This window comes from Pyrus communis, chromosome 5 (assembly GCF_041283825.1).
Source record: "Pyrus communis isolate YQ-2024b chromosome 5, ASM4128382v1, whole genome shotgun sequence".
NCBI classification, from domain to species: domain Eukaryota; kingdom Viridiplantae; phylum Streptophyta; class Magnoliopsida; order Rosales; family Rosaceae; genus Pyrus; species Pyrus communis.
Window position 1 is genome coordinate 34395329 of NC_142569.1, and position 70580 is coordinate 34465908.

Here is a 70580-nt window from a genome sequence, read left to right on the forward strand (position 1 = left end):
TTTATAATTTAAAAAGGAAAAATTTGAAATAGGTCCAATTTTATAGGTCACCTTTTGAAATAAATCTAATTTTTAGTGACTTTTGACTTTTGACTTTTGAAATAGGTCAAATTTTTAATTACTTTGTACCCATATAAAAAAACCCCATTTAAAAAAATATTGATAATATATTTCATTGTAATTATCTCTACTATTTAATTAAACCTTATTTGTCAACTAAAAAAGGGTGAAAAGACAAATTAGTCTTCTATCACACAAAAAATATGATGGGCAATAATGTAATTTCAAATGTCTAAATTTTACTATTTTTTATTGAAACCCCACCTACATGTGACGTTAAAAGAGATCATGCTATTATAATGAACAGAGCTTGGTTGCTGAAAAATCAGCAGCAACTCCTGCTGCTAGCGAATCACGGGTGTACAAGTGTTCAAGTAATTGATTTTTTAATCATAATTTGAACACGTGTCCACTCGTAATTCGTTAACAATAGAAGCTGTTGCTATCTTTCTTCTATTATAATTTAAAGATGCTATATTCTTTCTTTTTTTTTATTCTTTTTCCTTTGACTTCTTCCCCTGTCTTTGGTACAGGTCTCTTTTTCTTTTTTTTTTTGGAAGCGGTACCGATCTGTTCTTCATTTACAGCTACATGAAACCATAATTTAACCATGGGAGTCTGGGACTATAATTTTTGCCGTCTCTTTTAGTCATTCACACCTGCATCTTTTATGCATAAAGCAAGAGGTCCAGTTTAGGACTGGTTTGGTATTGCTGTGCTTTGAAAAAAATTGTTTCTGCTAAGCTGTGAGAATAAGCAGCTGTGAAATAAAGCAGCAGAGTATTTGGTAAACTTTTTTTGTAAAAGTGCTTTTGAAAAAAAAAATGCAGTATTATAGTGTTTGGTAAACTTTTATGTAAAACAGATGTGGAAAAAAATCGGTTTTTCAAAGCTGAGTTTTGCAGCTTCTTGTTTTTGGTTTTTTTTCACCCAAAACTGTGAAAAAAATTTGAAGCTGAATGTTTACCAAACACAAAAACAGCTTTCAGTTTTTTTTGATACCAATTTTTTTTAAAATCACCTCAGTACCAAACCAAGCCTTAATGTCATCCGATAAAATAATTGGACCAAAATGCTCCTACATCACAAAAAATCAAATCAGCAAAAATGAATGCATAAGATAATTCAAGGGTAATTTTGTAATTTTATTTTTTAATAATGCTCCTTCGACACCTCTCGACCCAGTTTACAAGGTTGTCTGCCCTTCACTTTCGATGCTCTTCTGATGCTTTTCTGTTTGTATGATCACGATTAAGTTACGTTAATATTTTATATTACTATATCTTTTTATTTATGTGATCACGATTAAACTATATTAATATTTTATATTATTATTTATTTTTGTTTTATTACTTTTACAAAAAAAAGATAATATAAAATGTTCACGCGAGCAAAGTGAAGGATAGACGATCCTTGTCCGTTTCATTCTTACCTTCTTGATCCATTAGGTTTGTTTATCTCTCAAACCCTAATTTTTCTCTTTCTGATCTCATCTCTCTACTCGCGCCGATCAGTCTGAAACCCAGAAATTTAAGCACTCAGCTTCGCCATCTCTCTTCCATTTCTGCTCTCTTCGATCTCTGCTTCGCTTTCTTCAGTCTTTGCTTCGTGATCTCTTCCATCTCTGCTTCCTTCGTGATTTCTTCTTTTCTGGTTGCATTTGTCAGCTGCCCTCGACAATGAACGACCTGCTAACGGTAATGTATTTGATTTTCTTTCATTAATTTATGCCATGATTTGTTTGTTTGGGCATTTTGGGAGGTTTTGCTGCTCGGTTTTTGTTATGATCCGGCTGCGTTTGATGTTATTGGATCTGCTTTTTTAATGATTTTTTTTTAATTTTTTGTTTATGGGGTTTCGGTTTTCTTAGGGTTTAGATTGTTCTATGTTTTATTTCAATTTCGTTTTTCTGATTGTTTTTTTTGTTTATATACTTAGATCCGTTGCTTGGTTATATGATTTGGCTGTGTGCTTTGTTCAGGACAATTTGTTCTTCGTTTTTTGGGGCTTCTGTGTGTAGCTTTGAAGCCATTTATACTCAAGGTAAATAATTTCGTTTTAGCCTTTTGTATAAGATTTTTTTTATTTAATATTGTGAGAGTTGTGTTTTCTATAGCGTGAAAATTAAATCTTTGTGATCTTATATGCTTAGATCTGTTGCTTGGTTATATGATTTGGCTGTGTGCTATGTTTCAGGACAATTTGTTCTTCTTTTTTTGGGGCTTCTGTCTGTAGCTTTGAAACCGTTCGTAGTCAACGTAAATAACTTCGATTTTTTTTATTTTTTATTTTTTATTTGTCTTTTTTGTAAGAATATCTTATTTAATATTGTGAGAATTGTGTTTTTTATGGTATGAAAATTGAATCGTTGTGATCTTATAAGTGGTGTAACATCATTGCAACATGTATGACTACAATTATCAGACATGAAATGGTTTTTGATGCCCTTTCATGTCCTTCCTTGCTTTGAGTTTAGCTAGGTGAGAGGTTTAAAGCTTGATCATGGTACTTACGGGTCTTCTCAGCTTTTCCCTCTTGCCTTTGTGCTTGGGAGCTGCTGCCTCTCTATTTTTTGCTCATTTTTTCATGTTTTGTTTACAGCTGTCTCTAGGTGTACAGATCTTATCCTTCAGTTTCATTTAGATTATGTGAAGGCTCCAACCATCATATACCCAGTTATCCTTTTTGTGAAAGAAAAAAAAAACTATTTCAAGTGACTTCTTGATGTTCGAAGAGAATTCTTTGCATTTTTTATTCATCTAACAGTGTTTTTTTTTTTATTTTTATCTTTTTCCTGTCATTACATGTGACTATCTCCACCATAGAAATTCAAGAAGAGAAAGTAGGAACAAATCCTTTAATTAATAATAGAAACGAAGGGTTCAAATGGTTTGGTAGCTATGTTGTCATACAGTTAAACTAGCACAAAAAGAGTTTTGTTAACTCAATTGTGAAATAATGATGTGAAGGTCATTATATTTGAATATATTGTCGGTCAGAATTAGATTATTTATTTCTTAATAATTATTTTCTTTTACAGGAACTTAATTTACCACAAGCTGTTGTAAATAGGTTGCAAACTGTTGGTATACGGTTTTGTGGACCTGCAGATCAGGTGCTTGCTAGACTAAGGGGAGTTACTGTGACAGATTCTGGAATTCCAGAGGTTAAACCATCTCCATCTACCAATGGACTCTCCACCCAAGTCCCAAACAAAATAAACGGAAAGGCCGCCACCGCTGCAGACATCAGTCCAGCATATAGATTGAGTCCTCAACTCTATGACTTTCGTTTACTATAGAAGTGCTTTTGAGTGAGAGAATTTTGGCATTGATCATCTACAGAAACATGAATGGTATCTGTTTGGATATGCCTGTTGCTGGATAGCTTCTGCTAGCTGATTGTCATTTCTGTTTTGGCATTGATCAGACTTGATTGCTTTCAGGTTTTGACTACTTTTGAAAAAATGGGCAATCAGGCCACATTTTCAGGTGTGTACTGCTCTATCCCTTTCTTTCTCTCTTCCCGGAAATTTTTTCTTCAATTTGAAAATGCACGTTCTGATTTAGTCCATTGCTGGTGGTGTGTGTGGTTCCCGAGAAAATCAAGGAACACTAAAATTTTCAACAAGTAAATTATTTGAACAGTTGCACTTACAAACGGGGTATAATTTGTTCTTACGTGCAAGGCTGTTTTGAAAGTGATATAGCAGGCTCTGATGGATAGCCTTTATTTGATTCAATGCAGCTCCAGACATATGGTCCTACGCTACCTGTTCGTGATCATCTTTGTGTATGTGGAATGCAGATTATTATCAAAATTGTAAAAAGAAGCAAACAACATATGCATGAAGATTTTATAAGGTACAAAGATCCAATTGTGTTACCCTGTGTCTTTCCTGAAATGCCTATTTAAATTTGTTCGTTTTGAAATGAGTCAACCAAACCATTTTCTGGATCTTCCCAAGCGGGGACCATTGTCCTTGACAAAATGCAGTAGTATTGAAGCTAAATATGATAAGGTTACATTCACTCTTTTAACGCTTAATTCCCTTCTCAAATCCACGTAGATAAATACATTTAAATTGTACAAGTCATGAGTAAAACGTCATAAGTGGAGGCTAGTGTAACCATAATTTTACTTCACTCTCTCTCCCACTTTCCACTTTTCTCTTTTCTAATTTTAAGTTATATATTTTTTCAATTATCGTGTATTTAAACACACACATAGTTCACCGTGTGACTTGATTTAGTCCATCTCCTATAAAATGTCTGCGTAACAATGAATTGTTTAAATACTTTATGGGTGTTTTGACCGGTCTCTCTGCTCGGCCATGATTCTTGGACATTTTTTCTTCGGAATGAATTGTTTTGCTGATTAAAAGATAATCTTTACTGATAGTAGATTTGTATAAATATTTTCATGGAACTTACTGGACGTTCATGCATTCCAATGATTAGGCAAATCCAAATTATAATATATTGGTGTAGGGTTATATTTGTGATTGGAGAGTTTTAGCCTATATGGTTGGAGATGGTCTTTGCCTACCTCTTTTCTCTTGGTGTAGGGCTTGTTTGGATGTGCTTTTAAAATGACTGAAAGCGCTTTTGGTGAAAATATTTTTAGAAACAATCCTTAGTAAAAATGTTAGTAAATCATGAAAAAAAACACTTAAGTGCTTCCTGAAAGAAACACATAACTAGTGCTTCTTGTAGAAAGCACGTAAAGTGCTTTTGGAATCTAAAAATATTCTCTCTAAAAACGCTTTCAATCATTTTAAAAGTACATCCAAATGAGCCCAACATTGTTAAAAAAAGAAGTATACTCCATTTTTTTTACTCTTAGTCAAAAGTTCTTCCAAGACCTCCATTCTGAAATGTTTATAACGAACATTGCATTTGAAAATTGGAATGCGCTCAACAAATTGAATTGGAACTCGTAAGAAATATTGGAACTTGGAAGTCTCCCCGAGCAGTTTGTCGGGGTGGTGAGAAATCGTCTGGAGTTCGTCGGGAAGAAGATGAACAGTGGCCTCTGCCACTGTTAGCGCAGTCTCACTGCGGGGTGGAGTCACCGGTGGGAGGAGGGTGGGTGGGCTTGGTGGTGGTGGTGGGAGAGGACGGTGGCTTGGGATAATGGGATGGATCATGGAACTCATGGAAGACTGGTAGTAATTTGGTGAGAGAGAAGACATGTTTGGATGGCAGACTAGAATGTGTTTGGCAAAAAGGATAAGAGGCCGATTGGTTATGTGTTAAGCAGATTTGAGATGGGCGGGTGCTGTTATCTAGTTGTTCCACGTATTCAAGTCAGTATACTGGGTACTTCCCGGTGAGTTCCCAAATATTGTCCTAGAGTATTTATCCGAAAGGAAATTAAAGGTATTTGGCATATGAGACGGGCAATAAATGTGAACCACAGAGCTCCACTTACACACAGTAAATGTGACCTACCCAATAAATGTCTGACGAGGCCCACTTACACACAATAGATGTGACCTACCCAATAAATGTCTGACGAGGCCGACTTACAGGCTGAGCTGTTGGCTTAATGGTATTTATTAGGGATCTGTCCGTTTCTCTACCCCATAAAAACAAGTTTTTTGCTCTTGTTTTTTCATTTTCTGTTTTCAAATTCATGTATTCATAGATTTTATGATTTTTTTTTTTTGGTGCATTGAAACTGGTTTTAAAAAATTGGAAGTACAGATACAAATTCCTGAATCGAATCGTATTATTATTTGATTTTTATTAATATATCTATTATTTGATTTTTATCAAATAATAATACTATTCGATTTAGGAATTTGTATCTGTACTTCCAATTTTTTAAAACCAGTTTCAATGCACCAAAAAAAAAAATCATAAAATCTATGAATACATGAATTTGAAAACAGAAAATGAAAAAACAAGAGCAAAAAACTTGTTTTTATGGGGTAGAGAAACGGACAGATCCCTAATAAATACCATTAAGCCAACAGCTCAGCCTGTAAGTGGGCCTCGTCAGACATTTATTGGGTAGGTCACATTTATTGTGTGTAAGTGGACCTCGTCAGACATTTATTGGGTAGGTCACATTTACTGTGTGTAAGTGGAGCTCTGTGGGTCACATTTATTGCCCGTCTCATTTTCCTTTCTATGAACAATTTAAAATTGGTAATATATGACAAATTTTCATCTATAGATTATAGTTTGTAATGTTTAGTTTTGTGAAACAGACTTAAAATTGTGCTTTGTTAATTTTTGCTAGAAGTGTTTGTGATTTAATTTACTGGTACTGTAACATAATGTATTGCTGCCATTTAAAACTATGAATTTATTGTCAAGTTGTACTTTTGCTTTGGTTGTGCACTTTTTCCCATTATAATAAGGATTGACGTTGCGGGACGTGGAACAAAACTTTGTTGCCCTAATGAGGATGAAACTGCTCAAGGTTTGGAGTCGTTTCTTAAGGCATTTGCCATAATTTAAACTTGGCCCGTCATGATTTAAGGGTGAGATGTGCATTGCAGTGGTTGTTGCTGGGTTAAAATTTACTTTCCCTCTGTTTGTAACATTCTCTTTCATTCACAGAACTGGACTGGCTGGTGTTCCTGGTGCAGACAGTGATATATTCAGTGCCATAAAGGATGTTGGGGCTAATGTTATTATGATATCTCAGGTTATGTCATCCTCTGAATTTGTGTTCATGTTATATGCTGAAGGAAGTAAAAGCTGTTTCTCAGTTACTGCAGTCTAGATTTTGTGAGATTTTGAATGCTGGGTGTCTCTCAGGTTCTTGCTTTTTATTTTACTAATGTTCTTGACCAGATTGCTTGATATGTAAATTAAGCAGATCAAGGATAATGTACTGACACTAATTTTATTGTTTACTTGTGAAAAACCTTATTGGACCCATATTTTGTGGATCAGTTAAAGAATTATAAGAAGAGTTGAAAATGGTGACAGGAATTTTAATGTGAATGTGTTGGTTTATATTCAGATATGTTTTATTCCATGTGAATACTGATTAGTTTATTCCATTCTTAACCGATTCCCGCATTGAAATTTTTACTGCACGCTATTTTTTATTTTATTTTACATATGTTTGAATGTATATTTGTGGTCATTTTTTAATACCAATATCTGGCACCACTTCCCTCTCAGGTTCAAGTCATTCCAAACTGTAGTATTTTGGCAGCAGTTGGCCAAAAATTGCCTGTACTCCAAGAGTTAGTGCAACTCTTTTCAATGCACTGGCAAAGGTTAGGGATTTATTGTCATTTTATTAATTTTGGCGACAAGTTGGATTATTTTATTTGATTTAACATTTCATGGTTTGTACATTGGTTTACAATACGGGCTACTGTTGACTTTGATTCTACACGTTTCTCAGAATCCATTATTTACAATACGATGGGATCTAATCTGTTTTATGAATGCAGGCAAACATTAATGTGTGTGCAATTGCTCATGGTTGTACTGAGTACAAAATTCCTGTAGTGATAAAGCGGGAGGATTGTATTAGGGCTCATTACATCTTTCAAGAACCGCAATAGCAGTGGGCAATATCCGACCTGCTCTGATTGGTGTCACATTATTGGATCAATTAAGGGACCAGGTACTTAATTTCACTTTTTCTTCTGTTATTATAAGGCTTTTGTATAATATGTGTAAGGTCATCTGTCATTGAAAATATTTATGACATTTTGGAGTTTAAATTTAATTTTTCAAATCTTTGCATATAGCTACCCTCAAGGAAGAGAGTTTAACATTGATTTGCATGTTATGGGAATTACTGGCTCACAGACAATGCTTTTGAGTGAGGCTTAAGTTAAAGAGCTTTCAATGGAATATGATTTAATCAAATGCTTTGCATGTTCTGAAGTAGACCTTGGAGTGGTGGTGGTGGTCTTAATTCATACGCATCGTTAATGAAATGTTTTTGAGTTGATAATTGACCAACGTGCTTCCTTTAGCAGCGGAAGTTGCTCTTTCTACAGTCCAGTTACGATATCTACGTATGTTTTATAAGTTTTTCTCTTTGCTATTCTTTTCCAATTTAAATCTTTTCCATTGTATTTTTTATATTTAATTTACAAAAATAAAGTCATCCATTGCTTCGTAGAGGCTGGTAGTAATTAGTTAAAATACATTTACTTCTTAAACCATTGTCATTCTATAGTTTCACTTTGAGGGCCACAATTTACTCTTTAATTTTTCATTGGAGAGAACTCTGGAAAGAGAAAGGAGTTGTAGCAGATATGGAAAAGTTTGTGCAGCATGGACGTGGGAATCATGTTATTCCAAATACTGTTTTGGTTGACAGCACAGTTGACTCTATTATTGCAAGTCATTACTATGACTGGTCGTGGTACTCAGGTCCGCTTGATCTAGTAATATCTCTTTTTGTACTTGCAAATTTCTCAAGTGTTTTATCTTTGATGATATCTAATTGCATATTCTTGTTTCTGTAGTACATATAATTCCAATTAACTGAAAAGAACAAGAATGTCAACCATTTCTTTAATTAGTTGATCTACCCAAGTGTGTTTTGTGGTTTTAATTAATAGTCTTGCATCCAAAACCCATGAATTTGGGATGTCTTTCTTTCTTACGATTCATCATATAAGCGTGATCCAATTTATAACATGGTGGGATAAATATTGGATGCCTAATGATCAAAAGAAGTAGAGGTATCTAATATGACATGGAAAGGCAAAGGTTTTTGCTTTTACTTTCAAATCATCAAATATGCTTATGACTATGTAGAGACCCATGTTACGCTAGAATAGAAATCTTATTATTGATTTTGGTTTGATCTTTTGTTTCCTTTTTTTTTCTTTTTTCTTTTGTAGTATTTAAGTCTTCTCTAACTCACACAATCAACCGAATAGTCTAAAATTCTTATAATCATCATATACATTGGGAGGTGTGGGGAAGTAGACCTGTAAACGGGTCGGGTTTGTTGGGTTCGGGTCAGGTTCAATCCGATCCGTTAAGTTAATGGGTCACCCGAACTCAATCCGTTAAGCTAATGGGTCATCCGTTAACACCCGTTAACAATTATTATTATTATTATTATTATTTGCATAGTTTATTTTTTGTTATTAGGACTTTACTGAAATTACTAAAAAATTCTCAACCAACGGGTGCTAACGGATGTTAACGGGTTCACCCGTTAGCGACCCGACCTGTTAAGCATCCATCCAAATACTAATATTAATGGGTTGGGTTGGGTCGGATTAACAGGTCGGGTCCAAAATGCCAGGTAGATGGGGAAGTATATCTCAATATGCATTTGTGTTGAAATTAAGCTCATGTTTGATATTTGTGAATATACAAATACTTAATGTTTAAGGTAAGTACTCATTAAAACCACCTGACTACAGAATAGACTGTCTGTTTGTTGTCCGTTTAGATGAATTCAGAAATTCATGGATGAACAAACACCAAAAGGCTTTGGAATCTTTCGCTGTAAGAAATGATTTACATTGCTAGAAGTCAGGGGTAACCCAGAGTCTTTCCTCTATGCAAGGATATCTACTAAGAAGTTGGCTGATCCTTGGATTCAGGGAATTTGTGAGCCAAGGAGGGCAAAATATCCTGTAGAGTTGATTTTCACCGTCCCATCATCATGCATTAGCAGGTTCACCCTAGATATTTTCTCAGCAGAAAAAAAAAAAAAAAAAAAGGTGCGACTTTGCGAGAGAAAAGACATGATGTTCAACCTAAAAAGTAGCAAAAGAAGTAGGGTTATTTAATATGCCATAGAAGGCCAAAGGTTATTGCCTTATGTAGAGACCCTTGATTTTGGTTTGATCTTTTGTTTCCTTTTTCTTTTTCCTTTTTAGCATTTAGGTCTTCTCCTAATTCACACATTCAACCAACATTGCAATTTTGTTTAATAGTCTAAAATTCTAGCTTGAAACCCTCTGGTTGGTTAGTGAGAAACAAGAAGAAAAAGAATTAGGATACAATTGGAAATGTAATCAATTTTCACCAATTGGAAACAAAAATTGGAAATTTGTTGTCTTGTGTTTTGAAAATAGACTATAAATTTCCAATATTTGTGGTTTGGTTCTGGTTTTGCATGCTGCCGCTTGCAAAAACTTTTGATCGAGATGACTTTGCAATTGGTATGATGATGCATTTCCAGCCCATAAGTATCCTAACTCACTCGGTTAATCATTACTTTGGCGAATATATAGTTCTGTTGCACTTTTTTATTTATTGGACTGGCATTTCCAGCCCATAAATATCCTAACTCACTCGGTTAATCATTACTTTGGCGAATATATAGTTCTGTTGCACTTTTTTATTTATTGGACTGGCATTTCCAGCCCATAAATATCCTAACTCATGCGGTTAATCATTACTTTGGCGAATATATAGTTCTGTTGCACAATTTCACTTATTGGACTGGCATTTGCTTTTTGTATGATAACATTTGGATAACACATTTGGGATTGATACTTGTATTTTTGTATGATCAAGGATGCTTTATTTTTTTGGTTAAGGATCAAGGATGATTTTAAGTTTTGACCGAACGGAGTGATGCTTTAAACTCAAACAAAAACTGACCCAACAGAATGAATCAATGGTGCTTTATATTCTGTCAGCATTTACTTTTATGGCGTGTTGCTGTTTCCATTGAGCTAGAGACTCTGCCCGATTACCATTGAGACTTAGCTTGCAAGTAACCTAGTAACAGCTCTTGATTTGTGCATTTGATTCTTATTTTCGCACGAGCCATGAACGTTCTGACCCAGAGAGGTAACTTTGTAGCTAGTTGGCTGATCCTGGATTCAGGGAATTTGTGAGCCTATGAGGGCAAAATATCCTGTGAAGCAGAGTTTCTCCATCCCATCATCATGCATTAGCAGGTTCACCCTAGAAATTTCTCAGCAGAAAATAGAAAAAGGTGTGGCTTTGCGAGATGGAAAAACATAAAGTTCACCTTGTTAGCAGGCTTGGCAGTGGTAGACCTAAATTGTAGCTAGTACGTGATGTTTAAACGTCATTACGCCCAACCCTCCCGGAGTCATTAGATTTTTGTGGTCATCAAGAGAATACGTGTTAAGTAGATGATACCTAAATTATAAACCGAGTAGCAGTCACTAGATTTTTGCATTTGTTTCCTTTCTCGTATTTTATGTGGACACAGTTGTCCTAGTTGGGATAGAAAATGGCAGGTGGCATATACATATAATATGTATACTCTTTTATGTATTTCGTCTTCACTGTAAAAATTCTATTCAGTTGTTGCCTTATGGAGTATTCTTCCAACAAAGTTTTTGTAGAAATGACCCGTCTTATGTAGATTAGCTCGTTCTCTGCTTCTTAGGCCATTGGATATAGAAAATTTAAAATATTTGATTGTTATGTTACTGAACATGAAAAACATCAATTCTCTGATGCTGAAATCCTACGTCTTTCCCTTGTTGCCTTACAGATTTTAATGTTGCAGCAAACTCAGCAGTGAAAGCTTTTGATTATTCAGGTTGTTACAGTTGGCATTCTATCGTGTATGAAATGATATGGCGTTTTCGATTTTGATTATTGTGAACCTTGTCTCCTTGTTCCGCTTTATGCATTGGAGGTGAGCGTGAATTTAAGTATCCGGTTGATCATTCTTAAGCTGAATTGACTATTTTCGGTTTGGTGTGCGAAAAATATAGCACAGGCTACTCTTAAAGATGGCATCACAATTGTAAAAGTAATAATCGAAATCCACTCAGAAACCCTAAGCATCGAATGCCATCACAAATCACAGCTGTTGGTATAGAAGCTGTTCACGGTACTGCACAAATTCAAAACAAAGAACGAGGTTACCAGGAAAACAAATATTTCTGACTTCCCTTGGGTTGAGTCGCGGACAATGTCACTTTCTTTAAGACTGCGACTCTACTCAAGTTGTGCAAGCAATCAAACGTACCACGACATCCCTAGGATAAAACAGCTCATAAAACACCTTTGTATGGACATTCCTCTGCACCAAGGAAGATCCAAAGCTTTCACCACTCTTATACTCAAAGTTCTTTTAATTTTTCTTAGTTTTTATCAGTGTGTGTTTTACGTAGCAGAAAACCCTAGTATTTATACACAATTGCAAGACTTTAAAGTTGAAGCAGTTGAGCAGATCGCGCCCAAAAAATCTGGCCACAAAACAAGGGAGTAAAACCACTTCGTTGAAGAAGAATAGGTCTCCCCAAATCAAAATAAAACCTTATAGTTTAAGAATATATTTTCTCTATAAAAATAGGAAACCAAAGTTAAATAAAAAAACTAACCTTATAAATTTAAACAAACATAAAATCCCAACAATCCCCCACTTGGTTAACAATCCCCCACTTGGTTATTTAAAGCTTGCTCCTTGAGTACATCATCATAGAGTTGTGCATGCATAATGGTGTTATGTAACTTTGAACCCAGACTCTGACAACAAAGCACATGCAACCCTTCTTGGGTGAAGCTTAAAGCTAGCACGATTCGGCCATGTGCTTGTATCCCAATTTAGTGACAGTGCTAGAAGTTAGCCCTGTAACTTTATAGTAGGAGGCCTCACCTTCACCATCACAAAGGTGAAACTATCAAAGACGCTCCTATAGCTAGGTATCTCACTCATCCTTTACATATGCTACAGGATTTCATGCCTCTACTCGAGTTTAACGACAACTTCTGTAAGAAGTATGGCATGAATCCATATCAATCCATGAGTTGTTATTACCTATTGAACCAATTTCTTGGGATCTCCAGTCCAAAGGTTAGGTTACCATCTCAAGTGACTCAACTTAACAAGGGCTTTAACCCCATTCCATTAGAGGTTTTCCAAACTTTCTCTTGTGCTAATCCTTTTGTCATAGGATCAGCCAGGTTATCTTTAGACCTTACATGGTCTATTCTGACAGTTCCTATGGAAAGAAATCTTCTCATTGTGATATGCTTTCAATGAATCTGTTGTCTCTTCCCATTATAATATCGATTTTCAACCTTTGCAATCGCTGTTGTGCTATCACAGTGAATAAGCACTGCAGGCAGTGGTTTTTCCCACAAAGGAATATTATACAAGAAATCTCTCAACCATTTTGTTTCTTCACTAGTTGTTGCTAGTGCTATTATTTCATATTCCATCTTTGATTGAGCAAGAATGGTCTGTTTCTTAGACTTCCACTGGACTGCAGCCCCATCTATGTTAAAAACATAGCCACTCGTGTCTTGAGTGTCTTCTGAAAGTGTATTATAGTCAGCGTAGTTATATCCTTCAAGGACAGCGGGAAACTTTTCATAGCATAGACCAAAGTTGATGGTGCTCTTAAGGTATTTCATTACCCTTTCAATAGCACGCCAGTGCTCAACACTTGGATTGCTCGTGAACCTGCACAAGACCCCCACTGCATAGGCTATATCTGGCCTAATGCAATGAGTTGCATACCTTAAACTTCCGATGATGCTTGCATATTTAGTTTGTCTAACATTGTCTCCAGTGTTCCTGAATAATTCCACACTAGGATCATATGGTGTACATGCAGGCTTACAATCAAAATAACTGAATCTTTTTAGAATTTTCTCTACGTAATGTGATTGATCTAAAGAAAACCCTTTTTCAGTTTTACTAACCTTAATACCAAGAATAACACTTGCCTTTCCTAAGTACTTCATGTCAAAATTAACACATAACAGTGACTTTACTTGATTTACCACATGAATATTAGAGCCCAAGATAAGCATGTCATCAACATATAAGCAAATTATAGTGCATATGTTATTCACAGATTTGACATACATGCATCTATCACTTTCATTAATTTTGAAACCATTATTTATGAGCAAACTATCAAACTTAGCATGCCATTGTTTTGGCGCTTGTTTTAAGCCATAGAGTGACTTGTCTAATTTACAAACCTTATGCTATTGGCCAATTATTATAAAGCCATCAGGTTGATCCATATAAATCTCTTTATCTAACTCTCCATTAAAAAAAAAACAATTTTAACTTCCATTTGATGCACAACTAAATCAAATAATGAGGCTAATGCAAACAAAACACGTATGGAAGTAATTCTAGTGATTGGTGAGAATATATCAAAGAAATCAACATTCTCTCGTTGTGTAAACCCTTTAGCACCTAACCTGGCTTTAAACTTGTCCACAATTCCATCAGCTTTTAGCTTCCTCTTTAGTATCCATTTGCACCCAATGGTCTTGCATCCAGGGGGAAGATTAACCAAATGCCTGGTTTTGTTGGATTCTAGTGAATCCATTTTATCGTTTATGGCTTCTTGCCATGAATCTGCATCTAAAGAAGTCAAGACTTCTTGGAGTGTTTTAGGATCTCTTCCAGTGTGTAAGCTTGGAGGTCAGTCCCAAAATCCTTGGCCACTTTGGGCCTCTTACTCTTTCTTGGTTCAAAGCTAGTTTCAACCGAATCACTGAGACCATGGTTGCTCATTCCAGACAACCCCAAATTAGTGGAGGTTGAACCCCCACTATTGTTTGGCTTAAAAGGAGATTTATTTTCAAAAAATTCAGCATCATTTGATTCAATAATGACACGGTCAACCTTGATATCCTCCAAAAATCAGGGTAGGCATGTATTGGCCGACATTCGAAGGTGACGAAGCCATACTAACATGCATGAGAACTATGAAGAAAGAACAAACATAAATAAAACTCGTAAATTTAACTATAATGAATATGCAATTGTGGAACGTGTTCAAAACATACAACTAATCCAGAACATTGTAGAAGGAATATTATAAAAATGTACGAACAAAGAAAAGGGTCCTACATCGAGGGACTCAAAGATACCGATATGGGAGTGCCTTGACGCCATTATTGTACGCCTCGATTCTAAGTAAGATACTCCGTTGTCGAAGAGCCATGCAAAGTAGGGTAGACGAAAACGCACTAACAAGCACACCAATTTGGAGATGTGTTGTGGTCGGAGTTGGCCGGAATCTGGGGAAGTCTCCCCGAGCATTTTGTCGGAGTGGTGAGAAATCATCTTGAGTTCATCAGGAAGAAGATGAACAGTGGCCTCTACCACTGTCAAGTTTCCAGGTCCTTAGTTTGGATCCGAGACAACGACGTTCAGGTGGTGGTGATGTTCATTGAGGTTGTTGTTTGTGTGTCTGTGGCTCGGAAAGGAGATGAGAATGCATCCGAGAGAAATGGGAGGGAGATGAAGAGAGATAGAGTGTAAATGGAGATAGAGAGAGTGACAGAAGAGAGGGAAAAAGAGAGATAGCCGAAGACCGAAAGGCAGTGGTGGGCTCTACTGGCACACCAAATAAGATTCACCAAAGACAATTCAAAATAAATATCCCCACCAAAGTGAAATTAAAAAATTGCCTTCGATGTTTCGTGTTTCGTAAAATAATTCGAGACGGGTTAGTACAATTTATAGCAAGTTATTTCAAATTTCGAGAACGAAATTTTCTTAACTGGGGTAGTTGTAACGACCTGTCCTGAATTATTTTATGAAACACAGAACATCGAGGGTAATTTTGTACTTTCACTTTGGTTGGGATATTTATTTTGAATTTTGTCTTTGGTGAATCTTATTTGGTGTGCCAGTGGGGCCTACCACTGCTTTTTGGTCCTCGGTTATCTCTCTTTTTCCCTCTCTTCCATCACTTTTTCTGTTTCTCTCTCCCTTTACACACTATCTCTATTCCTCTCCCTTCCATCTCTCTTGGATGCACTATCCTCTCCTCTCTGAGCCACAGACACACAAACAACAACAACCTCAGCAAACATCACCACCACCTGAACGTCGTTGTCGCAGACCCAAACCAAGGACTTGGAAACTCGACAGTGGCAGAGGCCACTATTCATCTTCTTCCCAACGAACTCAAGACGATTTCTCACCACCTCGACAAACTGCTAGGGGAGACTTCCCCAGATTCCGGCGAGAACTCGTGTTTTCCATGCCATTTTCCAGCCAACTCCGGCCGCAACACCGCTCCAAATTGGTGCGTTTGTCAGTGGCATTTCTATCCACCCTAGTTTGCATGACTCTTCAACAATGAAGTATCTGACTTAGAATCTAGGTGTACCATCTTGGCGTCAAGGCACTCGTGCATTGATATCTTCAAGTCCTGTCGGTGTAGGACCCTTTCCTTTGTTCGTACATTTTTATAATATTCCTTCTTCAATGTTCTGGATTAGTTGTTTGCTTTGAACACGTTCCACAATTGCATATTCATTATAGTTAAATTTACAAGTTTTATTTATGTTCGTTCTTTCTTCATAGTTTGCATGCATGTTAGTATGGCTTCATCACCTTCAGGTGTCAGCTAGCACATGCCTACCTTGGTGTTTAGAGGATATCAGGGTCGCGTGTGTCAAATAATAACATGATTTTTCAAGTCATAGAACTTATATGCTTTACTATTGGATGCATAGCCAATAAAAACACATTTAAAAGCCTTACTTGCTAACTTTGATCTCTTAATATCAGGTTTGCGTACATACGCTAAACAACCCCATGTTCTTAAGTAGGACACATTAGGTTTCTTATTCTTCCAAATTTCATATGGTGGAGTTTTTGTTTTTGAAGAAGGAAGTATATTAAGAACATAACAGACAATTAATAAGATTTCACCCTACCAATATGAAGCACTACCAGAATTAAGAAGCACAACCACTGTTAATTCACAAAGTGTCCTATTTCTTCTTTTGGCCTTAGCATTCATCTGTGGAGTATAAGGTGTAGTTGTTTCATGTATTATACCTAGGTTTTTACAGTGCTCATTGAAACCCCCAAATTCATATTCAAGTCCCATATCATTACGTAACCTTTTCATTCTTTTATTGAACTGATTCTCTATTTTAGCTAAGAATAGTTTGACCATGTCAAAATCTTCACTCTTATTTTTCATCAGGTAAACATAAAAATAATTAGAGTGATCATCTATAAAAGTAATGAAATACCGTTTCCCATTTCTAGTAATTACCCCATCAAACTCACAGATATCAGTGTGGATTAGTTCAAGTAACTTAGTTTCTCTAATTACTAATTTGTGTGGAGCTCTAGTGACCTTAGCTTGACTACAGAATTCACACTTTTCAAAATTGTTTAGTGAAAGTTCAGGAAGCAGTCATAGGTTACTCATTTGTTTCACTAGTTTCTTATTTATATGATAGAGTCTATCATGCCAAACATTATAGGAACAAAGCATATAAGCAGAAACAACATTTTTATTCATAACATCAACATTTAACTTAAACATGCCATCAATAGCATACCCCTTCCCCACAAAGACACCATTCTTTGTGAGAGTATACAAATCAGCCCCAATTGTTTGAGTAAACCCAACTTTGTTGATAAGGTAACCAGAAACCAAATTTTTCCTGATCTCTGGAACATGCAACACCTCTTTCAATATTACTGCTTTTTCTGAGGTGAACTTGAGCTCAACATTCTTGACTCTGACAACATTAGTTGAGTGAGAGTCACCCAACAAAACCCTTTTGTCTTCAGCTTTAGTGTAGGACTTAAAAAGCCCACGATCATAGCAGACATGGTATGCAGCACCAATGTTTACCCACCACTCCTCAGATCTATCAACTAGGTTGATCTCGGACACCATTACAATGAGTTGACCTTCAGTGAGGTTCACTTGAGGAGCAACTGTAAGGACCCACATCGCCCAGGGGAGTGGATCCTTTAAGCCTTATATGTATATTCTCATCTTTACCTAGCACGAGGCATTTTGGGAACTCACTAGCTTCGGGTTCCGTAGGAACTCCGAAGTTAAGCGAGCAATCCCAGGATGGATGATCCCCTCGGAAGTTCTCATGCAAGTTCTCAGAAATAAAACCGTGAGGGCATGGTCAGGGCCCAAAGCGAACAATTATGGTGGAGTCGAGCCCGGGATATGGTGGGGGCTTGGGCCGGGATGTGACAGCAACTCTTTGTTTGTTGCGACAATTGCGAGCAAGATGTCCAGGTTTTTCATAGTTGTAGCACAAAAATGGCTCAGCTGTTTCATCTCTTGAGAGGGTAGTTTTTTGGTGTTGTTTCAATAAGTGTTATGTACCTTCACAGGGTTCTTGTTACTGGAGCGATTCTTGGTAGCATTCTTCAGATTCTTGCTGTGTGGTTTGAGGACAACAGTTGCATGGTTCTTCGAGTGTGGTTTCTTGTTGGTATTGGAGATGACCAGAAATTCCTCTTTCATGTTACTGTTTCCTTGCCTCATCCTCAATTCGCAGACGCATGATCAAGTTCTCTAGTGAAAACTCCTTTGTCTTATGTCGCAGATCCTTCCTGAATTCCTTCCAGCTTTGTGGCAGTTTGTCAATGATCACAGCAACCTGGAATTGTTCATCTTTCATTCCCTCATACACGATCTCAAGGGCAATCTTTTGTAGCTCATGTGATTGGGCCTCCACAAGTTTGTCATCCACCATTTAGAACTTGAGATAACGGTTGATTGCAAACTTCATTGCTCCAGCTTCTTCAATATCATACTTCTTTTGGAGAGCATCCCACAGTTCCTTAGCAGAATTACAAGAAGAATAGTAGTCATAGAGATCATCACATAAGCCATTCAACATGTATTTTTGCACAGAAAGTCATTTTCAGTCTAGGTTTGAAACAATTTAAATTGTTCAATAGTTGGATCTTCAGGTAGTAGTGGCATCTCAGAGGTGCAGTTTGAGGCAATTTTGTTAGTGGTCAGGAAAAAGCATCATCTTTTGCCTCCAACGTTTGAAGTGAAGTCCTTCAAAGTTGGTGGGTTTGTTCAAATCAGCGACAAAGGGATTGATTTCAGTGTCCATGGCGGATAAGTAATGTCTTAAAAATGTTGATGGTACTGCACAAATTCAAAACAAAGAACAAGGTTACTAGAAAAACAAATATTGCAGACTTTTCTTGGGTTGAGTTTCAGACAATGTCACTTTCTTTAAGACATTTCATAGCTCTGCCCAAGTTGTGCAAGCAGTCAAAAGTACCACGACGTCCCCAGGATAAAACAGCCTAGAAAACACCTCTATATAGACCTTTCTTTGCACTAAGGAGGATCCAAAGCTTTCACCACTCTTATACTCAAAGTTCTTCTAGATTTTCTTAGTTTTATCTCAATGTGTGTGTAGCAGCAAACCCTAGTATTTATACACAATTGCAAGACTTTAACATTGAAGTAGTTGAGCAGATCACGCCCAAAAAATCTGCCCCAAAACAAGGGAGTAAAGCCACTTTGTTGAGAGAGAATAGGTCTCCCAAATCAAAATAAAACCTTGCAGGTTAAGAAAAGATTTTCTCCATAAAAATAGGAAACCAAAGTTAATCAGAAAACCAACTCTAATAAATTTAAATAAACATAAAATCCCAATAGAAGCGTTTGGCCATGAAGAACCTAGGGAACAATTAGAGGATTTGTGGACTCGAACTTGGTTTCCAACGATCCAACTGTGAACAAAAAACCAGTTGTAGTCCAGACTAGCAATGAATGATCCACGCGATACTGGGGGATTAAATATCGTAAGTTTTTGGCAATCAAGTAATTGTGATCAATATTTACCATATTATATAAAATGTCTTTGAAATCAACTAAGATTAAGAAAAATGGGTTGTAATAATGGTAATTGGCAATTATGAAGAAAACACATGTCAATGGGCACTTGTAAACTTGGCAATCAAAATTTCCAGTCCTTTCCACTTCCCTCATAAATCACAATAATTATCTATCTTCTCCCTTACCATACTTGGCAGTGCTGCCTGCTGTGCCTCCCGCTCTTATCCTACACACTGCCCACCACTTAAAATGCGCACCCTCCTCACTCTGAGGCCACCTCCACCGTCGTCGTCTTTCCGCCTCCTCCTTCCTCTTCAGCTCCCAACCCAACAGGCGCTTCCACTTCCTCACCCCGTGCTCTTCTCTCGAGCAGTCAAAGAAGAAGTCCCCAGAGCACACCCAATGCTCCTCCGCAGAGCCAGCGCTGGTTCTTCAACACCCCTAGGAATGACGACGGCAGATAAATTGAAAAGGCCGGGACGATGACAACGCCTTCGAAAGCGACACTGCGTTTAAAGGCACTGTCATGGCCGGTGTTTTCCTGATCGGTATTGTTGAACTCTCTTCCATTTGCTTTAAATTTAGCTGGTAATAAGTTTTTGGATGTTGAAGGCAAGAAAGTATACGTCATGCCTTGGACGAAATCCAATATGGCGAACATGAAGCCTTACTTGCCTCCAATAGACTTTAGCTTGTAATTTGACTGTAGTCACTGTTTGAATTTTGGGAAACAAAGTTAATCGCTTGGAAGTATAATATTTATTTGGAATTATGCCAAGCATTTCAGATGGCGATCTGAATTGTCATACCTCTTTAGTAGACTTCGTGATGGTTCTCTTGAGTTTCCGACTTTGGAACTTGTAGAATTGTGATCCCGTCTATGAATGAATGATTTTGTAGATGTGAATCTTCCTTGTGAATTTTGCTCTTCTATTATTTACCCTTGTGCTTTTGGTTTCTATTTGCATGGTAATTTATGGACATTGTGCGTTGTTAATTTTGCTGGAACTTCCTTCTACTTATAGGTCTGGTGGGTTCTTCCACCACTTATGTCATTGTTAGGACTTTCGTCGTCTTTGAACCATCCTTTTGGGGATAGTCTCTTAAGTGGTTTATCATTTCATGTATTGTGGATAACAAAGTTATGATTTGAGTGGAATATTAACGCAAATTTTAAATAACCGAAAAATCGCGGCAGAAAAAAGGATCCAAATAAGAGCATCTCCAAAGAAGATGTTAAAATATCCAAACAAGCAATAAGAGTAAAAAAAGACAGCTGCAATGTTTTCTAACCGAGAAGCCAAATCTGATGTGACATGACATGTAATGGCAGCTCTCTCCCTTGCTGTCAAATTTGACAGCAGCTTCAAATATTTTTTTATTAATTTATTTATCTGCAACTCTCTTCCTTCAATGGCATCCATGGCCGCCGAGCATCTCTCTCTCCCCCCTTTCTCCCCAACCTCTTTGTAACTTCACAGTCGGTTCACTCTTCGAATTTTGATCCCTCATCCGATCTTCCGCAATGTCCATCGCTGAACAACCCCACATCCAGAACGGACTTGAACCAGACCGGACAACAAATCTGAAACCTGAAGCTAAACCGGAGCCAGCGCCTGAACTAGAAGCTGAACCAGCACCGGGACTGGAACCCAAAATTAAATCAGAATCGGTGCTTGAGCTCGAAGATAAACCCGAGCCAGTGACAGAGGCCAAAGTTAGACCGGAACCCCTACTCGAACATGAACTGGTGGTGGCCGATGGCGCAATGATAGAATTAAAAGCACTCCACATAGTAGCACACAAATGTCCTATTGATTTTCCTTATTAACACTAAGATTTGTCAATTATAGCATACGAAAATAAGAGTCTTTCCCAAAGAAGATTGTTTTATCAAACTACTTAAAATGTCACAAAAACTAGGTTGTTCTACTAACCAGCCACGAAAAAATAATTATTAGACCAACTTACACTTATCTAAAGTCAACAAAATTTTACATGAAAACACTAGACTCACAGAACTACACTCACACAAATATTTGGGATTTTTGGAGTTGATTTGCTATTTAAACTAAATCGAACAAAAACAGAACAGAAACAAATTTTAAGTAGTCCACAAATTAAGAAAAACGAGTTAGGGGAAGTGCTATCCACCACCAAATAATCATGCAAACATGTTATGTTTCATTCAAATTCCTTCTATTTCTGGATGAAGATGCTCACGTTGGCTCAATGTTAGAACTCAACCTATTACTCTTTCTTATGTAGTATGTTAAGAGAATGGCGTTTTCAACTTAACTTAGTCCCTAACATGCAATCTAGAATGGTGTGTTCATAGATTTAACAAGTATAAATCATTAAGAACGAAAAGAGTTTGAGTCGTCACAAGGCATCATAAGTACTAGTGTTGTCTTACTTATCCTAGAAATTGGTTCACATGTTAATCGCAATTAACAAGTACTACTCTAGAACATATGTAGGTCCTCATTCAACAAGGGCAGGCACACACATATTCATAGCATTGGAATCCTAGATATGCTTACTAAGTATGCATCCATAGAAAACACATAAAGAATTCATCAATGAGACAAGTAGTGAACCAATTTTCATCCATTCATAAAAGTAATTCAAACGAAATGTCATAACAAACTTGCAATCACATTCGGGGCTTCAAACACAGCCCCTAACTACTAAAAATTTAGTTACACAATCCTTAAATTAAATCAAAAGATAGACATGAATTTGAGAAAATAGAACCGAAAGAAATCGACTGAGGCCTCCTCTTTCCTTCCTTCCCCAACGCTACTTTTAAACCAATTCTTGCTGCATCATTTTCTTCTCCTTAACTCACCCACTAATAGCCATTTAGTGATGACAATAAGTGAGAGGAAATGGTAAAACAATTGTAACTCCTTGGGTAGCCTTTATGCCAATTACTCCCACTTAATTTTCCATTTCCTCTGATATTTGAATAGGTGTCAGTTGAATTGTTCTTGGCTGCATCAGTTTTAGCTGCTATATTTATTGGGTTTATTGCTTTCATTGCAGTCTTGTCAGTTACAAATTGCTCAGCCTCATGGGAACCTTTCAGTGTTAAAACGGCCATAACTTCTTCTAGAAAATTATATTAGCAATCCGTGAAATACTCCAGAAAATAGACATCCATAGCTTTCCAAGCATATAAGGTTCATTCTCTAATTCATTCTGAGCTATTCGCAACTTGCTTCCAAAGTTAGCTGACCTGCACATGCAGTTTTGATGAATTTGTTACTTAAAATACCACTTGTGCTATTTTTCTTTTCTTTGCTTGACAAATCCTACAAAACAAAAAAACAAAGTAAATAGCTCAAAAATATAAGGAACTAACTAAGAAAAGACAAGTGAATTTGATGTGAAATATATATGAATATGAGCTTATCACACAGATTCGAAGGTGAACGAAGATCGAAGCCTCGATCCAACTGCACGGCCTATGAGCTGCACATCCGGAGCTAAAGAAAGACGAAGGAAGCCGTACATTCATGACTATCTCGAACTCGGCTTGTGTGGTTCCTTAGCTGACATCGCCTTTCCCTCATAATTCTTGCTCCTGTGTCACTTCCATGTTCGCCGCCAGTGGGTGCTATAAGCTCACTGAGCTTTCGGTTTTGTTCATTTCTTTCTGGGTACTCCAAACCCAAAAAATAATAATTTAATAAAATAAAAAGAAAATAAAATAGTGTAATAAAATAATATTTAATTTGATATATCGAGTGGAGGCAAATTTTTAAAAGATGTCAAAATGCCACATAGGCGGTCAAATTCAAATTTTATGTTTAAAATTTGACATCTCCTTTAAAGATGCTCTAAGGGACCAAAAGTATAATTAGAATTCGTCTGAGCAATGGACAAACTTACTGCCGTTTCACGATGAGCAAAGTTTTGATTTCATGTATCTCTTACTAGTCGCAAACCCTAAACTGAAAAGGGAAACAAAACGAGAAATGATAATAAATGATGTTAGAGATGTAAAAAAATCGATGTTAAAACGGATACTGAAAAGCCACTTAATGCTACAGTCTAGTGGTATTCTTCTTCACTTGCAGATGAGAGGTCTTAGGTTTGATTCTCACATTATTGCTAACTCATTGTAAGGCCAACTACTCCCCTCTTTTCCTTAGTGTTGATAATATCGCCAAAGCCAAGCTAAGTTCTCCAAATTGATGCGTGTGTTCCCCCTCATGGCTAAAAAGCCTTATTTATACTACTACAAAATAAAATCCTACCTAGAAAATGTCTTCTAAAAACTAGGAAACATAATAGAATATGAAATTGTTATTAGCACTCTAAAAATCTCATTTGGCACTCCAAACTTTCTATAATTAGAAAGAAAAGTGCACTTGTGAGAAGTGTAGAATCAAATTTTTGGAGTACTAATAACAATTCCCATAGAATAAGATAACAAGGAAATAAAAGGTTTCCTATTTGAATTGAAATTTGGACTTCTCAGAAAATCAGACTTTTGACCAACCAAATCAACTCCGATTTGGTCTCAAAAGGTCTCCTTTGAAAGTTTAAGTCGTCCCCACAAATCCTCAAAATATGTCATCTTGACCTCCAAAATGCCCAAAACGTCCAGAAACGTCAATTTAAGTAACACTACTACAAAATTATCTATAACTGGCGATCCAAAAATCGACAACAAACGTATATTACCGTCGGATTTTAAGCAAAATCCGACAGAAAATGGATGTAGTGGCAGATATAATAAGCGACAGAATTGCCAGCATCAGGAAATGAATTTTTCGATAGAAAATACTCTAAACCCGACAAAAGTTGTGTCGGATATAACCGACAGAGAATATATTAATAATGAATAAATAAGAGCATTTTTGTCGGCTAAAACCGACAGAATTCTTGTCGGATATAATCGACAGAGCATTTATTAATAAGAATAAATAAAAGCATTCTTGTCGGATAAAATCGACATAAAATATATTAATAATTAAAAAAAAATATAAACAACCACTTTCTGCATTTTCCATATCACCTTCATTCACTGCATTTTCCATATACACATCAAGATCAGACATTCACATTCCATTAGAATCACTCAATCACAGCATCGTTTGTTTCTACCTGCACACATTCACATTCCATTAGAATCACTCAATCACAGCAAGCATTGCTCATTCAATTGAATCTCTCCCCGAAATCGAATGAAAATCGAAATACATACAGTGTTGATGAGATCTATGATAATGGAGAGCTCCTGGTGCGCTAGCTACAAGTTTTCCACCATGCTCTGCCATTGTGGTGAAATCAAATAATTAAACCCTAAAAAGCACCACTGCAAATAGCATAAGAAAATCGAAATTAACCCTAAAGAAATTGGGAGAGAGGATATGAAAAGGGAATAACTTTTGGCCCTTTGAGTTGGTAAAAAAAACCCAACAGAGCAAAAGTCTCCAACTCCAAAAACTGTTGTGGGATTTTGAAAAGAGCGAGATAGAGAAAATATCAGAAGAAATGAAGCAAGAGTCACCACAATACATCAAAAGCCTCCAATTCCAAAGACTGTCGGTTAAATCCACGAATTCAAGCTTACGTTGGCCCAACAATACATTAAAAGTCTAAATCGAGCTAAATCCCAAGAAGACAGTCACCACCTAGCTTCGAACTTAACGACATTCGCCGGAATTCGTCGCAGTGATGACATGCATGCACAGATTCAAAACAGAGATTAAACTCCAGAGATTTTTGACATAATACTCATCAGAGATGGATTAGAACCCACACAACCAAGAGGGGAAAATAATTCAAACCTGAGATGGAGTTCGAGAGAGCTGAAGCTCTCAGCGTTAATGGCAGAGCACACAGTGATGCACCGATGATACATGCAACGCTGCAGGTTGATTCCCCATGTCCCAAGGGTTCGAGGTTCAGATTTTTTAGGGTTGATTTGGTTAGAGTTGAGAGGATTGGTGGGGGTTCTTCTCGAAGCTTAGAGAGAGGGAGAGTGTCGAGAGTTAAGAGTTGGGTTTCAGAAAAATGAATGAGATGAGTAGGGGCCGGATGTGGGTATAACCTCACCCCAGAAAATTTTCATTCCTGTAGGTTAAAAATGGCGGAAAAATTCCCCCCAAAATTTTGTTACGATTTAAAAAAATAAAATAATAATTGTTTGGTTTAATAAATAAATAAATAATATGTATTTAAATAGAATACGTTTTTAAAAATTAAATAAATAATTGTTTTTTTTTAAATAAATAATTGTTTGGTTTAATAGATAATAACCCATATAAAATATGCAATAAGGAAACAAAAAGATAATTATATAATGAAAATGTCATTGTTTAATATACCGTTTCAACGCGATATGTATTTTACGAAACTTTTTTCAACGATCCAACCGTCAAACTTATTTGTACACACTCCGAGATTGCATACGTAAAAAATCGTAAAAAAAAACATTCATAGATTACGTAACGGAACAAAAGTTTCGACGGTTATAAACAAAAAATCACAATTTAACAGTTATTTTAGCTCCGATTTTAATGATTTTTTACAGCTACACTCCTCGACCCTATAAGAATGCAATGAATAAATTTGATCTTCAATTTAAAATATTTACACTAGTGGATACCACAAAATCTTATTTTATACTTAATAGAAGTGTAATAATAACTCTAAATGTTTGTTTAATCTAGCGTTTTGATGTGATATGCATTCTACAAAACTTTTTTCAACGATCCAACAAACTTATTTGTACACTGTGACAGCCCGTCCCGAATTATTCGTACCGTAGATGTGAAATGACGTTTTTGCCCCTCAGCTGAGCACAACAATCACAAACTATTCCATACCTACCGTCAACAAGAGTTACCTCCAGAGGGTTTGGGATATGTATCATGTAAGGGCAACCAGCACTCGTGTGGTCTTTCTCCTTTTCACAAACTCCACAAGGACCATATCTAAGTTTTGCTGCTGCTAATTCTGCTTCAAAGTCCTTGTGCCCTTTCTTCTTTCCTGCCATTATTAAATACCAAAAACAAAAAGAATAAAAATCACATCAAGGTCCATATTGTTCCCTACACACAAGATAAGGCACAACAACATGACATTAAGCTTAGCATAGCCATGCCGCCTGCTTAATATATTATAGGGTTGGGGGATTTTATTACCAAGTTATCAATCATTTAATAATAGTTTAGGGCTTGTTTGGATGTACTTTTAAAATGGCTAAAAGCGCTTTTAGAGAAAGTGTTTTTGGGTTCCAAAACCACTTTAAGTGCTTTCGGCAAGAAGCACCAATTATGTGCTTCTTCCATGAAGCATTTAAGTGTTTTTTCAGGATTTACTTGCATTTTTACTGAGGATTGGTTCAAAAAATATTTCCACCAAAAACACTTTCAGTCATTTTAAAAGCACATCCAAACCAGCTCTTAATCTTTGTACATACTCCAGGGTGGGGGTGCATTTTATCTAGTAGCAACGGAATTGAACTTCAAGGATGGTACGCAGATGGATATTTTATTTACATTAAACTATCCCTAAATAAATAAATGTAGCACTTTACATTTTATCTACATAACCTCCCTAAAAGAATCCATAAGTACATAATAAACACTAAAAGATGAACGAAAACTTACGATTACGAGTCCCTCTATTTTGCCCCTGAACCGATTTTGACTTGGCTTTCGCGTGGGCTTCTACTTCTCCGCCGATTGCACGGCAGAACATGGCAACGCATTCCTATCCGTGGCCGACCACGGGAGCGGATCTCAAAGTCCGGCGGATCATGGCTTTCTGCGAGTGAGAGAGACCCTGAAACCTTTGCTATTGCTCGCTTTTGGATAATGACACATGTTTATTTTCTTTTGGGCCGGACAGGTGACCCATCTTTTGGGAGGTTCTCAAGCAAGATATTTATGTTCTTCCTATGAAGACGGGTGACCCATATTTTGCATAATAAAAATTGACGCCCTCGGTTGAACGCCCCTCCACGTTGGTGCCTGTCAACATCGGTGCGCGGAGATGTACGTGGAACCTTTTGTGGAGGGCCCTAACAAGGGCTACGGCTACCAATTTGTTTGGATCAGGAGGAGCCCACTGAAGATTGAATGCGTACATTTGGGAGGCTCATATTTCATGTATTGTTTGCACTTTTACCTTCGCTAAACGATTTAAGTACAAATTTTACTAATTTTTTCATCTCTGCAGAGCTTATAATATATATGAAGCAGCAAAAAATTACCAAAAAGAGTAGTCACATCAAATTCATAAACTTGTTTATTATCATATCTAATCGTGATTTTGAAGGAAACAGTATTGGAGACGACTAAAATATACTAATTTTATCCAAGGAAATTCACGATCACCAAATGCAGCACCAAGTTGCAGAGAATCAAATCTGCAAAAGCCCGTTCCGGTGCTAAATCCTGCAGTTTTTACACGCATTGATCAGGATGACGGAATATAATGAGAAAGATGTGGTAAGACAATGTTACCTATCTTGTAATATCTCAATATACGATGAAGAATTGCACGAGAAAGAAAACTAGTCCAGAATATGCATACACATCACAACTAACAATTTGTGAATCGGACACAAGGACAAGAATCACACTTTACCTTAAATTCTTTGTTTTCTTTGCTCGCTTGAATACGGAGACAAACTGCAAAAGAAGCAATCAGGTTGAGAATTAAAATCCTCACATCTCATATGGATTTACACCTGAAAGAGAAATAAACTACATATTCCTCCTTACCAGCAAGGACTGCTGTCCCGATGCAAGAAGCAGATAGTCCAGAACTGTAATTCTAGAAACAGGGTGGAAGTGTCTGTGCCAGACGTGCAGAGATAACCACAGGAACCTCAAACATATATTCGTCTACACTAACGTCTTACTTAACATCTGGAAAATAACATGGTACTTGTACAGTTGTACTCCCAAACATGCTTGCAGACGGTAATTTTCTCTTGTGAAAAAACTTAGACAGATTTTAACAGCTAGAGAGGAAATAACTAAATCAATTTTTAAGTCGCCGGTGTAAGTCATTTTTCTCATTTGATATAGCTTGTATTACTAATCATTTCACTTTGAACATAACTAGCTTCAGATCAATACAAACAAAACTCTATTTCCTCGAGATCGCATCGAAATGGGCATCGCGATCTCTGCAAAATGATATTTCCCGAAATTTCCCCAAAACTGAAATTGAGATGATGAAATTACCTGGATAAGAGTTGTGGATACGGCGAACCCGATATAGAGATCAATGATTTGGAATTTGAACACATACAAAAAGAAAATCAAAAATTGGGTTAAGCTTTTCTCTGCTTTCAGTTTGTGAAGCATTAGAGAGAGAGAGAGGAGACCTTGAGAGTGGTGGGAGTGGCGGAGTATGCTGAGCGAAGAGAATCGAAGAGAGCAACCGCATCCGTTGACGAATGTGATGCTTTCGATATTTTTCACTCTCTTCTTCTTCTTGTTCAGTTGTTCTTCAGTCTTCGTCCTTCTCTCTCTGTTCTGCTTTCAGACAGACTTTCCTGGATCCAATTCGGGGACATTATCGTCATTTTAAATAATTGTAAAGGTTTCGGTGGAGTTGGGTGGGCTTCTTCAAATTATCTTCCCTTTCATTATAGTTGGGCCGAGACAGGCTTCAGTGTTCTATTTGTTTCCTTCAATCTAAATAGTAAAATACAATCTTGTTCAAAAAAAAAAAAGAAAAAAAAAGGATAAAATACAACCCACTTTGAATTGCTTTTTACGTTTCATTCTACTTTTAAGGAGAATATTGGCGTATGCAATCGAGTTTGAATATAATTTCTTGTGGTTTAAAGTAGAAAGTAAAATAAAAAGTTAAAAAAGGAGAAATCCTAATATTGGTCCTGGAAGTTTTTATTTTGTTTTATACTAGCATTCCAACACGCGTGTGAAAGACTTTTTTTTCAATCATTGCGCGCTACACGCACAATGTAGAAACTTTTATTTTATTTTTTTCGTATTTGTATTTATGAATAGACTAAACGAACGATGACCTAATTGTCAACTAAAAAGATATTTCAAGCTCTTCTCCACATCACACTGTGAAGTGGAGCTTTTCACGCGCAAGATATGAACAAAGGAATCATGCATACTTCAATGAGAATAAAATTCATTGATTCTAAATAACTAATGTTGCCAATGTACCATACAAATTAGTAAACAAGTCAGGAAACTACCAATGAGAAAAAAAAGGATTCCGCTTTTAGCTTCCAACATTCTGAAAACCTATAAAATATAATTTTGTTGCACATTTTGACTTATTGGACTGCCATTTGCTTTTTGTATGATAACATTTGGATAACTAAATCAATTTTTAAGTCACTGGTGAGAGTCATTTTTCTCATTTGATATAGCTTGTATCATTTCACTTTGAAATTAACTAGTTTCAGATCAATACAAACAAAACTCATTTCCTCGAGACACCCAAACTAAAATTGAGATCATTGAGTTACCTGGATGAGAGATGTGGATAGGGCTAAACCCAGCATAGAGATCTGGAAATTTAACACATACAAAAACAAAAAAGAAAAATCGAAGAGAGCAAGGGCATCCTGACCCATTGACGACGTTGATGATTCCCCCAATTTTCTCTCTTCCTCTTGTTGTTCAGTCTTCGTATATATATCCCTTCAGTTTTAGTTGAGGCGACTGAGAGTTAGTCCATTAAATCTAGACCTTACAACCAACCAACCTCATAGATAGTAAAATGGATGGTAAAATGGACTCCCATATATCATTCATACTTAACAGAAACGTAATGGCACTTCAAACAAGACCAGTAATTTAACACGACACTACATGTGTTCAACGTTAATTTAAGTCATAATAATTAAAAGCCTGAAAAAGGAAAGCGTCGCGCCCTCCAAATTTCTATAGCAGCGGCAGCATCGGTTTATGATTCCTCAAGTTCCCCAGGCTCCATGTCCCTCATTCCTTTCCTCAAGCATCATATTCATTTTCCTCATCCTTCCTTTGCACGGCCCTAAAATATGGTTCTAAGTCCAGAAATTCTTTCTCGGGTTCCTGCATCAAACAATAACGTTCCTCTTTAATGTCTTTTCTCCATTTCGCAACTTCCTCGGGCCCAATGCACGGGCAATCTGCAGTCCAGTGCTCACCCGATACCAAACAATGGCCACAAAACTTGAGAGTAGCACGTCCAGTCCAGCCCCGGCGACCAGGATGCCCACCAGGCCGACCACAATACTTGCACCTTATTCCATACCTACCATCAAGAACAGTTACCTCCAGAGGGTTTGGGATACATTCTTTGTAAGGGCACTCATCAAGCCAGTGGTCTTTCTCCTTTCCGCAAATTCCACAAGGACCACATGTAAGTTTTTTCGCTGCTAATTCTGCTTCGAAGTCCTTCTTTCCTGCCATTATTAACAACCAAAAACAAAAAGAAAAAAAATCACATCAAGGCCCATATTCCCAACACCCAAGATAAGGCAGAACAACATGATATTAAGGTACACACACCAGCTGATCGTAGAGTAACATAAGTAATTCATTTCACAAATTTAATTTAAAGGACCGTTTGCTTTCTCAAGCTTAAATAAGTAAGCTTAGCATAGCCATGCCACCTGCTTAATATATTCCACTAAAAAACTGTTTAGCGGCAACACAACTGTAAAGACAGTCTACCAGAACTAAGAAAGAAAATTACAAACAATGAATTTCCGCTATGAAACTTTAAAGCGCATATTTTCAATTTTAAAATAGTACCACAAGCAGAAAGTTTGCTGAGAAAATAAAATCTTGCATGGTAACAAAAAGCAAAGACGAAATGGAGATTTTGCTGACAGAAAAAAAACTCAATATATATGGGGTAGAAATTGTAGACGGAGGTGTTTACAAAATCTCATGAAATAATTATCACACTCGGAAATTGACATTCATAAGCAACAAAAATAGTCACACTATTGAACCAAGTACACAAACTCTCAGCCAACTCATTGTCATCGCAATGTTAATGGGTAGCCTATGTAGACTAGACATACTCAGCCAACAACAAATATCTACAAGAAATAAAACTGAATTCAACAATTTAATAATAGTTTAATCTCTGTAACGACATAATACCCATATGTTTACAACTGAAATACATACTCTAGGGTTGTTGCTGGGGGAGGGGGAGAGGATTTTACAACAAAGTTATCAATCATTTAATAATAGTTTAATCTCTGTTACGACAACAAACCCCATAGAGTTACAACTGAAATACATACTCTAGGGTGGGGGTACATTTTATCTGGTAGCAACGGAATTGAACTTCAAGGATGGTACGCAGATGGATATTTTATTTACCAAACTACAGGCTCAATTAAACTGCTAACCAAATAGAAGCCATGCACAGGCGTTGAAAGCAAAGACAAAGGGTAAAATGAAAAGCATACCTTGGGCCGCACCGCAAACAGGATCATCCACAAGACTGGCACGTCCCATACGAATCACTTCACCACGACTCTCTGGTTTTTTGGTTACATCTCCATGAGTTTTTGGTTCTATTGCCTTGTGATCTGTTTGAATTTTGCAATTCCATCTTAGAGTCAAATACAAATAAAATGCGAATTACATAATGTCTAGATCATACCAAGGAGCATCTCAAGGCCCGTGTAATAGGAACATCTGAAATTTTATTGCATAAACTCCCTAAAACAATTTATTTACATAAACTCCATAAAACAAGCCCTAGAAGTGCGTAATAAACCCTAAAAAAAAGAAAAAAAACTTACGATTACGAGTTCCTCTGTTCTGCCCCTGCGCCGATTCTGACTTGGCTTTCGCGTGGGCTTCTGCTTCTCCGCCGATTGCGCGGCGGAACATGGCAACGCATTCCTGAACGCGGCCGCCGATCACGGGAGCGGATCTGAAAGTCCGGCGGATCATGGCTCTCTGCGAGTGAGAGAGACCGAGAAACCTTTGTTATGGCTCGTTTTTGTGTGATAAAAGATGTATAACTCTTCTGGGCGTTCTCGAGCAACAGCACCAATTTTCCAGTACGTGCGTTTACAGAATGGAATAATAGCCGTTAGATCGTTTTGAGCCTACCGATCTGACGGCTCCGAGCAACACAATTCAGTGTGGGCCTGACGGGTGACCCAGCTTTTGGGAGGTTTTCAAGCAAGATATATATGAATTCGGGTGGGTAATCGGAATAAACCCAGAATTCGAAAGGGCATTAAAATACAGAAATTTGTATTTCTATGTATACTAAAACTGAAAATAGCCTTTGGGCGAAAAAAAAAAACTCAAAATAGCCTAAAACACCGTTCATTGAACAGTTTGCTTCCAATTCTGCCCTTACTTATCTTTTATTATTTTAAATCTTGCCCCGTTTGTCTTGTTGTCACTTGCAGCACATTCTTTGACACGTGGAATTCCATTCCATAGACACTTCCCAGTTCCTACCTTTTAGGAAAACCAGGATGAGATGCCATTTTCCAATCAACCATGCTCAACTTACACCATTGCCCAGAAGGCTCTAAGGCTACCTCTGAGGAAGAAATTCTATGATGTTCATTTTAATGAGCTACGGGTATTTGGTGTCGTCACGTGATCCTGGACGTATATCGAGATCGAAGCGTGACAGTAAAGGATGTTGGGGCTAATGTTATTATGTTATCTCAGGTTATGTCATCCTCTGAATTTGTGTTCATGGTATGCTGAAGAAAGTAAATGCTGTTTCTGGGTTACTGTAGTCTAGATTTCGTGAGATTTTGAATGCTGGGTGTCTTTATCAGGTGCTTGCTTTTTATTTGACTATGTTCTTGACCAGGTTGCTCGATATGTAAATTAAGCAGATCAAGGATAATGTACTGACACTGACAATTAGTTTATCGTTTACTTGTGAAAAACCTTATTGGACCCATATTTTGTAGATCAGTTAAAAAATTATAAGAAGAATTGAAAATGGTGACATGAATTTTAATATGAAAGAATGTGTTGGTTTATATTCAGATATGTTTTATTCCATGTGAATAATGATTAGTTTATTCCATTCTTAACCGATTCCCACATTGAAATTTTTACTGCGCGCTATTTTTTATTTTATTTAACATATGTTTGAATGTGTCTTTGCGTTCATTTTTTAATACGAATTTCTGGCACCTCTTCCCTCACAGGTTCAAGTCATTCCAAACTGTAGTATTTTGGCAGCAGTTGGCCAAAAAATTGCATGTACACCAAGAGATAGTGCAACTCTTTTCAATGCACTGGCAAAGGTTAGGGATTATTATCATTTTATTAATTTTGGCAACAAGTTGGATTATTTTATTTGATTTAACATTTCATGTTTTGTACACTGGTTTACAATACGGGCTACTGTAGAGTTTGATTCTGCGTGTTTCTCATATTCCATTATTTACAATACGAAGGGATCTAATATGTTTTACTAAATGCAGGCAAAACATTAATGTGTGTGCAATTGCTCATGGTTGTTCTGAGTACAAAATTACTGTAGTGATAAAGCGGGATGATCGTATTAGGGCTCCGAGAGCTGTTAATTTTAGATTATATCTCAATATGAAATTATGCATTTGGGTTGAAATTAAGCTCATGTTTGATATTTGTGAACATACGAATACTTAATGTTAAGGTAAGTACTCATTAAACCACCTGATTCTGTTTGTTGTTCGTTTAGATGAATTTAGAAATTAATTGATGAACAAACACTGAAAGGCTTTGGAATCTTTCACTGTAAGAAATGATACATTGCTAGAAGTCAGGGGTAACCCAGAGTCTTTCCTATATGCAAGGATATCTGCTGAGGAGTTGATTGATTCTTGGATTCAAGGAATTTGTGGGTCAAGGAGGGCAAAATATCCTCTAAAGTTGATTTTCACCGTCCCATCATCATGCATTAGCAGGTTCACCCTAGAAATTTTCTAGGCAGAAAATAAAAAAGGTGTGGCTTTGCGAGACAAAAGACATGATGTTCAACCTAAACAGTAGCAAAAGAAGTAGAGGTATTTAATATGCAATAGAAAGCCAAAGTTTTTGCCTTACGTAGAGACCCTTGATTTTGGTTTGATCTTTTGTTTCCTTTTTCTTTTTTCTTGTTTAGCATTTAGGTCTTCTCCTAATTCACACATTCAACCAACATTGCATTTTTGTTTAATAGTCTAAAATTCAAGCTTGAAACCCTCTGGTTGGTTAGCGAGAAACAAGAAGAAAAATAATTGGATACAATTAGGGATGGGCAAAATACCCGCGGTTACCCGTCCATTTAAACTTTATGGTTATGGTTATGGGTAACCGTTTAAATAAATAAACGGTTATGGGTATAACCGTTTACCAGTGAAAATTAAATGGATGGTTATGGGTATTAACCGCGGTTATAAACAGGTAACCGTTTACCCATTGTTTTCTATAATTTGAAATGCATATTTAGGAAACACAAGAAACATTAATTTGACTTGTATGGAGTGTTAGTCATTTTCAAATTTAATTCTTTTAAAACATGCTATCAAGCACATTTTACGCTTCGTTTTTATTTGAAAAACGAAAAATTGCTTTAAAAAACATTACCAAACGGGCAAAAGACACCTGTAGTCGTAGCCAAAGCAATAGACGAACATGTTTCTAACATATAACATGTATGCTGTCAATACCTGAATATTATATACGATGAGGAGTGGCATGCACAGTAGGAAGCAAATTAAACTCGTCGATAATATGGAAACTTATCACAGGTCCTTAAAGTAACAGACACAAACACAAAGAAGAAAGAGACTATAGACTCGAAATAAATAGCGACACAGCACCGTGCTCAAGTCAATTTGCCTTGCGTCTAAGCACAACCAGATAGACAATTGCCTTCCCTGCCACAACAATGGATTGTTGCTCTGCAAGTCTTTTTCCATACAAGTCAAAGAGCTCGTCCAAGATTTCATCTCCAAAATGCTGCTTGATGAGTCCCTCCAGGCTACCTCTGATGTGAGATGCAAGTAGTGGGGGATTTTTATAGACACTGTCATGTGCAACGAAGTGATGCAAATTTTCCCTTCTGTCTAAGCTAAAGCATCCATTTAGTTCTATAGCAGCTTCTAGTTCTTTGGAAGACATTAAGTAATTGGGTAGGTTAAATGAATCTACTTTCTCTTCATCAACAACTCCCTGCATGCATAAATTGAAAACACACATGTATGTATAGCAGCTTTGGCATTGTAAATATTCAAAACTAATGAGATGTTATTTGGATTATATTTGTACATGGTTTAATATAACAGTAAGAATAAATTACCAGTAATTGCTTACCTTCCTAGCCATATCCATGAGGCAAGATCCCAAAATTTGAAAGATCACATTTGGCAGAGTTTGAGAATGAGGGGTACCGTCTTGGCGACCTGGAATATTAAGTACCATGAGTCCTCCATTCACAATTTCTTGTGCCCTCGCATTCAGGAAGCAATCCATGTCCTCAACATGTTGTGCTTCATAAGCCCTTACTACTTCATCTGGGGCATCTGAGTAAAAGATTCGACCTTTATTCCAGGCAGGACTGTTTTTATTCACTACCTCTTTTGGGACTTGAGAAATCCATGGAATGGAAAAGGAAGAGTAAAAAAAGTGGATGGAATTATTAGGAAATAGCCGACCATAGAAGGAGCCTGGCACCCCAGCGGCATAGTATTGCCTGTCGTGTGGGAGGGAGTTGAAAAGCAGATTAAAATCATTTGATGTAAGATCATTAAAGAAAACCTGAAACTCAGGTAATTGGGAGCTCAGCCCTTGGGTTTTATATTTCAACTGCAGAGCTTGAATTATGTTTTCAACTGAAAAAAATGTACTGGGCCCAACCGAGCAACCTAAATCTGCAATTCTAAAGGTCTTGGAAGATAACAAGATTTCCAGGCCAAGTTCTGCGATTGCCTTGTTTACAAATTCCTTGGAAGCCTCCGCACCTCCTCTCTGCACAAGGAGAAATGTTCTAATGTATAGCTTGTGTTTTTGGTTTCAACAAGTAATAACTTCTAATGCTGAAAAGCAATAATGATATATGTGCTTATCAGTGACTAATTACCAGCAACTACATATATAGTTTCTTACTTACAGTTCCCTTCCGTTAAGGATCCCTCAAATAAGCTTATTTGAGAGATCCTTGGTAGGGCCCACTCCACATCATATTTTAATAATTCAACTGTTCATCTTTTAGGTCTTTCTCTCAAAGATCATCACTCAAAAATCATCTTTACAAAAAATAACTTAAATCCGAAACTATTTGACGGTTGGATAACCGTGTTTCTTTAAAAAAATCGTATTCATTTGTTTTTTTCACTACAATAGAATGTCTTACCAATTCTGGATTTTTCGTCTTGATAATCTATGAATGATGTACTATAATATATACGGTTTAGATTGTCAAAATAAGTTATGGAATCTACACCACAAGGTGTCCTTCAAATAAATTATTCGAGAAATCCCTCAACTATAAATTATTTGAGCGATCCCTCAACGAAGGGGACTGTTCTTAATTTTTCATTGGCAATGTACACACTTTATGCATACAAGGAGATCAAAGACTTATTAGTGGAGGTTAGGACTAAATTCACATAATCAAGTTATAACGCCCATTTGATTACTATCTCGGTTTTAGTTTTGGTTTTATAAAACTTGTTTGGTGACTATTTTTAGTTTTCATAAATAAAACCAATAAATTTGATAGCTTTCAATATTGGTTTTAAATAAATAAAAATTTGAAAACTAGAATTGGAAAGAATTACAAAACAATTTTAAGTTACAAACAATTAAAATGGTTATCAAACAGACTCTTACTAGCATGCAATTAGTTTTGATATAAGGACCACGTACTATGAACATATTTTACATTTTATGTTTGAAATTCCAAGAAAAATCCCGTTCGACAAGGATGAATCGACTAACGTTTGGCTATCTTATATATACATGCCTATATATAAAGCTACATGCAACAATTGCAATTGCAATTGCATTAATTAATGTTCTTCTCTTCTTTGGTCAAATTAACAAGAGAAAAGGGACGTTACAAAAGTCATGCCCAGAAACAGACGCTCGGTCGAAATGCCTAGAGAAAAAGACAAAACGAAACAAACAAAGGCAAGCAAGTACCACTAAACCACCCCAGAAAGGAAAAAAAGAAGGCAATAAGTTACTAGAACGAGATTAGTTCAGAAGGAAGGATCTTCCAGTACCAGAGGCAAACCCTAGAGGAGGACAGATGAGAAATAATTATTAATTCGCCAAAAAAGTGATTCCAAACTACCAAGATTTTTTTTCACAACTCGAATTGTTTTCACGATCCGAACCCACAACCCTTCGATCAAATGACTTTTCCGTTGCACAGAAACTCGCCCTTATTATTAATTTGCAAAACTTGAAGAATTTTTTTGTTTCACACCTTCTCTATGTAGTTTCGTGAGACGAGGTAATTATTTCTGGCAATTGATTAGTTCAAATAAAGTCTAGCCAAATGCAGTTACAGAGATTCATAGAGAACTGAAGATACCTGGTAAACGGAGATGTTGGCATAGCTGTTGGCTCTGTGTCCACCTTTCATTGGATAAGCTTCACAAACTTTGCTGTTTTCCTCTGTTCCTGCCATCTCTCTCTCTCTCTCTCTCTCTCTCTCTCTCTCTCTCTATGTGAATATTATCAAGTTCTATGATACGCGTTTGGAGAAATGAAAATGATCAGTTCTTGTTCTGGATTAAGTGAGCTGCCATTTTGTTTGCATCCCCAACCCAATGCATGCGTATAATGTGTTGTCAAGAATCTGCACGCACAGTACGTGTCATATAATAAATGAATTTGATAAACAAAAACCCAAAAACAAAAAGTTAAATGGTAGTGGACGCTTGTATCGACCATGTATGCGTCTGCAAAAGTTGTCTGTACGAATTTATTATTATTTTTTACTTTTTATATAGATTCTTTGTTTCTTTGGAGGCCAACATATAGTGCAGAAAGATTGTAGATAAAGAAGGAAAATTAATTCTAGTGGAAACAAATCCTATTGTCGATTGATTATAGTAAGAAATGTATCACAATAGGTAATAAATCATATTTACAATACGAATTAAATCTTAATAACAAAGGATTTTTGACAATTAATATTACAATTTAATGATATTAACAAGAAGATGATCTCGTGCGACGCCGCAGGTTTCAAAACTATGTTAAACATGTAAAAAGTTAGAATATGTGTCAAAGAGTAGTATCTATATACATATATTATATGAGAAAACTGAGGATGTTGATATGCTGTAGCTAGAGAGTGCTAGTTAGATTCTTTATTACATGACAAAAATCAGGAAGGTAGTATGCCATAGTCAGGGAGTCCTATTTACATTCATATATTACATGACAAAAATTGGGGATGTTAGAACGCCATCCTCAAGGTTTGTTTTTCAAACGCTATGCTCCTATCTCAAGGAATATTTTACGTCTAAAACTGTACAAAACTCAAAAAGTAAGGTTTGCTCCATCAAAACACCCATATGCGTAACTCTGTTAATGATGTCTCCTTCGTCCTGTTGACAATGATGAGTTGAAAATAAAAATAAAATTCAATCACTTATGAATTGAATGACCCTATATTGTATATGAATAAATTGAATGACAACTTTGTGCCATATTTAAGTATGTTAAATTTCATTTGCAGCCATACAAAAAAACAAAAAAAAAAAAAAAAAAAAAAAAAGGAACTTGGGTTCTTCACATTTTGTATCAGTACACTCCTCAGAAAAGCATAAGCAAAAAACAATTTGTCACCTCAATCATTTGTTTTGTTTACGTACGTAACTCTAAATTTATTTATATATTTTACGTCCATTAGTGACATTGACATACCGAGGTACGCTGACCGACATCCAAAGGTGGCGTAGCCAAAAAGATGAATGATGTAAAAATATGGATGAATTTAAACCAAACTAGGATTTATTAAAGCTAATAAAGTGAGTGTGCAGTAGTGGGGAGAACCCATAAAATATAAATATTCAAAGCATAGATGACAGTACGATATAAGTAGAACAATCGAGTCTAGTTAGGATAATTATTACACAACCAGGAAATAAGCTCCTACATTTATTTAGGGGAATGCCAGAACCACCAGAGATCCCTCGTACGCCATAGAGAATTCAACTATCTAAGTCTTGGAGGGGCGAAAAACAGAAGGGTGAGTGGGCAAAAACAAAGGTTTATAAAACACAGTTATTTTTCAAACATACTAACCCCTTACCGTAAAACAAGTATAGTTTCCAGAAAATCATACTACGTATAAGTATGAAATCAAATGCAATTCAACAGTAAAATCAAGAAATACACAAATCATGATGTCTTAATCGTGGCATAAGAAAATCAAGTGCTCATCTGTTTATGCTGACACACGAGTTCATGCAGAGGATTTTTGACATGAATAGAATTGGGTGTAATACACACACACACACACACACGCCCTAGTGCTACAATCACATGAAGATTGGCACTATTCGCGGTGAAATACGAGTCGGAGTTATCAATTGCAACCTATACGACAGGACTGGCACCTACTTGGATCCAAGGTGAGTGTGTGGTACGGATGTGAACATACACGTGAAAGAATGGCCCTGGCCCTAGGCAAGCACTAACACCTGGTGCAACAATGTATGATGAGTAGGTAAAATGTATATGAACATGTCATGACAATATATAAATCTCAACAATATAATGACATTTTTAAAATTAAATAAAACATGGCATGATCGGCATAAATCAATCCAAAAGCATTTTTGGAAACTATAAAATTATATATATATATATATATATATATATGAAAACAAATGCCCACTCACTGATACGTAGTCGGATCATAGCCTCCTTACCTTGCTTAACCTCGTACTTCCTCAGGATAATTTTCTCTTATATATGAAATAACTAAAGTAATTAGCTAATTAACACATACACAAAGAGGCTAGGAAAAACCTCCCATAGTTTGGTCAAATGGAGGATTTAAATATACGAAAACGTTCTACACGAAGTCACGGACCCATACACGTTGACCACACGTCAGCCGGAGGCCAAACGCACCCTCACAAGCCGCCTAGCCCACGGCCACACGTGCTCCCATGCATAGGCCACATGCTGACAGACCCAAGGAATATTCCGTCAAACTTGACGAAACATTCTGCTAACAGTAACGGTGTTACCTAACGACGTCAAAATAGTTCGTCAACTTTGACAAAATATTCTCCTTCTTCTTCGGTTGAGCTCCACCGTCTAGTTCGCCAGTTTTCTGGAAAAAATTCAAAAATTCATATCTTATTCATTTCTTAACCATTTTTCGCATACTTTATATGGAAATGAAGCTCTTGAGGAATAGAACAAGTCTATACATTTCAAAAGTCCAAAAAATGGACGGAAATGGACTGAAAAAGCCCGAAGCTCTCAAACCTATTTTCTTCGTCTCCAAAACCGTGTGTTTTCACGTTGGCTCCTCTTCCAACTAAGGCTAGGGACTACAGGGAGTTGTGTGGATGCTTCCATCATGTCCAAAACCTTGTAACACGGCCGAGAAATCATCGGAAAACTCCCACCCAAATCAGAGCTCCGAGTTGCTCCAAGTTGAAGGTTCAAAACTCATCCATTTTAGAATTGGCTCGTACAGCTGGGTTCATGGGAATGAGAGGAGCACAATGGTGGTGATCTGAGGTTCGATCTATGAGATTGGATGTTTGTTCATGGTGGTTGCAAAGAGGAGGGAGTTACGGGGTGAGAAAGAGAGAAGGAGAAGAAAAGAGAGAGAAAGGGAGAGGGAATCTGATTGGTTGAGAGAGAGTGAAAAATCTGATTGGGTGACGGAAATAAGGAAAGTGAGTGATTGGTGGTGAGGGAAAATAGGTCACAGGTCCAATTTTAAAAAGAAAACTAATTAAAATGGCTTGAAAACTTTGAGTTTTAACCAAAAACCATGTAATAACTTTATTTAATGGTTAGGACAAAGCCTAATACTAAATCAGCCTAATTAAAATGCCCCAAATATTGAGTTTACGATTTTATCCCTAATGGCAAGCTTTTGTCCGTCAATCTCTCTTCATTATGGATCTCTCTCATATTCTCTCCCCCATTTTTTCCTAACATTCAAAACCTTCCATTTTTCTTTCTAATCTCGCATAGCAACTCCATTTCTATGACTATGTAAAAACCACAGCTTCGACCCCAAACGTAATTTTGAGCCGTCTCCATCTCTGTGAAAATCGGAAATGATCTCTTATAAGCAAAACGGTATGATTTTGTCACTCTCTCTCTCTCCCTCCCTCCCAAAATTTCTCACACACACACACTCTCTCTCTTCTCTGTAAAGATGAGAAAGGGATTTGCACTTTCACCGACATCGGCAAAAACGCCAAAGATGAATTTCTGCCTTTCCCTCCTCATTCATCTGATTATTAACCTATCAATTTGATGAAGAAGAAAAGAAGAATTCGAGGTACTGTTTTTCAATTTTTCTTCTTTAGTGGAGTTCATCGTTTGTTTCTCCAGAAAATAAATTTGAGATTTGTTAGCTTTTTGTTCTTTTTTTTTTTCGGATACAATGTATTTTTTTTTTTCCAGATACAATTTTGCCAACATTTTTTTCCAGGAACTGTGTTATTTTTTTTGTTTACCAGAAACAATGTTATATTTTGGTTTTTTTCAGATATAGTTTTGTTTGTACACAAACAAAACAAACTTTGTATTAGATTATTTTTCATGAAACAGTGTTATGTTTTGGTTTTTCTAGAAACAGTTTTATGTTTTGGTTCTTTTTTTTTTTTTTGTTTTACAAAGACTGTTAGTTTTTTCAAAAAACAGTGTCATTTTTTGGTTTTTCCAGAAACTGTTTTATATTTTGGTTTTTTTTTTTCCAGAGACAATGTTAGTTTTTTTCCAGAAACAGTGTGATTTTTTTGTTTTTCCAAAAACAGTTTTATATTTTGGTTTTTTTTTTTTTTTCCAGAGACAGTGTTAATTTTTTTTTCATAAACAGTGTTAGTACATATTTTCAGTTGGTTTATAGTGGACAAGGGGGTCTTTCAAAGAGAGCATAAGTAATTGATATATAATCACTTACATAAGTAAGAGAGCATAAGTAATTGATATATAATTGATATGTCATCAATTTCATCACGAACACCGGCTACGGATGATGCCTCGTTCTCAAAAATGGTCACAATTTTTCCAATCAAGAGGTCTGCTGTGGGTAAAGCCATATTTGCCTTTGATTCAAACTGCATAATCACTTACAAATTCATATATGAAAATTAAATGAATCAGTATTTACAGAAGGTTGGAAAAGCAAATTCCTGGTGACCGATTTGAGTGGAAATCAAATAACAAAATAAAGAAGTTTGAACGATGAGCCAAAATATTCAAAGGTGAGGATTCCAACCGGTGGTGCGGGAATCCAGTGCAGTGGAACGTGACTAGAAATTGTTCCATTAGTCAATGTTGGTTAAGTAATTGTAAGGCTATCTTGGAAGAATAAGTCAATGTGGGAATGCACTATTTGTGCTGTCATGATATATAAGTCAAAGTCCACTATTTGCGTTGTGATGATATATAAGTCAAAGTCCACTCTTCCATATTATATAAGGATAGTGCTTGCAATCTCCTTTTAGTAATGAGCTCATTCTTCTACTTGCAAATAATGCATTTTTACTACAGAAATTTAGTAATCAAAATTGTTCAATTCCTTAAGATTCATTAAGATCATCCATACAATAACTAAATTGAACCGAAGTTCATTTGTCATCCAAATTATCAAATAAATGGACAATTAATCATGAATATGTTATTTGGTATCTACACCGTTGATTTATTTAATAAATTTGAATGACTAAACGAACTCCGATTCAAATTAGTTTTTGTAGGTATGAACTTCAAATGAATCTTAAGAAATTGAACAGTTTTGATTACTAAATTTTTGTGGTGAAGATACATTATTTGCAAGTAGAGGAATGAACTCATTACTAAAGGGAGATTGCAAGCACTATCCTTATATAATATGGAAGAGTGGACTTTGACTTATATATCATCACAACGCAAATAGTGGACTTTGACTTATATATCATGACAGCACAAATAGTGCATTCCCACATTGACTTATTCTTCCAAGATAGCCTTACAATTACTTAACCAACATTGACTAATGGAACAATTTCTAGTCACGTTCCACTGCACTGGATTCCCGCACCACCGGTTGGAATCCTCACCTTTGAATATTTTGGCTCATCGTTCAAACTTCTCTATTTTGTTATTTGATTTCCACTCAAATCAGTCACCAGGAATATGCTTTTCCAACCTTCTGTAAATACTGATTCATTTAATTTTCATATATGAATTTGTAAGTGATTATGCAGTTTGAATCAAAGACAAATATGGCTTTACCCACAGCAGACCTCTTGATTGGAAAAATTGTGACCATTTTTGAGAACGAGGCATCATCCGTAGCCGGTGTTCGTGATGAAATTGATGACATTAAACAGGAGCTTGTGAGCATGAAGGCCTTCCTACATGATGCTGACCGAAAGAAAGCACAGGCCGAAGGAGAGGCGACGTGGGTTGCAAGCGTCAGAGACTTGGCCTATGATGTTGAAGACATCATTGATGAGTTCATGTATCACATGTATGAGCAAGGAAGTCGTGAGGGTCGATTTGCAAGGTGGTTCAACCAAACCATACGCATTCCCAAGAATGTGTGGTTTAGACGCAAAATAAGCAGCAAGTTAAAGAACATCTCAAGAATGATTAAAGCCATTCCGGAGAGGAATCAGAGATTTGGTGTTGGTGGATTACAAGGGACATGTAGTAGCACTTGTGATGATGCTTGCAGATGGGTGCAGAATCGAGCAGAGTCTTCACTTTTTATTATGGAAGATGAGCTCGTAGGGATTGAGAGCAAGAAGCAAGAACTGATGGATTGGTTGATGAATGAAGATCAAGAGCAAATGGTTGTCTCTGTAGTCGGGATGGGCGGATCAGGGAAGACAACTCTAGTTGCCAAGGCCTTCAACGGCGAAACGGTGAAGAGACATTTCAATTGCTGTGCGTGGATTACTGTTTCGAAAACATATGTGATTGAAGACTTGTTTAGAAGCTTGATCAAGGAATTCCACCAAGGAAGGATGGAAGAGGTACCTGCAGACATCAATTCCATGACCTATAGAGAATTGCTACAAGTTATAATCAACTACTTGGAGTCTAAAAGATACATAGTTGTGTTGGATGATGTGTGGGATACAAAACTTTGGGAAGAAATAAAGATATCTCTTCAAAATAGACCGCTTGGAAGTCGAATTATTCTTACTACTCGAAAAGAAGATGTTGCATCCTATTCTTATGGAGTACAAAGTCATATTCACCGCATTAAACCCCTAAAATTGAATGAGGCTTGGGAGCTATTCAGCAGCAAAGCATTCTCACCTTTCCAGAATAAATGTTGTCCATCACAGCTTGAGTCATTGGCTTGGGATCTTGTAGAGAAGTGTGAAGGCCTACCGCTCACGCTCGTGGCTTTAGGTGGTCTGATGTCTTCCAAGACTTCATCGGAATGGATCAATGTTTACAACAGCTTAAACTGGCATCTAACTAACCATCCATTACTAGAGCCAGTGAAGAGCATTTTGTTGCTTAGTTTTGATGATTTACCATACCGGTTGAAACATTGTTTTCTATACTGTTCACTTTTCCCAGAAGATTATTTGATCCGAAGAAAAAGGCTCATTAGGTTGTGGATAGCTGAAGGGTTTGTTGAACATGTCAAAGGGATCACACTAGAAGTTGCAGAGGGCTATCTTATGGAGCTCATTTTCCGCAGCATGCTGCATGTCGTTTGGAGAAATGAAACTGGAAGGCCAAAGGCATGTAAGATGCATGACCTTATGCGGGAGCTTGCTCTTTCTATATCAGAAAAAGAAAAGTTTTGTGTTGTATATGATGGAAGAGAAGTAATGGAGGAAGTTCGAGCACGCCGCTTGTCAACTCAAACCACTGAAGGAAAAATTAAATTTTGCACTGGTATGTCACAACTTCGGTCTTTTCTTGTGTTTGTTACTGACACGTCCTCATTGTCATTCTCAAATACATTGCCTTCTGGATTCAAATTGTTGAGGGTTCTAGATTTGGAATATGTCCCAATTGATATACTGCCAAAAGAAGTTGTGTACTTGTTCAACCTAAGATATTTGAATTTAAGGGCAACTCCAATTAAAAAGCTCCCAGAATCCATAGGAAAGCTCCACAACCTTCAAACTTTGGATATCCGGAACACAAAGATAGAGGCACTTCCAGGTGGAATTTCAAAGTTGAAAAACTTGCGCCATCTAATCATGTACCGTTACACTAGAGAGCATAGGGGCTTCAGATACGTCAATGGGACAAGAGCGCCAGCAAACATATGCATGTTGAAGAAATTGCAAGTCTTGTCATGTGTTGAATTAGAAGGAAACATTGTTAGACTCGTGGGAAATATGACTCAACTTACCAGGATTGGGATTACCAATGTAAAGGAAAGAGACGAGAGGGACCTATGTGCCTCAATTCAAAAGATGAAACTCCTTCACTACTTGTTTTTAATGGCAAGCGATGAAGAAGAAGCTCTTCAAGTAAATGCCCTACAGTCACCTCCTCCCTACCTTCGAATGGTTATTTTGGTCGGCAGACTAAAAAAGGTACCACGGTGGTTTTTCTCACTTCGGAGCGTCACAAATATGTATCTACATTGGTCTAGACTTGAGGAAGATTTACTACCTTACATTGAAGAATTTCCCAATCTCGGAAGGCTTACACTTATTAATGCATATGTTGGCAAAGAGTTATGTTTCAGAAGCGGCTTTGAAAAGCTTACTCATTTGCAATTGTTTATCTTCCCCTTGTTGAATAAGATAACCATAGAAAAAGGGGTGATGCCAAATCTCCGATCCTTGTCCCTTGATGACTGCACAGAATTAAACACATTGCCAGAAGGTCTTCAATACCTTACTAAACTAGAAACATTAAGACTGGAGCTTGTACCAGAGCAACTTGTGGATTCTATATGAAAAGGAGGGGTGGATCATGGAAAGGTACAACACATCCCTGAGATCATTATTCCAGATGTTTCATGAAAGCTTGTCATAGTTCTTTGTTGAGGAGGTACATAAGGTTTTTTCTTTTCTCTCCATTTTTATTTCTTTTCCCCTTTGGTTTCTCAAGTTCCATTTTATTGTTCTCATTCACAAGTTTGGAAGGGCCATGTGGTTTTGTCCATGGACTAAATTTGAAGTGCTTAGTAGTTAGTTCCAATCAAGAAATATTTGTACTGAAACTTTGTTTGATTAGCATTTTGGTTTTGTCATGTCTTTTACCTTGCAGAGTTTATCTGGGAAGGAAACGCTTTTACCCAGTTGCACCAGGACGAACACTTTCTTGTGTGGCTTCGTAATCTTAATTGTTTTCCACCGCTATCACAAGTTTTATATGAAGGCATTGTGATCATTAGTGAGTTCTGTGTGGATCATGGAATTTTATTTAATTTCCCAAGTCGTATTTTCATTTGGTTGTGTTTACCATCAAATTGCTTCAGTCACTGCTGTACTTGTACAATGCTGTTCATCTTCTGCTGGTATGGAAAACTCTTCAACATTAATTGTAGAATATTTGTAATTTTATTGCAAAAAATATATGTAAGTACTTAGACATATATGTATATATATTGTATTCTTTTAATTCCGTTGGACATGTTAAAATACGTGGTTGACAATGTTACCGAAGATATATATTTGACTAAAGTTCTGCAAAACCATCCATTCTGTGTTGGACTCTGCTTTACCTGGTAAAGAAGAAGATGCAGAATGATCGCTAATTCGGTACCTCATTCTTGCCTGTGAGCCTGAGAAAAGGAGGACATTTTGAGTATAAGGTGGAACTGTTGTCTCATCAGTCATCACTATGGATAGTTTTGTTAGATTTCACCTAAGTTTTTTGCCCACATAAGCTCTTTTGAATCCCAAAACATTTCAATCTGTATTTGTTCAAGTCGACGAACTTCAGATTACATAAATTTATATTTTGTTTTAAACTGCCTCGAGAGACCACTAAACACTACTTTAGACGACAACATTCATTTGTTAAGAAAATGGATGCAGACCATGAATATGGATTTGCTTCATAATTTTGTAAAACCACCCTTTCTAATTAACTTGACTCTGTTCTAGTAATTATAACAGATGAAAGATGCAACATGATCGCTTATCGGTACCTCTTTCTTGCCCGATAGCATGAGAAAGCAAGACATACTCAGTATAAGGTGGCTTCAATTACAAAAAAATATATATATCTCAGGATCTCATGGAAATGGGTTGGTTATCATTATCCACTTTGTAGTGAGTTTTGTTCTGGCCATCATCGTGTGATTCATCAGTACTAGGAATCAAACCCAGAACATGACGTGTGGAATATGCGCCTGGAATTCGTCTCAACCATTGGGCCGCCCCGTGGTGTTTTGAGGATGGTCGTTGACATGGGGCTCACTGCTCAAGCGATTTCTCGTTTGATCGAGGGCGGTATCATGTTGCCTTATTTCTTTTACCTGGTTATACTGAACATATCTTATACTGAACATATCTAACCAGCTACAAAAATGATCTAAATGTTAATTCTCTTTTGTTTTCTGTTTTACTGGTCAATATTGTATATGTTACTTCTTAGTTTTAAATGAGATATGAATATTACAAGCAAGTAAAGAAACCATCTGTTTTCCAAATTCAGTGAATGAAAATTATAAACAAGTTAATAATGTTTAACTCATAAAGATGTATTTACTGGAGAAAATCATGGCAGCACCATGCACGGTAAGTTTAGTGAGTACTAATAAGTCCTTTTAAGAGGACAGTAATTTGAGATTACTCAAGTTTTACACAAAAGAAGTAGAAAGATCAAAATTATTTGAAGTGATACATATATTGGGCATCAAGGAATGCCAAATTTGAAATAAAAGAAGCTCTATCTATAGGTCTTACTGTCCCAAAACTTCTGATTGCTAATGCATCTTATCCAATAATAAATCCACTCTGTGATCTTTACTTTACAAGGGACTGTATCAGCGCAGACTAATTACGTCAAAAACAAATCTACAAGGATATATAATTTTGTTCATAATTAAGCAGCTCATCAAACCAGCATATAACTAATTTCAAAGCTCTGCATGCTTCCCTCCGATTAGTGCATTGCCGTGGATTGCATATTTGTCGAAGATTAGAGATAGAATCAAAACTAAAGTAGTTCAAATATTACTGTAGTGGCCAGTGGCTAGACCTTTCCATCAGATGAAGGGACGTTTCTATGAGCTTCCAAAGCATTGGAAGAAGATTTCTTTGCCGTGGATTGCATATTTGTCGAAGATTAGAGATAGAATCAAAACTAAAGTAGTTCATATATTACTGTAGTGGCCAGTGGCTAGACCTTTCCATCAGATGAAGGGACGTTTCTATGAGCTTCCAAAGCATTGGAAGAAGAGTTCTTTGCCGAGTTCGTGCCTTTGGAGGGAGACGACGAAGGAGTTGGTAGCTTCTTCGGCAGCATCTGATCCCAATTAGGCAACCTTGACGCTTCCGAGAGAACAATGAAGGAAACAACAAGAGTGAAGAGCAAGCACTTGTGCCTCCAAGAAGTTGACATTTTGTTGAGAAGTTGGAACAGTAACATGAAAACTTACAGGCCTGCTGCTTTAACTTGCAAAGATGGCAGCTGCAGCTTTAGAAGTACTGGTGGCAGCAGACATGTTGAGTAATGTATGGAGACCGCCAACTCGTGTTGCTTGAGGAAAGTGTGGCAATGGCAGACAATGGGGTATTTGATTATTCCAAAATCTGCGTGAAGCAGCTCATGTTGTTGCCCTCTTTGTGCAGAATCTGTTCGAGTGAAAAAAGAAGGGTTTAGGGCTTTTTTTATAATATCATTGGACCCACCTTTGTTGGGTACAAAATTTAAAATTTCCATGTCTGGTAACAAATTCTTGTTTTCAGGATTGTTCATAGTGGTATAATTAGTAATGCCACCTGTACAAGTTGTGACCTAACTATAAAACAATTTCACCAAACTTTGTAGATTTCCATTAATTTTGTTGTTGTTGTGAAATATGTATTGACAGTTTAAGTATTATCAAACCAACTAAATTCAATAAGGTATGCATCATTCATGAAAAATAATAAAATATAAAAACATATGGTTGAGAAAACCCAACCTAAAATTATAGCACTATTACTAATTGTTATGTTGGATTTCAATCATGCAAACATGAGGGGAGAGTTTCCTTTTCCATTGTTTGAGATTACTCATAGCAAAACAAACAAGCCTAGCTATTTAACAGTTGACGAGAAGATTTCTAAAGGAGTTCAAAGGAAGCATCTTGACACTTTTTGTATGCTATTTTGCCAACAAAAGAAATAGTTTTACAACAAAAAGGTAATGGCTATCAGTGGTGTCAGTGAGATTTTAGTATATTTTTATGAAAAGGGTTGTGATTAGGGCGCCACAATTTCCTAGTTAGAGGTGCATCCCTTGGTCGAAAAGTGAATTCATTTCGACAAGCAACAGAAAACTTTAAAGTTAATCAAACTTAAGTCAAAAGCTATGAGTTCTGGCTCAATAGGAATACAATTTAGTGGTGTTGTTCGATATTTGTAAGTGAAAGTTTTTAATTCGATTATATGAATGACAAGTTTAATATCATATTATTATCAAGAAGAAAAAAAAAAGTTCTGATTTTATTACAAAGCATTACAAAATTCCATCTCGATATTATGACATGATACTTTTATTAAATTATGAATTATGCTAGATTAGCTCATCGGTTTATGTTACAATGACGCAATCGAGAATATAACATAACTAGGCCCTTTATGCTAAAGGATTCCTATTTTTTTTTTTCAAAAAATGAGGATTAGGTGTGAAGCCCACTCCACATCGAATTTCAACGATCCGAATAGTCTATTTTTTAAGTCTAGATTCATAGATCATCCTTACAAAAATTTAATTCAATTCGAAACTATTTGCTTATTTAATGATCAGGATAAAATTTCATTATTTCTTATATAACAAAATATTCGTTAATTTCTTTGAACTTAATTAGATGTCTTAAACCTCTCCGATTTGACTAATATTTTACAAAGATGATTTATGAGGTGTAACTTGAAAAATAGACGGTTTGGATCGTTAAAGTTTGATGTGATGTGGACTCCACAACTAATCTCTATTTTTATTAAAATATGGGGATCCCTTCCCTTAAAAGGTTTCTCCTAACATAACAATTCAATATTTGCAATAAATAGATATTTCAAAACAAACACTTGTAAATGGCAGCCGTCAACAAGTATCCACAGTGCTAGTCTGTCATTCTGCAGTCTATGATTTGGATCGAATAACATTGTCCTTGTGATATACTAACAAACTTTCTGAGCATTCGATATAGCTAGGTCCTGCACAGAGAAGAGAAGATATTGCCGATATAAAAGAAATTTTCAGCGCATGTGTGTCTGAGAATTATAAGATCGTAAAAGGTGGAAGAATGTCGGGTGAAAGATTATCTTTAAATTTATGCAGGCTCATTTGGGACAAGAGGAGTTGGAAGGAGATGGAGACTGCACTCTATCTCAAAGTGGTAGGGTCAGTGTTAGACAAGAGTCCATGGTACAACGTAATTAGTGATTATCCTGGAATATTCTCTTTGTAATTTACCACGTATAGGACTCTTGTTGATCATGTACTATAAAACTCATATACGTTGATGAATGAAAGCATGTAAATTCCAACTATTTCTCTACCTTTTAAACTCTCTCTCTCACTCTCACTCACGTTTATACTTTTTTATAGTCAGTTCCCACTCAAAATACTGAACTATGTCTAATTGGTCAATATTTTTAATAGAGTCATGTTCTATTCTAATCTTAGTTACCTAGAGTGTGACTCGAACTTGAGTGCAGAAGAGAAACAGCCGGTCTCGTCATATGGATTTGCATGGTATGGCCCGTATGGGTACACTTTCACTGTGTCAACGATACAATACATGAATAAATTTTTCTCCAATTGACGTTGTTTGAATGACAGAAGATGCATGTAATCAAGTTGCTCTCCAAGTCTAGGGACTCGAGATTACATAATATCACTGTTATAAAAATATCAGCCTAGCGCCGCCTAGGCCACGCTTAGGCACTAGGAGGGTTGGTCATCGCTCCGATTAATCTCAAGGCATTTAGAAATTAGGAAAGGGCGTCTAGACCACCTGTTTAGGTTGCAACTCTCACTTAAACAAAAAATACATAACTTTTCATTTTGCATTTTCCTTTTTTAATAAATTGTAAGAGCCTTGTTGAATACTTAGATGAACACACATTATAGGTTTGTTTCCCATCTTTTCATTATGTTTTAATATACTTTATGATCTATATGTCGTTCTATTTTGTATTTTATGAATTCCAACGAAATTATGTATTTTTTGAATTTAAGCAGACACTTATTTATTTATACGATATATAATAAATTTACTTAAATCCACCTAACCCACCGCCCGAGTAGCGCCTACTGTCTTTTAGAACCTTGCATAATATGCTAGGCTTAGAGTACACGACAAGCCTTTAAGCTAATATCTTCCAAATACTCAATGGTAGGGAATGAGTGATCATGCATTTCTTAGTAGATGTTTGAGCAAGTTGGTTTTACAATTTCAGCGACCCTTCCATACTGTGTTTAGAAGATGAATTACTTAAAAACAAAACTTATTAATCCCAGTCCTTACCAAAATGGTGAGAGAACGAGAAGTTTCTCCTCTACTTTCAACATGCCTTGAATTTAGAGAGTGATTCATTCCAATCCAATCCAATTAATTTTCAATACCGAATTACAACATTTTCTTTTAACTAAAATGACGTTACAAATAGATGATATACGATATTTTGAACATATACCGTATCCATAATAAATACCAAAAAGACAGCAATTTCAGTAATAGTAGTAGTAGTAAGAAAAGAGCAGTAACATGTCAAAGACTACAATAATGCGTTCGAGTATCTGTTTCCATTTGTCCTCGAAATATAAAGATACAAAAGCCAAATAATCCCTCTTTTCGACAGGGATAAGTTCACTTAGCAAGAATATTTAGAGAGAGCTTCTGGGGGACTCTGAAAGAATGACAAATTACGTGAAATTTACACGTTAACGAATTGCTTTAGTTTAAAGATGCTTGATCCTCATACGTTAATGGCTAAGCAAACAAAACAATACTTAACGGGCTACAATACCAGTATTGACTAAGCCTTAGGCCGTCAAAGATGCAGATTGAAGCATTTAAGCAATGGCTGACAAAATTTTCTCCTTGTCTGCAGGACGCCAAAACGTCTTCTGAATGCACAGCAAACCCTCATTGTCTTTCGAGTAAGTAAATCGGATGTTCCATTGCAGAGATTTAGCCAGACTCTCAATCTCATTTAAGGTTTCAGCATTGTCCCATACAATTAGTTTCCCTTCTGGCCTCAGTATCCTATCAACTTCTGCAATCGCTGCCACTAAGCTGCATCTGTAGCCACAACACAATAACCACATTGAATCAGAGGAAATGTTGGAGGAATTTATTGCGTATAAAACTGCAGTAGATGTCTTTTTTAGAAGTCACAAAAACGAAATGTTGTATTACATACCTTTTCTTAAGGACGGAGAATAGATGATCAGCATGTAAAAGATCATAAGATCTGGGGTAGGTACTGAACGATTCACACCAATCATGATATATCCCAATGAAACCGCGCTCATAGATTATTGGAAGTGTGTCACGAGAGTCAACTGGGACTACATTCATAACCCATACTTTCAAGTCTTTTAGTGCTGCAGCAAACCTACAAGCATTGCGAAAGAAAAGTCAGGCTATGTGAAAGATTTCAACATTCTTCACTGCACTGGAAAAGAAAAGCATTTCGCACAAGGGAATAAGAATCACAAAAAGTAGCCGAAGGAGAGAATAATATGACATGCAACTCCCACTGATCTGAAATTCTTAAACCATGTGCTTGCATCTAAATCTAAGAGGATGCCCATCAGAATTTTTCACCTTCAGCCACTAAGATATTAGAAATACAGCGTATAATCGACAGAAAAAAGGAGGGGGGAAATAGAAGGCGGGTTAAGAGACAAGGCAGTGATGCTTACAAAAGGAAACTAAAAGATTCATAATTGCTTACCCCCCATATACAGCTCTCATGTCCATGACATTCCTTACAGTGGACCAGTTGATTCCCATCCCATTCAAATAGGTCTCAGAAACAACTTTTTTCCAATGCTTGTAGTCAGAAACGAAATCTTCTGGGGCGGATTTCCCATTAACATCAAGCTGAGACTTTAACCAGTATGGTGGTTTCTGCAACCTTGATGGCCATTGCAGAGGCCACTGAGATCCACGGTCTAATACACCTTCTGGGACTTTGTGCATGCATGCCTCCAATGTTACATTCCTGATGATGCAGAAATAAAAAAGAATACTTAAAACAGTGTTGGAGATTTAACTCATAGAGACTACTATAGAGGAGGTTTCTTAACTGCATGGAGGTACTTCAACAATGTAAAGTATTTTCTGAACCATACATTTGATGGTGTTTAGCAGACCAACTTACAATAGAGACGAACTTGAAAAATCTATTGACATCAATTTACAATTATTTTTTGTTCAAATGGAACTTATCACCTCAGATTTATTTAGCAACTTAAAAATTATGAGAAGGGAGATGCTATCATTTAAAGTTCTTTCAGTTTTAACACAGTTTGTCAATCTCCCAATTGCAAGTACAACTTAAAGTTTTGGAAAGTTATACATCTCAAGTTCACAACACATGAAGAATTTTCTGCACTACAAAATCCTTCCATTAGTCAACTTAAAAAGTTTTTCCAATTATTTTCAGTCTTTCTTTGATGTCATTTCCAATTTTAGTACTAGAGGCCACCAATAACAAACATAAAGAAATGCCAATCCTTAAATATTTAGGAAAAATGGTAGAGTACCAGCCAGCATTTGGATCATCAGATTCACTGCAGAGAGGAGGGTCACTGTGTGGTCGTTCATTGTAGCACTCATTGGTAGAGGGTTTTCTATATATGGCAGCAGCCACTCCATTGAGTGTGTCATTTTTAATCACCACTAGATCCCAGCACATTGACTTTGTTAATTTCGACATAGCTGCCAATAATTACCATGAGAGAGGGGGAAAGAGTATGTTAGATAGAAGCAACCAAAATACAACTAGCTTCGGAGGCAAAACATGAAGTAGGAAGTACCTACCTTTCCAAATGGCAACATCGTCAGGAAGCTTTTGGTAAACAGGAGTAGCAGACCAGACAAAGTAACCACCAGGTCGCAAAACACGATTAAGCTCCAGGAGCAGTTTACCACCTGCAGTGCAACTCAAATTACATTTCTACAAATATATAAGAACTAAAACAATACACATATACACACATAGAAAACAATATTTATATATATATATATATATATATATATAATGAAAACATTACCTTCAATATGCCAAGGTACTCTACACCGTGCACAGTGGATAAGATCAAACACAGAACTTGGGTAGGGTAGTCTTTTGGTACCCATAACAGCTGATATGGCAGGGATTCCCCGTTCTAGTGCAAATTGTACTTGGGCTTCGTGCTCATCCTTGGGAGCAAATGACATAGCAAGAACATCTCTTTCAAATAGAAATCCTCCAAAGCTAGCTACACCACACCCAACATCCAATATCACACGGCTTCTTTTACCCCATGCAATATCAGGAAGAGACTACATAGCCAAACAAAATATACGCTTTAAGCATTGAAATATTTAAAAAAAGAATAAAACTTTCACCAACAAATAATACTATTTTTGTAATATTGGAACTTTGGAGCGGTAAGATAATAATGCTGAAACTAGACTAAGGAAAAGAACAGCAAAAGGAAAGATAAATATATAAGATCAAATGAAGCACAATTGGGTTATTTTAAATCAATATAAGTGCAAAAAATAATCAGTTTGGCTTTCCAAAGAACAGACTTCACACAATCCATGGAAAAATGAAGACGATGAGATGGACAAATATGAAATCAGATGGAACTGCATCCCATACAATTCAAACCCACTATCAGGTAATGGAACAAAACTCATGTGTCTTCTTTTAATAGCTGTTGGCTGAATGTATACTACACTATAGAAGATATGTAGAGTAAACAACGTATGCAACCTAATGTGAGGACAGGACGAGGCCAAAATAAGATGATACATCAAGAGGACTCACTTTTTGAATAAAATCAATGTAATGAAGAGCGCCATTCTTAAACTGAGTTCCACCACCAGGAAATGTGAGGTATTCACCGGTAACTTTAACCCAATTTTGGTGCCCTTTAACTGCTGCAAGCTTTGTGTGAGGGACATTGTGGTACCATATCTGCATCATGCACCAAGAACATATTTCAATTTCAAGGATTTAAAGAGGTAACTGTTAATGTTCTACTAGACATATGATATACCTTTTCCCTGCTTGTGGGCCACTGAATGGGCCGTTTATATCCTTCTGGTAGGGGAACAAGACAGGTAGAGGCTTCATCAGGGCAGTGCCTCTCTCGGTGTTCATAGTGGCCTGTGCTTGGAAGCTTCCTGATTGATCCCCAATTGTCAAGACAAGGGATGTAGTCTGGCCCAGCCGTGACATCACAGACTTTCCACCTCCGTTCATCATGCCCACTCTTATGTTCATCTGACAAAGATTGTTGTGTTTCTTTTGCATTCTGCGACTCTATGACTTCAGTCGACCCTTGCTCAGTTTCAGCTGTAGTTTCCTGGCCTTCTGTTTTACTACTGGTATCACTTTCTTCCTGATCTTTCTCAACCTTTTCCTTCTCATTCTGACCAGTAGCTTCCTCTTCCTGCTTTACTTCATCAGAAGTTTCCTCTACAGATGTCTTTGTAGCTGAACTCTCCTCCACCTCTGTTTTTCCAGCTTCGGAATTGGACTCCCCATCTCCTGAACTAGCTTCTTGATCATTTATTTCCTCCATCTTTGTTTCCTCTTTGGTCTCAGGTTTCTCATCAGATCTCTCTTCCACAAGCTTCTCTTGCTGATTTCCCTCACCACCATTGTCACTTTCTGGCTCAGTCTTCTCCTCAGATCCCTCCCTTGAAACCAATTCTTCCTGTTTTTCTTCCGTTGTATTCACAGACCCATCCTCAACATTTTGGTCATTCTTAATATCCGAATGACTTTCACTCTGCAAATCACTCCCATTTTCATCCTCTTTTGTTACAGTTTCTGATAGTTCCCCCAAACTGTCTTCGAATTGCTTCAAATTTTTATCAGTTATCGTTTGCCGTTTTACCTCATCCACAGTCTCCTCAGACGGTGACCCTTGATTCTGAATCGGAACAACTGTTGACATCAACATCCAGACCCCGATTAAACAAAACGCAACAAAAACAACCAGACTAGTCGTTGAACAGCAATTCCACGACTTCCTTCCATCAACTCGGGAATACTTCCCCACAGCCATCTTTACAACGTGAAGATCGATATCCCAAGTTATTAAATCACCTGAAAAGGGCAATAACAAGACAGACTCAGCTACCAATCGAATGGTGTTACTGTTATCACTTCTCAAAGATTGTTTCTTCAAGGTGATATAATTTGCCCTAGGACTTTGATAAGTAAATTACTGATATAGCAAACTGAATCATCCAAAGAAACCAGATCCATCAATTAACAAGAAAAAGAAACCCAGAAATCTGAGAAGTAAAATATAACTTTTTCTGTTGGACATCAAACAGAAAAACGCACTGTTTGGTTGGTGAGAAAGGTGATTATAACCCATTTCTCAGCACCAAAAAAACCCAACAAACAGAAACGAGAATGGTGGGTTAACAATAAGAAGAACGCACTGTTTGGTTGGTGAGAAAGTTGAGGAAAATACAAGCGAAGTGATACAAACTACATACTGGGAATATTCAAAAGCTACAAACATGAATGTCTTTGCATTAATTCATCAGAAAAACAAGAGTACTTGGACCATCAAAACAACCAAAACGAAGATCTGATCAAATAATGACAACCGACATAATACACGAGAAGATTTAGAGTGAGAGTTTCCTTACTTGCCCCAGTGGGTGATTGAAGAAGTATAGGGTCCTGCTGCTTCTCACTCCATTACTAATTTGTAGAGAGAGAGAGAGAGAGAGAGGGAGAGAGAGCCGGTCGGTCACTCAGCGGGGGATCTCACTCAGATTTATAATAGAAGCCGTCTCTCCTCTCTACTACTATCTCATTTGGAGGTCTCTTTCATTTCAATTGCCTTTCACCATCACCATTGAATATTAAATTAAAGGATAAAATAATCGAGTGAGGAAAGGAAGGGGAGGATTTTTCAATGTGACGGGAACACATATATCACATGTCATTATATAAATAGTGAAATATATGTGTTAAAAAGTTAATAACTTAAAAAATACAATTTCTCACTACTTATATAAAAACATGTGTTGTACATTCGTGTCGTAAAGAAAAAAATTTCGAATGAGAGGAAGGAGGAGGGAGATCTACTTCATTTTCTATATACGCTTTTTCGTGGGATCTGGAAATTCCAGCTCATGTTTAGTTGATAAAACATGAGAGAGCCAATAAAGTCCAATGTGCAGTGTACTTACCACCAGACGAGATTTATATGTAGGGACGGTGATCCACCGGATTCTCTTCATACCGAAACTTTAAAAATAATACAAGAAATTTATTATTATTTATTTTTTTCTTTTCTTCATTTCTCATTTATTTGAATGGTCATGATTAAGTAACGTCAATATCTTATAAAATGATTGAAGCGCAAGAATTAGCCTCACATCAAGTAAGAGCCACAAGATGTGGCAATCACGACACATGGCTATTCCCATGATTAGTGGGAGAATTCATCCAACTTGGGGGCAAGCATTACACTGTAAGTGGCAACACTATGCTAAACACATTCAATCCCACATTGAGTCAGCTCCAAGTTGTTGAGTGTATAATCAGATTTTTAAAGTATGCGTATTCTAATCCGCCTTAATTTGACCTTAGAAAATCATATTCTATTGCCTGCAATTATGGCTAATTACATAATAAGGCAGTAAGTAACTAAATATCAAGTTACAATATTTGACAGAAGATTGTTCATCTTCTATCTTCAACTCTCGGAAAAGATTCAGAGGGAAATGTCATTGCGTGTAAGGTTGAAACATGAATCTACTGTCTAGTTTGTCGGTGCATGCTTTGAACCTTCGTTGATAATACTTGTTGAGATTTTGATATGAGGTAACATTCAGAAGTACTTGGAGGACTAGCACCTTGCTAAGTTGGTTGACTTTGGCCACGCAAGAGAAGAAATATCAGGAGCCATGGCCTCTGAGGCCGGAACCTGTAGATGGATGGCTCATCTGCATGGCTCTTGAGTTATTCAACCCATAAATGGAGTGCCAATAACGTTACCTTAAAACAAAAATAAGAATTCAATTAAATAAATGAACAACTGAATACATTTATAACTTGTCTTCAATCAATTTTAAAAGATAACCAAATTGTTGTTTATTTTTCGTCGAAAAAAGATAACCAAATTGTTAGAAACGCCAAACAATAAGAGGGAAAAGTTCAATTCACCCTTCTTTTTCTTTTATTTAGAGAAGAAAAAAGGGTATTAAAAAAGATATAAAAGAGTTGTTTAAGTTAGGAATGATCGTTCTTTTTGCTAGACAAAGACCTAGATTCGAGTTCCGTACTGGCAATACCTCTTGACTAAACCAAAAAATGGGCTAAGGCCTGGCCTTGGGATGGGTAACTTACCCTCCCCTACACTTTTTTTCTCAAAAAATCAAATACCGAATTTAATTGCACAATATTTAGTGGATAGTGTGTTGGGTTTCTATTCATGCATCCTAGATTCGAAACTCCTCCCTTCCCTAAATTATTGTATTAGTTTCGAACTCTTCCCTTCACCTAGTAATAGTAAAAAGTTACACACAATATTATAAGTAAAATTATAATTAAGATATACCTTTGGTAAATCATGGATGCGATGTTGGAGAATCATGCATACGTCAAACCCTTTAGAGATGGATTCATATTCCGCCTCATCTCGGAGGCCTCAATACATTGCATCATTTCTCTACATTAATCAAAATCTAAAGAAATTCAAATCAAGTTTATAATTGTGCACGAACGTTAGAAGTCAAAGATTCCTTTTATTGGTAAAGAGTGAGGGACTGAACGATGGTTTTGAAAATATAGTGGGCATATATCTGTGCGTGACATTATGTTTTGATAATTCTTATATGGTATTAATTTATTCTAACCAATTTGGAAAGTGAGCCCTATAGACATTACCATATTTTTAGTTCATACTTATCTTTATATTAAGAGTAAATTGTAGCAATAATTCATCAACTTTAATCCAATTGCAGCAATGGTCCCTTAACTAAAAATTCATTATCATTGGTCCCTTAACTCATCAAAACGTGCAACTATGGTCATTTTTGCCAACTCAATTAGAACTTTTGTCAAATGAATCACGTGAAACACACGAGGCTGAATCAATGGGCAAATATGTAAAACCAAATGTGAAAAATTGTAGCAATGATCACTCAACTTTAATCCAACAGGAGAAATGGTCCCTCAAATTTAGCCCAATTGGAGCGATGGTCTCTCAATTTTAACCTAATTGTGTCAATGATCTTTCCAACGTGGCTTATTTTGATGAAATTGACAAAAAAAAAACCATAGTTACATGTTTTGATGAGTTAAATGACCAATGGTCAATGATTTTTATTTGAAAGACTATTGCTCAAATTGGATTAAAGTTGAAGAACCATTACTCCAATTTTCTCTTATATTAATTACTCAATCAAAGATATAAAGATATGAAAAAGAATTTGCACATGGCCTTTATAGATTTGGAAAAAACATATGATAGATTCTCAAGAGACATTCTTTGGAGGATTTTAGAGAAGAAATGAGTACGAGTAACATATATCCAACTTATAAATGATATATATGATGGAGTAAGGACTGCTGTAAATACTCATGAAGGACAAACCGAAAGCATCCCCCATAACTGTAGGGTTACATCAAGGCTCATCTTTAAGTCCTTACCTTTTTGCATTGGTAATGGATGAGCTAACATGAAACATTCAAGATAATATTTCTTGGTGTATGCTTTTCGCAGACGATATAATGTTGATAGATGAAACTCAGGAATGAGTAAATGCGAAGCTTAACTTTTGGAAAGAAGTGTTGGAATGTAAAGGTTTTCACCTAAGTCGGTCAAGGACAAAGCATATGAAGTGCAAGTTCAATGCAAATGGAGGCTCAAATGAGTTAGGGGTGAGGATTGGAGATTAGAAAGTACCAAAGAGTAACCGCTTGCGCTACCTAGGATCTATCTTGCAAAAGAATAGAGAGTTGGATGGAGACCTCAACCATAGAATACAAGCTGGATGGATGAAGTGGAAGAGTGCATCGGGTGGGTTGTGCGATCGTTGTATGCCACTAAAGCTCAAGTGAAAATTTTTATTGGATGGCAATAAGGCCAGCAATGCTTTATGGCACAAAATGTTGGGCGGTGAAGCATCAACACATGCATAAACTGAGTGTAGCGGAGATAAGAATGCTTTGTTGGATGTGTGGGCATACGAGAAATGACAAGATTAGGAATGCGGATATCTGAGGTAAAGTAGGAGTAGCCGAAATTGAAGGAAAGATGAGAGAAAATTGGTTAGGGTGGTTTGGGCATGTGAAACCAAGGCCTACAGACGCTCCGGTTAGAAGATGCGATTACGAGACAGAGGTTCAGGGCCGAATAAGTAGAGGAATATCTAGGAAGACTTTGGAAGATACTCTAAGAAAAGACTTGGAGTACTTGGATCTAACAGAAGACGTGACGCAGAACGAAGCGCAATGGCGTTCTAGGATTCATAGGTTAAAGGCTTTGTTGTCATTGTATTAATTACTCAATCGACACATGAATCTTCACAATATTTAAAGATTATGTCACACATGATGTAAAGAGAAAGAAGAAAAATAGGGAAGAAAAATAAAATTGAGGTAATTTACAATTACATACCATCCTTGAATATCGAAAATAATTTAATACATTAAAGGTTTATTTGGGATTGCATGTCAAGCACAAAACCCGCATTTAGTAAAACTTACTAATCCAAAGAGCAAGTTAAAATAAATAAATAAATAAAATAAAATGATAAAAAGGTGGGAGTGAGAATAATAAGAGTTTATTTTATTTTTTATTTTTTGACCAAACGATATTATTTACATTAATTAAAAAAATTTCTAATAAAGTAAAACAAAGTTTATTTTAAAATATTTAAATAATTAAAAGTGCTTCTAATAGTGTGAAAAAAATGCACACATCATTTAGTTAAAGTAGCACCGACAAACGAACGCGTAAACATCCCTCTTCTGCAACAAGGGAAAGGATTGAGGGTCATAATGGAAGTCACTTTTGATGGGAACGTGGGGCCTTGGCCCCACCTTATTCCAACCATATAGAAATTGGCCATGATGCAATCTTAACCGTTTAAAAACAGTGACAAGCCTGACTGACACAGCCTTGTGCCCACCAACAGCTGATGAATGTTGGGTGTCTTGAGGAAGTTGATGAATGTTGTAGGGATTCTGTCAAGAAATTTGACCCTGTTGAAGTTGCTGCTAAAGTGGAGTCTGCGCTGTTTGAAACCTGGATGCTCGTCCAGTGAGTCTACCGCATCGACCTATATGTAAATTCTTGTGGAGCCCTTCGATCAAAGATCTCCGCAGAGAAGTCCTTCTTGGAAAGATGCCACTAAAGAGGTTGGTTCGCATGTCCAATGAAGTACACGAGCCATGTGGTTTGGAGGAGGATCTTTATGCGTGAAACTATGACTGGATGCAGTGTTGATCCCTTGGAATTCAAGTTGTGGTGTACTTGGACCTATACGCGATATTCTGCTTATTTCTACTTTGTGTGTAAGGATATTATTATGTGTGAAATTGGCAAAAACCCACCTGTTTTTAGTGGAACGGTCTTCTTGTAGGGAAAAAAAATATATAATATTTAGTCAAAATTTTATACAAAGAAATATAAGAGAAAGACTTTTAAGGAAGAAAAAAGTTATATATGTCACCATCACCTTACCATAGTCATCACAACTGACACTCATCTATCATTGTCGCCGCCACCACCTTACTCATCTCTGCCACCGCCATCACCAATGCAACCATCAACACACCCAAAATCATTGTTGTCATCCACGTTGCAATCACTCCCACGACCATAGCCGCCACCATTTTCACAACCAGCCTCTGCCACTAGCTCCATCGATACCATCAGTCAACCTCTACCATAACTAAAATCACCATCTACTAAGCCATCATTCCCACCACATTTGCCCCTGCCACCACCCATACCCACTACTAGATCCACTACTAGCGCCACCATTTTCAGGGCTGGTTTGGTATTGTTGTGCTTTGAAAAAAAAACTATTTCTGCTGTGCTGTGAAAATAAGTAACTGTGAAATAAAGCAGCAAAGTGTTTGGTAAACTTTTTTGTAAAAGTGCTTTTGAAAAAAAAAAAAAAAAAAGCAGTATTATAGTGTTTGATAAACTTTTATGTGAAACAGATGTGAAAAAAAGCCGGTTTTTCAAAGCTGGGTTTTGCAGCTTCTTGTTTTTGGTTTTTTTTCACCCAAAACTGTAAAAAAAAGCTGAAGCTGAATGTTTACCAAACACAAAAACAGCTCTCAGCTTTTTTCAGAATCACCTTAGTACCAAACCAGACCTCACTATCACCAACATCATTGCAACCGCTACCACCTCTACCACTTTATAATTTATATTACAAGACTTCACTGCCAAACATGACTTCATATTTATTTATTTTTTTCATTTTAGACACTTTTACCAAACACACTTCCAATGTGCTCGTTTTCAAAAGATTATTCTCGTACTAAACTATTAGAAGCTTCGCTAAATCATAACAATGCAAAATTTTACTTGTTTTTGTTTTACAAACAAGTTCTTCTATGATCATCTGTTATGCAAGCCCTAAAACTTGTGATAAAATTGCACCAATTCTTTTATAAAAATACACATTTGATTCATTAAAGGACTTATTTACCTTTTGGTATGCCACCGTGACTTCCTAAACAAATAACATCTCCATAAGTAGGTGTTAATAAGCACACCACCGATACGTAAAAGTCTATTTTTTCTGCATGACATTGTATTATAGTCCAAATGCCTCCATGGGTCAGTGTCAAGTAGTACTCACGAATCATATTTGTTTTGGGCTGTGTGAGGCGACTGCCACCCATTCCACATTGGGTTCGTAAGCTTAATGGGCCATGTAATGCTTGACTAGTGTAAAAAAGTAGGTGTGGATGCATCATGTGGCACCCATCTGAGTCCACGTAATCATATTATCCACACTGGTTTATCAAAAAATCAAGCTGCTGATGACGTGTCAGAAAGTTGGATTTCATGACCAATCACCATACACTGAATCTCTCACTTTAAAATTTAAATCAAACCATTTCGAAGAAGAAAAAAAAAAAAAAAAAAAAGAGAGAAAAAAAATGTGTGGTGAAGGGGCATAAAACACATAGATTTTGGAGTTTTGGTGCAAAGGAGGTGCCTCGCAGTCCACCACACGACCACAGCTATGAACTACAATCCTCCACACATTCTTCTTCCTTCCTCTTTCGTTTTCTCTCTCTAATTTCTCATCTCTCTCTCTCTCTAACTCGGCAACCAAATTCAGAGGAGGAGAAGGGAAGAAACAATGGTTGCAGGTGAAAGAAGATGACCAAAACAGGGTTATGCATCTTCCATGGCCACTCATTGTGCTTATTATGTAATTCCACCATCGCCACTGAGGCCCTTGAACAAAACCACAACTTTTGTCTCCCCAAAAAAACCCAATAAGTCTGTTTTGCTTTTTGCCATCAACAACAACACAGACTCCTACAATGCCTTTGTTTCTGAGGTACATATATCCATTTTCTCCCCTTTTTCCTCAATATCTTTTTTATTATGCAATTTCTACTGTTTATTCATACAGGCATTGCAACGTTTAATTTGTATTTGACTATTTGTAGTTAGAGACTTGTAGCTCATATGGTCAAGAGCGTTTACCTTGCAGGCGAGGTCATGTGTTCAAACCTTCCTCCCAGTATTGCCTGCTAATGGGATTGTTCAACATTACAACTTTTAGACAAGTTAATCGAGTTAGCTATGTCCTAGAAGTTGCTTTTAGCTACCAACATTTTGTTATTTTTTATGCTTAATTATGTCCAATGGATAATGTTTTAATTTGTCAATATATTCATCCCCATGAGAAGTCCATATTTGTTCCTTGGTTTTCATTACAAAAAGATATGATCTGGTTGTAGACTCGGCATAGCAAATTGGTTACAGCAGTGTGTTTCCCCCTGTGCACCCAAGTTCGAATGCCCCTTTCCGTTGGGTTGCAATTTGTAAAATATGCCTCGCTGTTGCAGAGAGTTGTCTGTTTAATTATGATTATACTGCTGAGTTACTGCTTCAGATTCGTGTAAATGATGGAAACGAAACCCTTATACCCTTTAGGTTCATTAATTTTTTAGTGCATTATTGATGTTCTCTTGCTGGTTTAAGAAGCTCAAATTGTTTTCTGCAATGTGAATGTTAAAATTGGGTTCATGGAGTGCCGAATGAAAACATTATGTTCTTGCTTGTAGGCCGCTAGTCTTTTGGGTCCAGCGAGATTCGAAGCCTCCAAACTAAAAGTTGAATTTACGGGAGAAGAGATGGATAATTATGTTGGAGTCACCCCGAGAACATATATCCTATCTCACTGTGACTTCACAGCTAACCTGACCTTAAAGATCTCCAATGTCATCAACCTCGATCAGGTATGCTTTATACTTTATTTCTTCTCAAGGCTCCTAAAATTTGTTATGAGAGATTTTGTTATTGGATCCTTATTGCAGCTAAAAGGATGGTACAGCAAGGATGACGTCGTTGCAGAATGGAAAAAGGTGAATGGTGAAATGTGCCTGCATATCCATTGCTATGTGAGCGGTCCCAATATGCTTAACCTGGCTGCCGAATTCAGATATCACATCTTTTCCAAAGAAATGCCTTTGGTAAGCATCTCTCGTAAGACACTACTCTGACGTGTTATGAAATCTTCCCTAAATTTAGTCCTAATATCAGATATAATGCTTCGCTTCTCATACCAAATTCAACTTAAAGGACAATACCACACTATAGACGGCCATTGGCATACCTGAGACCCGGTGAAAAATGTTTTACTTCATACTGATCATCTTAGTTTAGCAAGTTTTATGGTCTTCTTACCTTCATTCTGATATGTACTGCAACTCCTCATCATCATTATTGTTTTCAAAATGCATACTTTGCCTCTCTTTACGCGTTGTTTGAAACGCTAAAGGATATTCTGATCGTTAAATGAATGAAGCGGTGTTTAAACATTTCCTATCTTTTGGTTTCCATACAAACCAGGTACTCAAAGCTTTGTTACATGGAGACTCGCTACTTTTCAGAGAGCATCCCGAACTATTGAATGCTTTGGTTCGGGTTTACTTTCATTCTAGTTTGAAGAAGTACAACAGAATTGAATGCTGGGGGCCTCTCAAGGATGCTGTAGAGGTAAAATTCCACATGTTCCTTCTTTTAAGAATGCTTGTCGATTGTCATGTCACCATAGCTTACTATGTGAAAGATCAGTTATGAAGTAGAGGTTTTATTCTTCGTTTGTGAATCAATATTTCAGGGAAGACAAGGGGATCACACCAAACGAATAGCTGCACGTACAGATTCTTCCCATCCTCGGGACAAGTGGGGAACGCCAAAATCCATATTTCAAGTTCTATTTGCATTCCTTCTTTGAGTCTTTGAAGTCTATTGCATATAAAACATAACCTTGAAAGTTTTTAATACCTTTAAGGCTCTGCGACTTCAGCAGCCAATGCCAGAGGAAGAGAAGGACTCGGTTTTCGTGTGTAAAGTTCAAAGAATTGTTTGTGAAGTCTCATAAGGCCAAATGCTCATGTTGCTATAACACACAGATTGTTTGGGGGGACATGTAACTGATTCAAAATAATTTCTGCGACGAAGACCAATTTGTTCATGCGTTAATTCAATGGCAAATGTCTTTGTTCCTTGACATGTCTTTTGCTTCTTCTGTATTTGCATTCCATTTAATTTTTACATTTTTTTTCTACTAATTACTGTTGAGAGTTGTCCTGAAGCTGCAGAGAATAGGAAGGGAAATAACAATACGCAAGCTAAAAAAAGAGAAGCTATAGGAAGCTAACTCAATAGAGATAAAATTATATTCCAACTTCGTCTTCGCATCCAAATCACAACCTATTTATATAATAAAAGGAACTTAATTAGACTAGTGCATGAAATAAATAAGGAAGCTCAATAGGTAATGCCGTTCCCAATGTTATTAATCTCCTTGGTCATGGAATCTGATGGGTTTAGTGATCATCCCCCTAGAACATTCCTTGAAAATAGAATATCACACCTCGGACTTTGATTCTTTCAGCGACTCTTCAGATGATCCCCCGTCTCTAATTCAAGAATGATGTCAGGGTTCAATCATGCAATCCAAACAATAATAGAACACGAAACTTCTTCTGCTTGATTTACTATGGTAATTATTGTAATGGTTGTTTTATTGACATCCCACAAGTTGATGTAACTGCCCCACTATCAAACACCGATTATGAATCCACTTCGTTGTTTATGTTTAATAGTAATGGGAATGGGTGGTTATAGGGTTTTCATTTTTTTGTTGATCTTCGGCTAAATGATTCAATTTTGACACTTGGTTGCTTAAAAGATCCGTTTTACCATGTCATAGTTATATCATCGTTGTGTCATTGATATATTGACTGAATGTTGTCAATATTTGATTTCAATTATTTCAGCAACCAAATGTCAAAATGAATGATTTAGCGAATTGCCTTTTTGAATTTGATTTCTAGAGGGGGTGAATTCAACATAAAAAAGAGAGGGTAGGATTGGATATTTGAAGACAAATGGTGGGGTGGTTTAATCAAATTGTGGGTTCAACAGAATAAACCGCACTCTTATTGTAATTATGCGTATGTTTGCTTGCACGCCAAGTATTCAGTTGGAATCATCCTGTTATTACAAATCCATATGTTCCTCCTATTGTGGTTTTATATTGGATGCTCACTTTTTAATATGGTCTCTAAAACAGAGACTATTCTTGAACCGTCTCTAAGTTACACAAGCCTCGTTGGTATACAGGATCATTTTGAAATATGGATAATGCACTGTTTTTAAGATATGTTGAAAAAAATGAAAATTTTTTTTATTACAAACTTAGGTAGTAGCCGGATTACTTAAGAAGAAAACTTATTCATTTCAATTCTCGCCAAAATGGGAGGACGAGAAATGAGAAGTTTTCTTCATGCACAATCCTCTTCTAATCCCCTTAAAATGAAAACTCATTCTAATCTACCTTCAATAGGCCTTGCATTTAGAAGGTTATCCATATCAAATCCAACCCTTTGTATAAAATTTCTCTCGTACCGTCGAGGTTTCTCAAAAAAAAAAAAATAAATAAATAAATAAAATCCAACCTTTATGCCAACCGAGCACATGACATAAGAAAGGAAAAAAAGTAACACCAATAATCTTTTAATATTTATAATCTGTCACGAAAGCTTTTGAAATACTTATTAAATGCATTTACAATCCTTGTATCTAACATTTTTGTAATCCATTTCTTTGTAACTTGGCCTCATCCAATTCGTTCCACAGTAAAGTACGACTCGTGTAAAGGTACCTAATTTACATCTTAATTATATACAAACTTAAAATAAAAACCAAAAATTTAAAACTCTTTTAAGTTTCTATACATTTCCTACATTCTCTTTCATTTCTCTCTCATCTCTTTCACAACCTTCTTCCTCACTCTTTTCCTCGATATAATTTCTCTCTACGTCTAATGAAAGAAAATAAAAAGTAAAAACTAGAAAACAAAACAGTTACCAGTCGTGCCTCCACACAACAAAACATGCAAGGCAGGCATGCACGAAAGTGCATGAAATCGGAACGAAGGTTCCTTCTCTCCCTCCTACTCTCCTCCCAAACAGATATCTGCTCCTGCTCGACTATTTATACTTCTCATATGCAACTTTCTCTTATTCCTCTCTCACTCTCTCTCACACACACAAACACTTAAACACGCACAAATGTACATACGTAGGCGCACGAATGTACGCAGAGTAACTCACGGAGATGGAAAGGAAGACGGTCATCAAGGCTATGGCCGTCGAGTTGGAAGTAATGTTGAGAGAGTCGTCGGATTAGGAAGGAGCAGCAAGGGATACTGCCTCATGCCTCCAGTTAGAGGGAGAATCAAGCGCAAGATTTTTGCCCTTGTATTAAAGACATTGAAGCTTGCGACCCAACATTCAAGTTCTTACTAATTACTGATACTGTGAACTTGGACCGACCGTATGGCACATGATTTAGTTCTCGTGCTAATTAATTAAAATAAGGTTCAAGCCTTCAAGGCCTTTGTTTAATTAGATACAAATGCTTGTATTAAAACTATATTCATGTATATATGCTTATAAATCTTTCTCGTGCGTTTAGTCTGCCTAGAAAGAAATGAAACTAGATTCATACGTATATGCTTATAAATATTTCAAGTACCAAGACTCCTTTTATTCTGCACTAGATTCATGTATATGCATTTCTTACTAGTTCAGACTAAGGGGAGACTTGGTACTTGATAATTCCTCATCCAAATACAAAAGTAGGGTCACAATTAAGGGACTTGGATAGCGTTTCTACAATGTTCCTTGCTACCACTATACGTTTAAGATTTTCACTTTGCCTCTTTTGGCTATTGATATTTTTCATTTGTTCACTTGTGTTTACAATAAAAATACTCCAACTATAAATTTTATACGAAAATACCTTAAAAGTTCAATTAGAAAAGAAAAAAAGGACCTCATTTGTCCACTTGTTATGATATTTGATTCGTAGTAGTAAATTTTGAGATTGGGTACACTACTTACATATTTCATACACTCATTATTTGGCAATTGGATATAATTCATGTGAATATATGTATTTAATGCAATCATCATATGACCGTGTGTATTGCCATCGTGAAATGACAATATGAAACACGGCTCCTGTCATTGAATTTGTGAAATGACGACTAATTTGGTGGAAATTGAGGTCGGTAATTCGCTTCCCCATATTTCACGTTTTTTTCCGCGTGTATTGCCATTATGTCAGCAGAGGCCTTCGTTTCGTACAATTAAAATTAATTGTCATGGAGCTTGGGTTAGAGAAACGGGACGAGGAGGATATGGTTGGGTGTCACGGGATTATGCTGGAATTTTCAAGGAGGCATGAGGTGTGGGTAACATTCTTTGTGAGTCTAGTCTTATGGAGGAGGCGAAGGCAATACGGGGCAGGATTGGTGGCATGCGTGGATAAAGGGTTTGATGTTGTCTAGGTGGAATCGGATTCAAAGGAATTTGTGGATATGATCAGCGGAATTACTCAACCAAACGTCGCGATTGAAGGTTTCTATTTGATATTAAGTGTATACAAATGCAATTGAAGTCAGTAAATTTTATTTTTGCTCCCCGAGTCTATAATCGGGCAACACATGTAGTGGCGTTTTTTGTCTTACTGTTTGGGCCCAAAATAATATTTTTGGGCCAAGCGTAGGTTCGGCCCAATGCTTTTCCAAATATACTATGGACTGCCTGGTCCCGGGCTGTTCAGTAAAGGTGGTTGAGTCCTATTGCAAGAAGAAGTAGTTTGGATGAGCAAATGGGTCGAAGAAGTCCTAATACGATAAGGGGTCCTAGTGTAATATGGATTCTCAGCCGGCAATGAATATGGCCTGAAAA

General features: G+C 36.7%; 6 protein-coding genes, 2 long non-coding RNA genes and 1 pseudogene across 15 annotated transcripts; 5 read left to right on the forward strand and 4 right to left on the reverse strand.

Annotated features, from left to right (window-relative positions):
- The first annotated feature begins 1616 nt into the window (after positions 1-1616).
- On the forward strand, positions 1617-3554 carry LOC148697217 (uncharacterized). 2 transcript variants are annotated; one of them, XM_088695084.1, is made up of 4 exons: positions 1617-1757; positions 1999-2103; positions 2257-2318; positions 3101-3554. In XM_088695084.1, the coding sequence occupies exons 2-4, from the start codon at positions 2016-2018 to the stop codon at positions 3359-3361; spliced, it is 411 nt and encodes a 136-aa protein (XP_088551210.1). In that variant the 5' UTR covers positions 1617-1757; positions 1999-2015; the 3' UTR covers positions 3362-3554. The 2 variants fall into 2 exon arrangements, 1 of the variants encoding a protein (XP_088551210.1); XR_015963195.1 differs by lacking the exon at positions 2257-2318 and having other exon boundaries at positions 3101-3239.
- On the forward strand, positions 3409-8604 carry LOC137723345 (bifunctional aspartokinase/homoserine dehydrogenase 2, chloroplastic). 2 transcript variants are annotated; one of them, XM_068462526.2, is made up of 5 exons: positions 3409-3551; positions 3808-3923; positions 6633-6720; positions 7206-7303; positions 7484-8604. In XM_068462526.2, exons 2-5 carry the CDS (start codon positions 3862-3864, stop codon positions 7539-7541), a joined length of 306 nt encoding a protein of 101 aa, XP_068318627.2. In that variant the 5' UTR covers positions 3409-3551; positions 3808-3861; the 3' UTR covers positions 7542-8604. The 2 variants fall into 2 exon arrangements, with proteins under 2 accessions (XP_068318627.2, XP_068318668.2); XM_068462567.2 differs by having other exon boundaries at positions 3414-3551; positions 3868-3923.
- A 17705-nt stretch (positions 8605-26309) lies between these two features.
- Positions 26310-29119, reverse strand: LOC148697218 (uncharacterized). 2 transcript variants are annotated; one of them, XR_015963194.1, is made up of 4 exons: positions 28318-29119; positions 28181-28224; positions 27199-27987; positions 26310-26575 (listed from the first exon to the last, which is right to left on the reverse strand). It is a non-coding gene; the product is annotated as an uncharacterized LOC148697218 (long non-coding RNA). The 2 variants fall into 2 exon arrangements; XR_015963193.1 differs by having other exon boundaries at positions 26311-26575; positions 28181-29119.
- A 1189-nt stretch (positions 29120-30308) lies between these two features.
- On the reverse strand, positions 30309-32784 carry LOC137725983 (uncharacterized). Of its 2 annotated transcripts, XM_068464832.2 has the most exons (3): positions 32340-32780; positions 32001-32123; positions 30309-30977 (listed from the first exon to the last, which is right to left on the reverse strand). In XM_068464832.2, exons 1-3 carry the CDS (start codon positions 32491-32493, stop codon positions 30541-30543), a joined length of 714 nt encoding a protein of 237 aa, XP_068320933.2. In that variant the 5' UTR covers positions 32494-32780; the 3' UTR covers positions 30309-30540. The 2 variants fall into 2 exon arrangements, with proteins under 2 accessions (XP_068320933.2, XP_088551211.1); XM_088695085.1 differs by lacking the exon at positions 32001-32123 and having other exon boundaries at positions 32340-32784.
- A 78-nt stretch (positions 32785-32862) lies between these two features.
- LOC148697219 (uncharacterized) lies at positions 32863-35436 on the forward strand. The gene is made up of 3 exons (XR_015963197.1): positions 32863-33827; positions 34008-34571; positions 35298-35436. It is a non-coding gene; the product is annotated as an uncharacterized LOC148697219 (long non-coding RNA).
- LOC137721567 (loganic acid O-methyltransferase-like) lies at positions 35203-38478 on the reverse strand. The gene is made up of 3 exons (XM_068460664.2): positions 38090-38478; positions 35863-36516; positions 35203-35721 (listed from the first exon to the last, which is right to left on the reverse strand). The coding sequence occupies exons 1-3, from the start codon at positions 38183-38185 to the stop codon at positions 35380-35382; spliced, it is 1092 nt and encodes a 363-aa protein (XP_068316765.2). The 5' UTR covers positions 38186-38478; the 3' UTR covers positions 35203-35379.
- Positions 38479-43944: 5466 nt separating this feature from the next.
- Positions 43945-47284, forward strand: LOC137725113 (disease resistance protein RPM1 pseudogene; annotated as a pseudogene). Of its 3 annotated transcripts, none has more exons than XR_015963199.1 (2): positions 43945-46740; positions 46951-47284. The product of XR_015963199.1 is annotated as a disease resistance protein RPM1 pseudogene, transcript variant X2 (transcript). The 3 variants fall into 3 exon arrangements; XR_015963198.1 differs by having other exon boundaries at positions 43945-46731; XR_015963200.1 differs by having other exon boundaries at positions 43945-46661.
- Positions 47285-52570: 5286 nt separating this feature from the next.
- Positions 52571-58219, reverse strand: LOC137725147 (putative methyltransferase PMT25). Its single transcript, XM_068463736.2, has 9 exons — positions 57740-58219; positions 56125-57182; positions 55893-56042; positions 55129-55399; positions 54896-55006; positions 54619-54793; positions 53805-54074; positions 53268-53462; positions 52571-53146 (listed from the first exon to the last, which is right to left on the reverse strand). The coding sequence occupies exons 2-9, from the start codon at positions 57139-57141 to the stop codon at positions 52918-52920; spliced, it is 2418 nt and encodes an 805-aa protein (XP_068319837.2). The 5' UTR covers positions 57142-57182; positions 57740-58219; the 3' UTR covers positions 52571-52917.
- A 5947-nt stretch (positions 58220-64166) lies between these two features.
- Positions 64167-66828, forward strand: LOC137725322 (STAY-GREEN-like protein). Its single transcript, XM_068463969.2, has 5 exons — positions 64167-64642; positions 65376-65549; positions 65628-65783; positions 66163-66309; positions 66434-66828. The coding sequence occupies exons 1-5, from the start codon at positions 64487-64489 to the stop codon at positions 66548-66550; spliced, it is 750 nt and encodes a 249-aa protein (XP_068320070.2). The 5' UTR covers positions 64167-64486; the 3' UTR covers positions 66551-66828.
- The last annotated feature ends 3752 nt before the right edge of the window (positions 66829-70580 follow it).

Coding starts and splice junctions, on each gene's coding strand:
- LOC137725322 (XM_068463969.2), top strand. CDS start 64,487: ATGGCCACTCATTGTGCTTATTATGTAATTCCACCATCGCCACTGAGG. Junction 64,643..65,375: donor ACAATGCCTTTGTTTCTGAG/GTACATATATCC, acceptor TCTTGCTTGTAG/GCCGCTAGTCTTTTGGGTCC. Junction 65,550..65,627: donor ATGTCATCAACCTCGATCAG/GTATGCTTTATA, acceptor TCCTTATTGCAG/CTAAAAGGATGGTACAGCAA.
- LOC137725983 (XM_068464832.2), bottom strand. CDS start 32,493: ATGATCCGCCGGACTTTCAGATCCGCTCCCGTGATCGGCGGCCGCGTT. Junction 32,124..32,339: donor GAACAGAGGAACTCGTAATC/GTAAGTTTTTTT, acceptor AAATTCAAACAG/ATCACAAGGCAATAGAACCA. Junction 30,978..32,000: donor TGTTTGCGGTGCGGCCCAAG/GTATGCTTTTCA, acceptor TAATAATGGCAG/GAAAGAAGGACTTCGAAGCA.
- LOC137723345 (XM_068462526.2), top strand. CDS start 3,862: ATGCAGATTATTATCAAAATTGTAAAAAGAAGCAAACAACATATGCAT. Junction 6,721..7,205: donor ATGTTATTATGATATCTCAG/GTTATGTCATCC, acceptor CTTCCCTCTCAG/GTTCAAGTCATTCCAAACTG. Junction 7,304..7,483: donor TTTTCAATGCACTGGCAAAG/GTTAGGGATTTA, acceptor TTATGAATGCAG/GCAAACATTAATGTGTGTGC.
- LOC137721567 (XM_068460664.2), bottom strand. CDS start 38,185: ATGGCAGGAACAGAGGAAAACAGCAAAGTTTGTGAAGCTTATCCAATG. Junction 36,517..38,089: donor CCAACATCTCCGTTTACCAG/GTATCTTCAGTT, acceptor CTCCTTGTGCAG/AGAGGAGGTGCGGAGGCTTC. Junction 35,722..35,862: donor TCATGGATATGGCTAGGAAG/GTAAGCAATTAC, acceptor TTATGCATGCAG/GGAGTTGTTGATGAAGAGAA.
- LOC137725147 (XM_068463736.2), bottom strand. CDS start 57,141: ATGGCTGTGGGGAAGTATTCCCGAGTTGATGGAAGGAAGTCGTGGAAT. Junction 55,400..55,892: donor ACATTGATTTTATTCAAAAA/GTGAGTCCTCTT, acceptor TTGGCTATGTAG/TCTCTTCCTGATATTGCATG. Junction 54,075..54,618: donor GATGATCCAAATGCTGGCTG/GTACTCTACCAT, acceptor CTGCATCATCAG/GAATGTAACATTGGAGGCAT.
- LOC148697217 (XM_088695084.1), top strand. CDS start 2,016: ATGATTTGGCTGTGTGCTTTGTTCAGGACAATTTGTTCTTCGTTTTTT. Junction 2,104..2,256: donor TGAAGCCATTTATACTCAAG/GTAAATAATTTC, acceptor GCTATGTTTCAG/GACAATTTGTTCTTCTTTTT. Junction 2,319..3,100: donor TGAAACCGTTCGTAGTCAAC/GTAAATAACTTC, acceptor TTTCTTTTACAG/GAACTTAATTTACCACAAGC.